General features: G+C 39.4%; 2 protein-coding genes across 3 annotated transcripts in view; both read left to right on the plus strand.

The window, feature by feature from the left end:
* The first annotated feature begins 33,039 nt into the window (after positions 1-33,039).
* CCDC169 (coiled-coil domain containing 169) lies at positions 33,040-47,854 on the plus strand. Its single transcript, XM_082446202.1, is given in 3 exon segments — positions 33,040-39,241; positions 39,243-39,603; positions 39,606-47,854. Coding segments are annotated over 3 exon segments (609 nt in total). The 5' UTR covers positions 33,040-39,022; the 3' UTR covers positions 39,635-47,854.
* Positions 47,855-63,264: 15,410 nt separating this feature from the next.
* Positions 63,265-72,089, plus strand: part of UTP14A (UTP14A small subunit processome component) — an 18,173-nt gene continuing 9,348 nt past the window's right edge. Inside the window, exons 1-6 of one of the 2 annotated variants that reach the window (XM_082446112.1) lie at positions 63,265-63,411; positions 64,466-64,544; positions 65,706-65,776; positions 66,268-66,332; positions 68,224-68,366; positions 68,670-68,825. In XM_082446112.1, coding sequence (XP_082302238.1) covers positions 63,386-63,411; positions 64,466-64,544; positions 65,706-65,776; positions 66,268-66,332; positions 68,224-68,366; positions 68,670-68,825 — 540 coding nt within the window. In that variant the 5' untranslated portion in view covers positions 63,265-63,385. The remainder of the gene's footprint in view (positions 63,412-64,465; positions 64,545-65,705; positions 65,777-66,267; positions 66,333-68,223; positions 68,367-68,669; positions 68,826-72,089) is intronic. The other variant, XM_082446113.1, reaches the window with a different exon arrangement.

Genomic DNA, 72,089 nt, shown 5'->3' on the forward strand with positions numbered 1-72,089 from the left:
CCCTTCCATGCCCCTTGCTCTCCTCCCCACACAAGTGTCCCTTCCCACCTCACCTACCTGGCCTGCTCTCCTCTCCTTACTTTCCGGCTATAAATAAACATATATTTGTAGAATGAATTGATGAACAAAGGAGAGAACCACGGACACCCTGTCCACACATGACCAACTAGTGTTCTTAAGCAACAGCTGTTTCCCTGACGCCCGGGCTGCTATCACTGATGCAGAAGAGACATGATGGTATGCATAGTAGAAAGCTCCAAAGCTTTACAGCCAGAAGGACCCAGGTTCAAATCCTGGCTCTGCTACTTAGTAGCTTGTGTAAACTACAGCAAGTAATTTCTCCTTTCTGAGCCAATTTCCTCATCTGTAAAATAGAGCTAATGCCCACTTCATAGAGTGATAAAGGGGATTGGAGGTAATGTGTGTGTGCTAAATGTCTGGCATATAGGAGAAACACAATCAATGTTGTATGTTCTAATGACGTCGGTGGTAACTGCCGTTTCCCACCTCCCTCCTTTACCTGCACTGCTGACTTGGGGGAGAAAGGTAAGAAGAAGGAGACCCATTCTTCACTCTGTCGAACCCTTGTCATCCATGTGCCGCATGTTTACAGACCCTCTAAATCCGTCACTGAAATTAATCCTTATCTGACTGGCCACTTAGTTTCTCAATCCCCGGGGAACCTTACTGCTGCTTGGGAAAAGCTTGGGATGTAATCTTGGTCTAGTGGAATGGCTGTTCTGTAGCACCATCACCTCAAGTGAATCCTCAATATTGCCTCCACATCATTTGTTTCAACAGGTGAGAGATCAATGGCATCTCTTTCATTACACACCTTCTGTGTTCACATCTCTGTGCTGGGATTGTTGCCTCCTGTCAGAGACTGAGAAGCACCTTAAAGATGCCACCGTGTGAAAGCCAAACATACAAAAAGTCCAATAAAAACTGCCTGGGGTGACAGGGAAGGTGCTATCACAATGCAACTAAATTGCTCAAACCCAGCCGCTGCTTCTGCCTCTGATGCCTGTCTGCTCTCGCTGGTTCTGAATTTTATTTCATCTCTAGATTGTGGATTTCTGACTCCACCAGGAATGATTTTAGATGCTGTGCCAGAGCCCTCAACACTAGTCCTAAGACTACCCTCTCACTAAACAGGAGTCATAATGACATCAATAGAGACCATTTATTAAGGTCTCTATTAATCCCTGAGCCAGGGATTGTGCTAGGTGCTCACAGTTTAGGTTCCTAGATTATGGTCTAAACTTGATGTCTAAATGAGAGCATCTGATACTGACCCAGCACAGCCCTAGCCTCCCACTCTGCCCAGCCTTCTCATTCCAGGAGCTGACCTCAAGGGATTGTGTAGCCCAAAACTATAAACTGGTTTATCGGTCAGTCAATCGTTAAGTATGTGTCAAGCACCCACAGTTTGCCCAGCCTGTACTAGGCACTATGGGAAATACCAAAGAAGTAAGTGACATGATCCCAGGCTCTAAGGAACTTCAAATATTCTAAGCAAGAAAAGACCAGCTCATGTGAAGTCATTAAAGATAAACATGAAACAGGGCAGAGTCCAATTCTCAACCACGCACAGCAGAGTCTCCAACCTTTTAAGGATAGCATGCCTCAGAAGGGTGTACCCTCTCAAATACTGTTGATAGAAGAGGAAATTGGAAAAATCTTTCAGCAAGGCTGTTCAGTAGTATCTCTTAATATTTTTACATTATATAACCATTGACCCAACAATCCTACTTCTATTGAGAAATACTAGCACATATGTTCAAAGATATATGTACAAAGATGTTCACTATAACATTGTTTGTCATTGCAAAAGTTAGCAAACAAAAAGTTCTTTAACTGTATACACAGGAAGGAGTAGACTATCACCTTACTGTATGTGTATATATTTCAATAAAGATTTTACATTAAAAAATGACATCAAGTATGCCCAATATATACTAAGTTTAAAAACCAAGTATCTAAACTTTTATAAAATCCAAACTTTACAAAATTTTAAAAAACATTTTGTGTGTGTAAGTGTATGATTTTATGTATGTATATTTTATTTTAAAAGTCTGGAAGGATATTTACTGAACAGTGGTTACCTCTGAGGAGTGAGAGTGGTGAACAAACTTTTAAGTTTTACTTTACACACTTCTTTCATGTCTGAATTAGTTGCAAGGAGTATTATTAATTTTAGGACTTAGAAAGATTTAAAAAATTATTATAAGGCTGTATACCTCTCATTCAATATGGCAGAATGATCACTGCATTTATATCCACTCTCTCCTAAGACACCATTAGAATTATAGTAAAGGGATTAAAAAGGCATAAGCTCATAACAAAGAAGAGAAGAGGGGCATTAGATGACAGTATATTTCACAAATGTCTGGAAGACAGAAATTGGAGGAAACGGTATTGACTGAACACACAAAAACCAAGGCTGATTTTGGAACCAACCAGCCCAGAAAAACACCATACAGAACATAAAAAGAGGCATCCAGGAAAAAGGGAAGTTGGCAAAAGAGATGGTATGATTAAGAGCTAGGAAAACTGAAGATACAATAAAGGCACAGAATGCAAGAAATAATCTAAAAAGAGGCAATGAAGAAATGCCAAGAAAAACAAAATCTGTACAAGAAGTCCATGGATCAAATGTGAAAATGTGAAGAATTGGATAGAATTAACACAGGAAGTGGGCTTCTAGACAAATAGAATTTATTCTGAGCACTAGACAAAATGAGAAAGCTGGAAAATAGCAGAGATATGGTAAAGACAGCATATGTTTAATCGACCCACAGCAAAAAAAAAAAAAAAGGCAATCAAAAATTCAAGGAAAATACAAAGCCTCCTGCGTATTCACCTGCCAGCAACGGACAAAAGAGGCATTTCCTCCCTGCAACAACACTTGTTGTTTGCCAGTCGATGGTTAAGAAATTGTATCTCGTTTTTTGTTTCTTGTTTTTAAATTAATTAATTAATTAACTAATTTATTTATTTATTTATTTATTTATGGCTGTGTTGGGTCTTTGTTTCTGTGCGAGGGCTTTCTCTATTTGCAGCAAGCGGGGGCCACTCTTCATCGCAGTGCACGGGCCTCTCACTGTCGCGGCCTCTCTTGTTGCGGAGCACAGGCTCCAGACGCGCAGGCTCAGTAGTTGTGGCTCACAGGCCCAGTTGCTCCGCGGCATGTGGGATTTTCCCAGACCAGGGCTCAAACCCGTGTCCCCTGCATTGGCAGGCAGATTCTCAACCACTGCACCACCAGGGAAGCCCTTGTATCTCGTTTTAATTGCTCCAGGTATTGGTGAGGTAGAGCATCTTTTCATGTGTCTTTTGACCATTTTTATTTCCTGTTTTAAAAATTTCTTATATATATCTGCTTCTCATTTAAAAAATTTTTTACCTTTTGGTGTCATTTTTGCTGATTTATTGGAGTTTGTTGTAAATTTTGAATCAGTTCTTTGACACATATTGCATTTTTTTCTCCTATTTTATCACTTATCTTTAAGATATCTTGTGTAAAAGTTTTAAATTTTATTTTAGTCAAATTTGCTAAAGTTTTTTTTTATATTTGCAATTTTTATTTAAGAAGGCCTTTCCTACCCCAAATCAACAACATTTTTCTTCTATAGTTTTACCTGATGATTTGGAGGTACTTTATTTTCCCTTTTTAGCTCAAAAAAGACATTCATACACAATTCATCATTAAGGTAGTTTTCGATGGGACTGAAAACAAACAGCTCCTATTTATTTGGGAAGTTCTATTCAGCATTTGAAAAATCTGAAGTCTGACATGTTAAAAACCATAATTTTACTCATTAAATTCTACTTATCACGAATCATAATTGTTAAGGAAGGACCTACATAGGAAGTCAAATTTTAAATAAAGTTTTGTTCTAGGCCAAAAAAAAATTCAAGGAAAATACAAAACTGTTCAAAAATGCCACTTTCCAATAATGAAGACAACTAGAACATGGAGTGATATAGAATAATTGATGGAAGTTGTAACATGAAAATGTAATCAAGGCCCAATTCTTGGCTTTACACTGAAAACTCTACAACTGTAATAAGACAAACACTATCTTTTTCGGTTTTTAACCTTTGGAATCCAACCTAGAGACAATCACCGGAAACTTAATTATGATTACAAAGTATAAAGTAAATGTCAACAAACAATGAAGAAGCATAGGGTACAGAAATTGAAAGGTAGATGAAGTTAGGGGAGGTGGAAGGATGTGTAGAGGCACTAATATTCTAATTTTAGAAAGTATAGACTCAAGAGATTCGATCTATAGATGATGGAACAAGAAATAGAGATTTATGTGTCTTATATAAAGGCACAAAGATAACCAAAAAAGACATGCAAACAAAAAGATACGCATTAAAATGGTTGTCTGTTGGGAAGGGAATTAAATAGAGGAACTAAAAGGAGTGATGTATTAGGAGGAAGAGAGAAGTGGTTGCTGCAGTGTAAGTAAGCTAAATCTCCATTTATTAGAGCAGGAAGTCACTAGATGGACGATGTCTAGACCTGGTCAACCAAGGAAGGACGTATCATTTAGACAAAATGGATTATTACAACACTCCCCTTACTGGTCTCTCTGCTTCCACCCTTGCCCCCTTTTGGTCTATTATTAACACAGCAGCTAGAGAGATTCTTTTAAAAGTTAACTCAGACCTTGCCACCCAATGGCTTCCCATCTGTGAAATAATAGAAAAAAATTTTATTGGTCTCTGCCCCCCAGTTCCTGGCAAAGCGATCCTAAAACCCTTGTCATTTCCTGGGTGATAGGAGTGTCTTTTGTTCTAATGAGGCAGCGCTGGGTGGGCTCCTGGCTGGCTCCTGGATGAAGGCTGGTCACCAGAAAGACAGAGCCATGATTAGTAGCTTGGAGTTTTCGGTCCCACCCCCCATTCTCTTGAGAAAGGAGAAGGGCTGGAAATGGCGTTAATAATCAATCATGCCTACGTGATGAAGCCTCCATAAAGCTCCCAAAAGTCTGGGTTCAGAGAGCTTCCAGGTTGGTGAACACATCCATATACTGGGAGGGTGATGCACCCCAACTCCAAGGGGGCAGACGCTCCTGCGCTCAGGACCCTCCCAGACCTCGTCCTATGTATCTCCTCATCTGGCTGTTCATCTGTATCCTTTATCATATCCTTTTATAATAAACTGGCAAACATAAGTAAGTGTTTCCCTTAGTTCTGTGAGCTGCTCCAGCAAATTAATTGAACCCGAGGAGGGGGTCATAGGAACCTCAGACTTACAGCCCATCAGTCGAAAGTAGAGGTGACAACCTGAACTCACCATTGGCATCTGAAGTTGGGGGGGAGGCAGTAGTCTTGTGGGACTGAGCCCTTAACCTGTGCAATCTGATGCTCCCTCCAGGTAGAAAGTGTCAGAATTGAGTTAAAGTGTAGGACTCCCAGATGGTGGCACCGAGTATTGCCTGTTTTAGGGAAACCCACATACACAACTGGTGTCAGAAGTGTTGTGAGTATGGCAGTTGTGTGAGAGTAAAGGAGAAACACAGGAAGGAAAAACAAGGTGTTTCTAATTCACCATCTCATTCAGAACAAAAGCCAAAGTCATTACAATGGCTTACTAGACCTCAGCCAGTCATCTGCCTCAGCATCTCCCAAGCCCTGCATCTACTGCTACTCCCCCTTGCTCACTCTGCGTCAGCCCCAGTGGCCTCCTTGCTGTTCCTTGAGCAAACTGGACATGTTCTATCACAGGACCATTTTGCACCAGCTGTTCTGTCTGCCTAGAATGCTCTTTCCCCCAGATATTTGCATGGATTGCTCTATCACCTCCTTCAGGTCCTTACTCAGAATCTCCCCTTCTCAGAGAGATTTTCCCTGGCTACACTATTTGAAATTGCAGGCTCCCGCCCCCAAGAACTCCCTATCTCCTTTTTCTGCTTTTTCTCCGTAGCACTTACTGTCTTTTAACATACTATATATTTTAATTATTTATCTTGCTTATTGTTGCTCTCCCCCACTGGAATGTAAACTCAATAAGAGCAGGGGTTTTTGTGTTTTGTTCACTGCTCTTTCCCCAGTGCTGAGAACAGTGACTAGCACACAGTAGGTGCTTGTTATGGGCTGAATTGCATGCTCCCAAAATTTATATGTTGAAGTCTCAACCTCCAGTACTTCAGAATGTAACAGTATTTGGAAATAAGGTCTTTAAAGACGTGCTTAAATTAAAATGAGGCCCTTGGGAAGTGGTCATAATCCAGGATGACTGGTATCCTTATAAGAAGAGGAAGAGACACCAGGGGTGCACATGCACAGAGGAACAATCACGTGAAGAGGCAGCAAGAGGGTGGCCATTTTTAAGGCAAGGAGAGAGGCCTGGAACGGATCCTTCCCAAATGGCCCTCAGAGGAAACCAAGCTTTCTGGAACCTTGATCCTGGACCTCCAGGCTCCACAACTGTGAGAGAATAAATTTCTGCTGTTTAAGCCTCCCAATCTGTGGTATTTTGTTATGGCAGCCCTAGCAAACTAACACAGCGCTCAATAAATATGTGGTTTGAGTGAATGGATAAACAGGTTGATGGATACTACAGGAACATGAGAAAAACCCAAACCAGAAATAGTTAAAAGTGGTAACCCTCAGGGAATGGGACCACAGGTGGGGAGGAGTGGGGCAGGAGATAGTTGCTTTTTATTGTAAGGAAGCCCTTTGGCACTATTTCATTTTTAACCACATGAATGTATCACTTTGATAAACACTTATAAATGTTCATTTTTAAAAGGGGGTTTTACAGAACAACAACAAAAAACTACATAAGTTCACCTGGGGACGATTTTGCCCCAGAGGACGTTGGCAATGTCTGGACGTTTTTTTGGTTGTCACAGCTGGGGGTGGAGCGCTACTGACATCAAGTGGGCCGAGGCCTGGGACGTTGCTAAATATCTTACAATGCACAAGACAGTGCCTCACAAAAGAATTATTCGACCCAGAATGTCAAGAGTGGTCAGACTGAGAAACTGCTTTACATAAATGTGTGGATGATAGATCCATAGCAAGCTACTAAGGAAAGTTATGGCTGTTGAGTAAATAGAACTAACCTCTGAGAAGAACATAATGGAGGGAAAGTACCATACTATCCTACAATCCATTCTTTGGTGCCTCTGTTAGAGAAAAATTCTGGACTGATGGAAGTACTAGGAACATGGAAGGCATAGAGGGACTGAGTGACCTCTGTCCATAGATCCTTATACAAAACCTCACTACACACAACGCAAATGGCCATTCATCCCATATTACCTCACTTTCACTGCACTGCCTCTTCCTGCCAGTCCAGTTCATCCCCTCGGCTCTTCACAAATCAACATTCAACACTCCCTTCTTTCTCTTAACCCAAACTCCAAATTGAAGATTTCCCCCAGACCACAACGCATGCTGGAATGCCTCTCCCGCACCTTCGAGGCCAAGGTTTCTCCCTTCTGTTATTTACACAACACCTTTCTGATGAAACCTTCTCCAACTCCTTGGAAAAGAGTGAACAATTGCTCACTGAGTCCATACTGCGTAAAAACAGAACCCCTTCCTGCTCAACAACAAGAAAAAGAATCTACTTTTTCACATACACAACTAAGTAAATATTTAATGTATGGATCTGTTAGGTGTTTCTGTTGCTGTGTATTCCTGATAAATGCATCTGTGTTAGTGTTATGTCCAGTTAGAAGTGGTTTAGACAAATGTCTGGTGATCTGCTTTGGGTATATGGTTTCCAAGGAGGGCTGTGAGAAGAGCAAGGGCAGTCACTGTTCCTTGCTACTGCTCATAGCATTAGTTTTCACCTCAAAGAGCAGCATTTTCATGCTGCCAGGTACTGAGTGCCAGCAAGGGAAGGGAAAGATCTTGTTCCACCATCAACGCACTGTGGAAGGTCTGTAGAAGGAAACACAAGAGACTGGTAACAGTGCTTGCCTTCAGAGGTGGAAACTGGAGAACTTGGATATAAGGGTGGGAGAGAAAGCTAATTTTCAGTGTACACTCTTTTATACCTTTGGAATTTTGCTCCATGTGCATATATTAGCTAACAGAAATTGTAATTAATGTCTATATCAATGTACTGTACAAAACTACAGTATTTGGATCTCAAGCCAAACCTCTACCCAGCTACAAATGTATACAAAATTATCCCATTTCTTATATTCAGAACTGAAGTATTAAATATATATTCAGACAATCTGTTAGACTGAATCCCACACCGAGAAAAAAATAAAAAGAAATTAATGTTTGCGAATATATGTTCCTTGTTGATGTGATTTTCTTTGAATTGTGCTGAAATAGGTAGAAGAAAATTGTCTATAGTAAACTATAATGTCCATCTACCTCACTAAAGCACTAATTTTAAGGATATTTAGAGGTCTGAAAAAACGCAGTGACAAAATTTTAATTACATTTTAATATGATATATAATTGATTGACCAGGAGCTTTTAGCACTCTGTGTTATAGATGACAAGAGACGACCATTCTATCCAGGAATAAATAGTCTCTGCCTTGTTTTAATTTGGATGTAATGATGATAGAGACCAAATCCCTCGGGAGGAGAGAATGGTTTATTGAGACCTTCACTTCCTGAAAACTTCCACATTACCCAGTGACTGTAAAACAGAATGTCACAAGTTAAAAACAAACAAAACAAAATAGAAATGTTCCTTGTCCAAACTGAGCCTCTCTTATGAAGATATACTCCTTTTTTATCTGAACTTGAGAATGTCTACCAGATCTCTGGCCATCCAAGGTAAACGGTCACTAGTCTGATGTATCTTTCCCTGGAAACTCCAAGAAATTGACTTTAATTCCCATTAAGGAACCTCACCCTACTGGCACCTCCCATCACATCTTGCTTCTAATCTCTGAATTCATTTGCATAGAAGGTAAGCTGAAGACTAATTTTCAAAAGGTGATATGAATATGTTAAAAAAAAAAGAATGTGTTTCTTAATTTCTCTTCTAAATGGGGAAGGAAGCTGGCTAAGCTGAATCAGCTAAACCAGGCTATCTAACTACCTGGAGCTATTCAGTATACCTTTGCCCTTCTACTCTCTGTGTTTCTGTTCCGGGTTGAATAATATCCCATTAGTTATTATATTTATCTGTAGAAATTTGATCTCTGTTATTCTAAAATAAAAAAGGTATCTCTTCGCTCTTACAAAGTCTGCTCCTATCTGATAACAGCTTAATTGGTTGCGCATGTAACTCTGATATGTTCGTCTGCTCGCTCTGCCATAACAAAATACATAGACTGGGTCGTTTAAACACAGAAATTTATTTTCTCACAATTCTAGAGGCTAGAAGTCCCAGATCAAGGTACCAGCTTGATTAGGTTCCTAGTGAGAGCTCTCTTCCTGACTTGCAGACAGCTGTCTTCTTGCTGTGTCCTTACGTGGCCTTTTCCTCTCTGGCATGCAGAAAGAGAAAGAAATGGAGGTGGGGGTGAGGGAGAGAGATCTGGTCTTTCTTCCTCTTCTTATAAGGACACCAGTCTTATTAGATTAGGGCCCCACCCTTATGAGTTCACTTAACCTTTATTGCCTCCTTATAAGCTCTATCTCCAAATACAGTCATGTTGGGTGTTAAGGCTTCAATATGTGAACTGAGGGGGAGGGACACAATTCAGTCCTTAACAACTGGTTTAGCACTAAAACAGATTGTTTCATATTTTAGTAAATTATCAGTTTATCAGAGATATATATAGGGAGCATGTAGCTACCTACATATATACAAACATAGAGAACATTAGAACCAGCCAAGAGGCAAAGTGAACAAATTGTTTTGAAATTGGTAGAGATGGTGCATAGAATGCATTTGGGGAAGGAAGAATAAGGATGTTAGGGAGGAATGGGAAAAATCAGCTGGTGGAATAAGAAAGGAGGAGCAGCAGCAACCTATACTCGTAGTCTTGAACCAGGAGAGCGTTGAGTTGCTAGCAAAGTCTTGCATCAAAGCAAACAAATTCCACAGGATTGAATAAGCTGCTTTGAACCCTCACTCCTCCCAATATTCACTGGGGCAAAGCTCTGTCTGGCAGGCTGGACTATGAACATTGGCCTAACCTGTCCCATCCTGATTGCAGGCTCACAGGAGAACAGCAACTATGTCCTTTTAACTCACTTTCTACAATATTATTGGGCAAAAAAAGCATTTAAATGCTTTCAATGGTGATGATTATAGAGAAAAATGGAATATAAATGGCTACTGACATGCTTCATTGTAACAACTTTTATAACCCCATTATTAAGGAGATGAATATCTTCATATTCCTAAATAAGAAGTAATCACATGTCTAAAGCCTCTTCGCCCCTCACTTATTTTGTTAAAATGCTATTCTCATTTATTTTCCATCTTTTCCCCCTGGGTGTGCATTAGTTACTATGGAAACATTGGGATACCATAGTTTGAGCATATCAACATTCCCAAGTTCTATTAGAGTATGAAGCCAATTTATATCAAGGTTATCATTGGGAGAGGAGTTGCTGCTGAGGGTTATAAATGAATGCAAGACAAAATGAAATGTATGGCACTGCCAGGCAAACACGGGTCCCACTTAGCATCACAGAAGGGATGAGGCTCATCTCATCTGCCCACTCTGTGTACAGAATTCTGACTGTAGTTAACAGTGAGGTCGTGTTGGTCCATTGGTATTGCTATAACAAAATACCATAAACTGAGGGGCTTATAAACAACAAACACTTATTTCTCACAGTTCTGGAGGCTGGGAAGTCCAAGATAGGGAAGCAGCATATCCAGTGTCTGGTGAGAAACTGCTTCCTAGACAGCTGACGTCTTTTCACTGTGCTCTCACATGGTGGAAGGGGCAAGGGAGCTCTCTGGGGTGTCTTTCATAAGGGCACTAATACTTTTGTTTTTTTTTTTGGTCTCACTGTGCGGCTTGCGGGATCTTAGCTCCCTGACCAGCGGTCAAACAGGGAGGGAACCCAGGCCATGGTAGTGAAAGCGCCGAGTCCTAACCACTGGACCACCAGGGAATTCCCTAGGGCACTAATCTTATTCATGAGGGTTCCACCCTGATGACCTAAGCACCTCCCAAAGGTCCCATCTCCTAATATCATCACCTTGGGGGTTAGGTTTCAACATATGCATTTGTGGCAGACACAAACATTCAGTCTACAGCAGAGGTCTACAAAGCAAAGATATTTATCTATAACAACAGTAGCATGGGTTCTTCTCTTTTTTTGCTTTATCATGTATTTATAAACAATTTGTAATTTGTTTCTTTTCCACTTTAACCCAAGAGTTTTTAGACAAGGTCATTTAAAATTTCTAAGTGGCCAGATATTTTTTTGCTACGGTTTTATTGTTAATTTCTCTTTTTTTATTTTATTGTGGTAAGAACTTTTGCCCACGTGTGTATGTTTACCTACTATACATTCTCAACCACAATGCACCACATACGACTAAAACTGAGTTTATCATTTTCTCTCTTGAACTAGATACTCCTCTATTGTCTTTATCTCCGTTGTAATGCCGCATGCATCCAACCACTCAAGCTAGAAATCTGTAAATTACCTTTGCCTTCCCCCTCTCCCTTACTCACTAAATTAAATCAATCACCAAGCCCTGAAAATTTTACCTCCTAAAAATTCTTCAAATGTGTTCCGTCTTCTTTCTTCTTTGACATTACCTATTAAATAATGTGATGAGAGACGAGGATTAAGCTCACTTCAAGCACTTGCACCTCTCATCCATTCCTTCCAATATAATTTTCACATTAGTATTATTTCCTCTAATCGTTATCTTTTTTACTTTAAATAGTGTGCTTAAACTTATGTTTCCTGTTCAACCCAACCAGAGGTATTTCCCCCCTCTTTGTAAGATGAAGAGATAAGTCTCCCATATTTCCCTCTACTTCTCGCCCCTATCTCTCAACCTATGTCCATTTCCATACGCCTCTATTTTCACACTTGTCCAAGCCATCATCTTATCAAGCCTCCTACCTGGTATCCTTATTTCCATTCTTACCCCCTCTTAACTCTCCACACAATAGCCAGAGTTATCTTTCATGAGTCTAAAGCAATTTCTGCTTCTGTCAGTGGTGGACTAACTTGTTTCAGACTAACCATCCCACTGAGAACAACTATAATAGCTGATCAACACATGAAAAGACATATTTTGGTCACATTGAAGGGCCCTCAAGGCAGCAAGGACTTGAGAGGCCAAGATTCTAGAGAATCTAGAAAGAGAGAGAGAGAAATGAGCCAGACATCTGGCTGCATTTTTGCTTTTAAGGCATTTGCGTCTGAAAGCTGTGAATTGAGAAGCTAAGAACCCGAGGAGAAAACAGTGCAGAAAATAGTGGCTGGGAGTCTGAGAAGCTGAGCAGAGATTTCAGAAGTCTCATGGAGCTGAAAGTGGTAAAATGGAGTTGAGTGCCCGTGAAGGAGGAGGAGCCCTGATAAACACCACAGAATTTCAGCTGAATCCACCAAACAGCCATTACCTAGGGTAAAAGGGAATGGGAAACAGATCAGCACTCATAAAGACTGAAGCCCAGTCTTAATCTCTGATCAGATTAAGATGATCTGTCTCTACCTTGAGTGCTTGCCAGAGTGAAAAAATAAATCCCCTGTGTACAACATCAAGAGTGAAGCCCAGGGTAAACTATGGACTAATGGTGATTATGATGTGTCAATGTAGGTTCATCAACTGTGACAAATGGACCACTCTGGTGTGAGAGGTTAATAATGCAGGAGGCAGTGCATGTGTGGGAGCAGGAGTATATGGGAAATCTCTGTATGTTCCCCTCAATATCGCTATGAACCTAAAAGTCCCCTTAAAAAATAAAGTCTTACCAACAACAAAATTTTTTTAATAAAACTAAATAAATCCCCTCTGGAGGAAGATAGCATCAGCCATCCATCACCTCAAATTATCTCTTCAACTTTTTATGTTGTGTCCAACATTTAATCACTAATAATGAAGCATGTTAAAAAATCAAGAGACTGAAAAATTAAGAGAAAATAGGCAATAGATACAGACCCACAGAAGATCCAGATATTAGAGTTCTCAGACACAGGCTTGAAAATAATTGTAATTGATATACTCATGAAATTAAATGATATATGGAGAATTATAGCTGCAGAAGATTGATTACATATAGGATTATAATAAGAAAATAGGTACCATATTTCTCACTCTTAATCCACTGAGAGGGCCTGGGAGCAGCAACACCCTTATCTTAGTCAGGTTGCTATAACAAAATGCCATAGACTGAGTGGCTCAAGCAACAGAAATTTATTTCTTATAGGTCTGAAGGCTGTGAATCTGAGATCAGGGGGCCAGCAGGGCTGGGTTCTAGTGATAGGCCTCTTCCTGGTTTGCAGACCTCTTCCTAGTTCCCACCTTCTCACTGTATCCTCACATGGTGGAGAGAGCTCTGGTATCTTCCTCTTCTTGTAAGGGGACCAATCTCACCATGGGGGCCCCATCCTCATGACCTCATCTAAACCTAATTACCTCTCAAAGGCCTCATCTCCAAATACTATCACATTGGGGATTAGGGCTTTAACATATGAATTTTGTAGGGACACATTCAGTCCATAACAACCCTAATAAGAATGAAAAGTCCTAGCTCCTAGATCTTGGTTTCTAAATACCATTCTCCATTAAAAAGGAACCAGGCTCCTTGGAGAAAAAGCTAATTCTATAACTGGGGCACAGAAAGAATGAGCAGCTTGAAACTTATTTTTGTCTCTAAAAGTAAAGAAGTGCTCAGAGAATGATGGGGAAGTGTCAAAAGGACACAGAAGGCAGCCTAAAAGGGCTCCCACTGGCTAAATTTGAAAATCACAGTAAATAATGATAGTATTAGATTAAAACCCATTGAATAAAGTAAGAAATCATGAGTCCATACTGATATGAATGAATGAATGAATAAGTAGTTTGATTAGGAACTGGGGAGATATATATGTATATAGCCTGGAAGATACCACCTTAATGTAATAAAAGATCAAAGCATCACTTCAGTGATATTCTTGCCAAAAAATTATAAACTGAATATGATCATGAGGAAACATGAGATAAACCCAAATTGTGGGACATTTTATGAAATAACTGGGACATTTACAAAATAATAATCCTCAAGTGTCAAGGTCGTGGAAGTCAAGGAAAGAGAGAGGAACTGTTGCAGATTGAAGAACACTAAATAGACATGCCAACCAAATGCAATGCTTGGTTCTGAATTGGATTCTTTGGCTATAAAGGATATTATTGGCAAAACTGGCAAAACTTGAGTGGGATTTCATTACTGGATAATAGTGATGTATCAATGTTAATTTTCTTATTTGATGGTTATATCTAGTTTTGTAAGAGAATGGTCTTTGCTTTCTAGAAAATACACATGGAAATATTTTGAAGTGATAGAGCATCATGTCAGTGACTCACACATAAAAGGTTCGGGGAAAAAACTTTTTTATAGTGTATTTAAAATTTTCTGTAGGTTTGAGATTGTTTCAAAGTTTTTTACAAAAATGTCTTGTGGGTTAAAAAAACCACAATGAATTAAAATTTATGACGTTAACAGCACATGACAACAACTCAACTTAAAAGGGAATAAAGTGAGTTAAAGTGTTGAAAGGTCCTTACATTAAGCAGTAATAAAAGTACTAATTGCAGGTAGGTTTTAGTCAAGAATGCATGTTGTAATTTTTTAGGTTAACAACTAAAAGAGTAATAAAAGAATGTGTTGCTAGGAGAGTGGCCAAGATGGCAGAGTAGGAAAACCCTGAGTTTGCCTCCCCCCACATGAAAATAACAACTATTCACAGAGCAACTACTGATGAGAAAGACCTGAAGATTAGCAGAAAAGATCTTCTAAAATTAAAGATATAAAGAAGGAACCACAACGAGATGGGTAGAAGGGGCAGAGAAGCAGTATGGTCAAGATCTATGCCCCTGGGTGGGCAACCCACAAACAGGAGGATAATAAGAATTGCAGAGGTTCTCCTAAAGGATTGAGGGGTCTGAGCCCCACATCGGGCTCCCCAGCCCAGGGGTCCTGCACTGGGAAGACAACCCCCAGAACGTTTGGCTTTGAAGGCAAGCAGAACTTAATTTCAGGAGAGCCAGAGGGCTGTGGGAAATAGAGACTCCATTCATAAAGGGCGCAGACAAAATTTCACATTCTCCAGAACCCAGGGCAGAAGAAGTAGTTTGAAAGAAGTTTGGGTCAGACCTAGCTGCTGATCTTGGAGAGCTTCCTGGAGAGGCAGGGGGCAACTGCAGCTCACCCAGGGGACACGGACACTGGTGGCAGCCATTTTGGAGAGCTCATGCTACCATAAGGACACTGGTGCAGGCAAGACCCATTTTAGAATCCTCCCTCTAGCTTATTAGCACTAGAAACCGGGCCCATCTACCAGCCTATCAGCACCAGTACTAGGACAACTCAGGCCAAGCAACTAGCTGGGCAGGGACACAACCCCATCCACCAGAGGGCCCAGGACCCAGCCCTGCACACCAGTGCATCAGCCCAAGCCCTGAGACCCCCAGGGCCCTGCAGCCAGAGAACCTAGAACCTAGCTCAGCCTATCAGTGGGCCAGCACTAGCCCTGGGACCAGCCTCACCCACCAGTAGGCAGGCACCAGCTCCAGGACCTCCTAGGCCCCAGCCCCAGACACCAGCAGGTCAACTAACTCTGGGACTGCCAGGGCCCTGCAGTCAGAGACCCTGGGACCCGGCTCCACCCTCCAATGAGCTAGCACTAGCCCTAGGACGCCCTGGGCCTCAGTCCCCCCACCAGTGCACTGATGCCAGCTCCAGGGCACACGGGCCTTGCAGCCAGAGACCCTAGGACTCAGCTCCACCCACCAGTAGGCCAGCACTAGCCCCAAGACCTGACCTTACCCACCAGTGGGAAGGCATCAGCCTCAGGACCACCACAGCCATGCAGCATGCCATGTCAGGAACTAGTGCAACCACCAGAAGGCCAATGCCAGCTCTGGGACAACTTGTGCCCCTCAGACAGCTGCTCTGGAATCTGACCACACCCAGAAGTGGGCTGACTAGATCCAGGACACTTGGGGCCCTGCAGGAAGCCACCTAATGACCTGGCCCCACCCACCAGAGGCCAGCAAGCCTTTGCATCAGGCATGGCAGCAACCAACCAGACTGGGGGACAGCCACATCTACCAGACCATGCATAGTAGTTAGCTCACCACAACAGAAGGACCCATGCAGCCCAGATAGGAGGTACTCCTAGAGCATATAGCTCTGGTAAACAAAGAAGAGTGTGCTGTTGGAACGCATAGGATGTCTTCTACAAAAGGCCACTTATCCTAGGTCTGGAACCATAACCAACCTACCAAATACATAGAAATAAAAACAGCAACTTAGGCAAAATGAGGTAACAGGGGAATATGTTCCAGATGAAGGAACAAGATCAAACCCCAGAAGAACTAAGTGAAGTGGAATAAGCAATCTACCCAATAAAGAGTTAAAGATAATTATTGTAAAGATGTTAAAAAAAAAACTCAGGAAAAGATTGGATGAACAGAGTGAGAAGTTAGAAGTTTTGACAAAGTGTTAGAAAATATAAAGAAGAACCAAATAGAGATGAAGAATACAATAACTGAAATAAAAAATACACTAGAAGGAATCCATGGTAGATTAGATGATACAGAGGTACAGATCAGTGAGCTGGAAGACAGAGTAGTGGAAATCACTGAAGTTGAACAGAAAAAAGAATAAAGAATAAAAAGAAATGAAGACAAGGACTTCCCTGGTGGTCCAGTGGTAAAGAATCCACCTTCCAATGCAGGGGACACGGGTTCGATCCCTGGTCAGGGAATTAAGATCCCACATGCCGTGAGGCAATTAAGCCCACGTGCCACAACTAGAGAGAAAAAAAACCAAAAACAAAACCCGCACACCGCAACTAAAGAGAAGCCCACACACTGCAACTAGAGACAAGCCCATGCACCGCAACGAAGACCCGACACAGCCAAAAATAAAAAATAATAAATAAATGAATAAATAAATTAAATAAAATAAGTAAGATTTTTTTTTAAATGAGGACAGTTTAAGAGACCTCTGGAACAACATCAAGTATACTAACATTCGCATTATAAGGGTCCCAGAAGGAGAAAAGAGAAAGGGGCAGAGAACATATTTGAAGGCACAATAACTGAAAACTTCCTTAACCTTGGAAAGGAAATAGACTTCCCAATACAGGAAGCATAGAGAGTCCCAAACAGGATCAAACCAAAGAGGAACACATCAAGACACACTATAACTAAAATGGCAAAAAATTAAAGATAAGAGAGAATATTAAAAGCAGCAAGGAAAAAGCAATAAGTTACATACAAGGGAACTCTCATAAGGCTATCAGCTGACTTTTCAATAGAACCTCTGCAGGCCAGAGGGATTGGCATGATATATTTAAAGTGATGGAGGGGAAAAACTTACAACCAAGAATACTCTACCTGGCAAGGCTTTCATTCAGACCTGGTGGAGAGATCAAAAATTTGACAGACAAGCAAGAGCTAAAAGAGTTCAGCATCATCAAACCAGCTTTACAAGAAATGTTAAAGGGACTTCTCTACATGAAAAATAAAAGGCCACAACTAGAAATATGAAAATTATGAAAGGAAAAATTTCTTTGGTAAAGGCAAATATACAGTTGAAGGTAGTAAATCAACCATGTATAAAGGTAGTGGGAAGGTAGTAGACGAAGGTAGTAAAATCATCTATATCCACAATAAGTAGTTAAGGTACACACAAAACAAAGAACATGTAAAATATGACGTCAAAAATGTTAAACAGTGCAGTGGGAGGAAGTAAAAATGTAGGATTGTTAAAATGCATTTGAACTTAAGAAATCAGTAATTTAAATTTTTCACAGACACACACACACACACCCACACACATATATATTGCTATATATAAACCTCATAATAACCACAGACCTGGGCTTCCCTGGTGGCGCAGTGGTTGGGAATCTGCCTGCTAATGCAGGGGACACGGGTTCGAGCCCTGGTCCGGGAAGATCCCACATGCCACAGAGCAGCTAGGCCCGTGAGCCACAGTTACTGAGCCTGCGCGTTTGGAGCCTGTTCTCCGCAACAAGAGAGGCCGCGATAGTGTAAGGCCCGCACACCGCGATGAAGAGTGGCCCCCGCTTGCCGCAACTAGAGAAAGCCCTCGCACAGAAATGAAGACCCAACACAGACAAAAATAAATAAATAAAATTAAATTAAATTTAAAAAAAAGATAGCATCATGTAATGGCAATTCTATAAATCTGGGTTTAAAAAAAAAATAACCACAGACCAAAAATCTGTAATAGATGCAATCACAGCAAAGAGAGAGGAATCCAAAGATAACACTAAAGATAGTCATCAAATCACAAAGGAAGAGAGCAAAAGAAGAAGAAAGGAACAAAAAAAGAACCACGAAAACAATCCCAAAACAATTATCAAAATGGCAATAAGTACATACCTATCAATAATCACCGTAAATATAAATGGACTAAATGCTCCAAACAAAGGACATAGAGTGGCTGACACTGTGGAGAAAAGTATGGAGGTTCCTTAAAAAACTAAAAATAGAACTACCATATGACCCAGCAATCCCACTCCTGGGCATATACCCAGAGAAAGCCATAATTCAAAAAGATACATACACCCCAATGTTCATTGCAGCAGTATTTACGATAGCCAGGACATGAAAGCAACTTAATTGTCCATCAACAGAGGAACTGATAAAGAAGATGTGGTACATATATACAATGGAATGTTACTCAGCCATAAAAAGGAATGAAATTGTGCCATTTGCAGAGATGTGGATGGACATAAAGACCGTCATACAAGTGAAGTACGTCAGAAAGAGAAAAACAAATATTGTATAATATTGCCTATATGTGAAATCTAGAAAAATGATACAGATTAACTTATTTGCAAAGCAGAAATAGAGGCACAGACATAGAGAACAAACATATGAACACCAAGGGGGAAAGGGGGTGGGAGGAAATGGGAGACTGGGATTGACATATATACACTACTATGTATAAAATAGATAACTAATGAGAACCTACTATATAGCACAGGGAACTCAATGCTCTGTGGTGACCTAAATGGGAAGGAAGTCCAAAAAAGAGGGGATATATGTATACATATAGCTGATTCACATTGTTATACAGCAGAACTAACACAACATTGTAAAGCAACTATACTCTAATAAAAACTTTTTAAAAAAATGACATGGAGTGGCTGAATGGATACAAACACAAGACGCATCTATATGCTGCCTAAAAGAGACTCATTTCAAATCTAAAGACACACACAGACTGAAAGTGGGGGGATGGAAAAAGGTATTTCCTGTAAATGGAAATGAAAAGAATGCCAAGGTAGAAATACTTATATAAAAAACAGATTTTAAAATATAACAAGAGACAAAGAGGGACATTTCATAATGATCAAGCATTCAATCCAAGAAAAAGATATAGCAATTGTAAATATACATGCACCCAATAAAGGAGCACCTAATACATAAAGCAAAAAATAACAGACAAAGGGAGAAATTGACTGTAACACTATAATAGTAGGGGACTTTAATACCTCACTTACGTTAATGTACAGACCATCCAGACAGAAAATCCATAAGGAAACACTGGCCTTAAATGACACATTGGATGAAATGGACTTAATAGATATATATAGAACATTCCATCCAAAAGCAGCAGAATACACATTCTTTTTAAGCACACATGGAACATTCTCCAGGATACATCACATGCCAGGCCACAAAACAAGTCTCAGTAAATTTAAGAAGATTAAAATCATATCAAGCTTTTTTTCTGACTACAAGGTTATGAGACTAGAAATCAACTACAAGGAACAATAATTGCAAAAACACAAACATGTAGAGGCTAAACAATATGCTACTAAACAACAAATGGGTCACTGAAGAAATCAAAGAAGAAATTTAAAAATACCTGGAGGCAAATGAAAATGAAAACACAACAATCCAAAATCTATGGGACACTACAAAAGCAATTCTAAAAGTGAAATTTATAGTGATACAAATCTACCTCAGGAAATAAGAAAAATCTCAAACAAACAACATAACCTTACACCTAAAGGAACTAGGAAAAGAACATACAAAACCCAAAGTTAGTAGAAGGAACAAATCAGAAAGATCAGAGCAGAAATAAATTAGAGACTAAAAAAAAAAAAAAAAAAAAAGAAGGAAAGAAAGAAAAGATCAATGAAACTAAGAGCTGGTTCTTTGAAAAGATAAACAAAATTAATAAACCTTTAGCTAGACTCATCAAGAAAAAAAGAGAGGGCCCAAGCCAATAAATTCAGAAATGAAAAAGGAGAAATTACAACTGACACCACAGAAGTACAAAGGATCATAAGATATTACTAAGAACAATTATATGCAAATAAAATAGACAACTTAGAAGAAATGGACGAATTCCTAGAAATGTACGATCTCCCAAGACTGAACCAGAGAAGAAATAGAAAATATGAATAGACCAATTACCAGTAATGAAATTGAATCAATAATTTTAAAAGCTCCCCAAAAACAAAAGTCCAGTACCAGATAGCTTCACAGGTGAATTCTACGAAACATTTAGAGAAGAGTTAATACCTATTCTTCTCAAACTATTCCAAAAATTACAGAGAAGGAGTGCTTCTGAACTTTCTATGAGGCCAGCATCACCCTGACACCAAAACCAAAGGTATCACAAAAACAGAAAATTACAGGCCAATATAACTGATGAACATAGATGCAAATATTCTAGAATTTATTCCAGGGATGCAAGGATGGTTCAATATCCACAAATCAATCAATATGATACACCACATTAACAAATTTTTAAAAATCATATGATCATCTCAATAGATGTAAAAAAAAACTTTTGACAAAATTCAACATCCATTTATGATTAAAAAAAAAATCTCAGCAAAGCAGGTATAGACGGAACATGCCTCAACATAATAAAGGCCATATATGACCAGCCCACAGCTAACATCATACTCAACAGTGAAAAGCTGAAAGCATTTCCTCTAAGGTCAGGAACAAGAAAAGGATGCCCACTCTCACCACTTTTATTTGACATAGTATTAGAAGGCCTAGCCTCAGCAAACAAGAAGAAGAAATAAAAGGAATCCAAGCTGGGAAAGAAAAACTAAAACTGTCACTATTTTCAGATGACATGATACTATACATAGAAAATCCTAAAGATGCTGCCAATAAACTACTAGAATCCATGGTGAATTCAATAAAGTTGCAAGATACAAAATTAATACACAGAAATCTGTTACATTTCTATATACTAACAACAAATTATGAGAGAGAGAAATTAAGAAAACAATCCCATTTACAACTGCATCAAAAAGAATAAGATACCTGCAATAAACCTACCTAAGGAGGTAAAAGAGCTGTACTTGGAAAACTATAAGATACTGATGAAAGAAATTGAAGAAGACTCAAATGGATGGAAAGATGTACCGTGTTCATGGATTGGAAGAATTAATATTCTTAAAATGACCATATTACCCAAGGCAGCCTACAGATTCAATGCAATCCCTATCAAATACCAATGGCATTTTTCACAGAAGCAGAACAAATAATTCTAAAAGTCGTATGGAAACAAAAATGACCCTGGATACCAAAACAATCTTGAGAAAGAAGAGCAAAACTGGAGGTATCAGGACTTCTCTGGTGGCGCAGTGGTTAAGAGTCCACCTGTCAATGCAGGGGACACAGGTTTGAGCCCTGGTCCAGGAAGATCCCACATGTCATGGAGCAACTAAGCCCATGTGCCACAACTACTGAGCCTGTACTCTAGAGCCCATGAGCCACAACTACTGAGCCCCTGTGCCACAACTACAGAAGCCTGCACTCCTAGAACCTGTGCTCCGCAACAAGAGAAGCCACCAAGATGAGAAGCCTTCGCACCACAACAAAGAGTAGCCCCGCTCACCACAACTAGAGAAAGACCATGGGCAGCAACGAAGACCCAATGCAGCCAAAAAATAAATTTAAAAAAAAATGGAGGTATCACGTTCCTGATTTCAAACTATACAACAAAGCTACAGTCATCAAAACAGAATGAGGCAGAAGAACGGATAAGAGATCTGGAAGACAGAATGGTGGAATTCACTGCTGTGGAACAGAATAAAGAAAAAAGAATGAAAAGAAATGAAGACAGCCTAAGAGACCTCTGGGACAACATTAAACACAACAACATTCGCGTTATAGGGGTCCCAGAAGGAGAAGAGAGAGAGAAAGGACCCAAGAAAATAGTTGAAGAGATTATACTCGAAAACGCCCCTAACATGGGAAAGGAAATAGCCACCCAAGTCCAGGAAACGCAGAGAGTCCCATACAGGATAAACCCAAGGAGAAACATGCCGAGACACATAGTAATCAACTTGGCAAAAAATAAAGACAAAGAAAAATTATTGAAAGCAGCAAGGGAAAAACGACAAATAACATACAAGGGAACTCCCATAAGGTTAACAGCTGATTTCTCAGCAGAAACTCTACAAGCCAGAAGGGAGTGGCACGATATACTTAAAGTGATGAAAGGGAAGAACTACAACCAAGATTACTCTACCCAGCAAGGATCTCATTCAGATTCGATGGAGAAATCAAAAACTTTACAGACAAGCAAAAGCTAAGAGAATTCAGCACCACCAAACCAGCTCTACAACAAATGCTAAAAGAACTTCTCTAAGTGGGAAACACAAGAGAAGAAAAGGACCCACAAAAACAAACCCAAAACAATTAAGAAAATGGTCATAGGAACATACATATCGATAATTACCTTAAACTTGAATGGATTAAATGCTCCAACCAAAAGACACAGGCTTTCTGAATGGATACAAAAAGAAGACCCATATATATGCTGTCTACAAGACACCCACTTCAGACCTAGGGACACAAACAGACTGCAAGTGAGGGGATGGAAAAAGATATTCCATGCAAATGGAAATCAAAAGAAAGCTGGAGTAGCAATACTCATATCAGATAAAATAGACTTTAAAATAAAAATGTTACAAGAGACAAGGAAGGACACTACATAATGATCAAGGGATCAATCCAAGAAGAAGATATAACAATTATAAATATATATACACCCAAGATAGGAGCACCGCAATACATAAGACAACTGCTAACAGCTCTAAAAGAGGAAATCGACAGTAACACAATAATAGTGGGGGACTTTAACACCTCACTTACACCAATGGACAGATCATCCAAACAGAAAATTAATAAGGAAACACAAGCTTAAAATGACACAATAGACCAGATAGATTTAATTGATATTTATAGGACATTCCATCCAAAAACAGAAGATTATACTTTCTTCTCAAGGGTGCACGGAACATTCTCCAGGATAGACCATATCTTGGGTCACAAATCAAGCCTCGGTAAATTAAGAAAATTGAAATCATATCAAACATCTTTTCTGATGACAATGCTATGAGACTAGAAATCAATTATGGGGAAAAAAACGTAAAAACCACAAACACATGGAGGCTAAACAATACGTTACTAAATAACCAAGAGATCACTGAAGAAATCAAAGAGGAAATCAAAAACTACCTAGAGACAAATGACAATGAAAACACGACGATCCAAAACCTATGGGATGCAGCAAAAGCAGTTCTAAGAGGGAAGCTTATAGCTATACAAGCCTACATCAAGAAACAAGAAAAATCTCAAATAAACAATCTAACGTTACACCTAAGGGAACTAGAGAAAGAAGAACAAACAAAACCCAAAGTTAGCAGAAGGAAAGAAATCATCAAGATCAGAGCAGAAATAAATGAAATAGAAACAAAGAAAACAATAGCAAAGATCAATAAAACTAAAAGCTGGTTCTTTGAGAAGATAAACCAGATTGATAAACCATTAGCCAGACTCATCAAGAAAAAGAGGGAGAGGACTCAAATCAATAAAATTAGAAATGAAAAAGGAGAAGTTACAACAGACACTGCAGAAATACGAAGCATCCTAAGAGACTGCTACAAGCAACTCTATGCCAATAAAATGGACCACCTGGAAGAAATGGACAAATTCTTAGAAAGGTATAACCTTCCAAGACTGAACCAGGAAGAAATAGAAAATATGAACAGACCAATCACAAGTAATGAAATTGAAACTGTGATTAAAAATCTTCCAACAAACAAAAGTCCAGGACGAGATGGCTTCACAGGTGAATTCTAACAAACATTTAGAGAAGAGCTAACACCCATCCTTCTCAAACTTCCAAAAAATTGCAGAGGAAGGAAAACTCCCAAACTCATTCTATGAGGCCACCACCACCGTGATACCAAAACCAGACAAAGATCGTACAAAAAAAGAAAATTACAGACCAATTATCACTGATGAATATAGATGCAAAAATCCTCAACAAAATACTAGCAAACAGAATCCAACAACACATTAAAAGGATCATACACCATGATCAAGTGGGATTTATCCCAGAGATGCAAGGATTCTTCACTATACACAAATCAATCAATGTGATACACCATATTAATAACTGAAGAATAAAAACCATATGATCATCTCAATAGTCATATAGAGGGCATAGAGGGAAACTACTTTGACGTAATAAAAGCCTTATACGACAAACCCACAGCAAACATCATTCTCAATAGTGAAAATCTGAAAGCATGTCCTCTAAGATCAGGAACAAGACAAGGATGTCTACTCTCACCACTATTATTCAACATGGTTTTGGAAGTCCTAGCCATGGCAATCAGAGAAGAAAAGGAAATAAAAGGAATACAAATTGGAAAAGAAAAAGTAAAACTGTCACTGTTTGCAGATGACATGATACTATACATAGAGAATCCTGAAGATGCCACCAGAAAACTACTAGAGCTAATCAATGAATTTGGTAACCTTGCAGGATACAAACTTAATGCACAGAAATCTCTTGCATTCCTATACACTAATGATGAAAAATCTGAAAGAGAAATTAAGGAAACACTCCCATTTACCACTGCAACAAAAAGAATAAAATACCTAGGAATAAACCTACCTAGGGAGACAAAAGACCTGTATGGAGAAAACTATAAGACACTGATGAAAGAAATTAAAGATGATACCAACAGATGGAGGGATATACCATGTTCTTGGATTGGAAGAATCAATATTGTGAAAATGACTATACTACCCAAAGCAATCTACAGATTCAATGCAATCCCTATCAAATTACCAATGGCATTTTTTACAGAACTAGAAGAAAAAATCTTAAAATTTGTATGGAGACACAAAAGACTCCGAATAGCCAAAGCAGTCTTGAGGGAAAAAAACGGAGCTGGAGGAATCAGACTCCCTGACTTCAGACTATACTACAAAGCTACAGTAATCAAGACAATATGGTACTGGCACAAAAACAGAAATATAGTATCAATGGAACAGGACAGAAAGCCCAGAGATAAACCCACGCAACTATGGTCAACTAATCTATGACAAAAGAGGCAAGGATATACAATGGAGAAAAGACAGTCTCTTCAATAAGTGGTGCTGGGAAAACTGGACAGCTACATGTAAAAGAATGAAATTAGAGCACTCCCTAACACCATACACAAAAATAAACTCAAAATGGATTAAAGACCTAAATGTAAGACCAGGCACTATAAAACTCTTAGAGGAAAACATAGGAAGAACACTCTTTGACATAAATCACAGCAAGATCTTTTTTGATCCACCTCCTAGGGTAATGGAAATAAAAACAAAAATAAACAAATGGGACCTAATGAAAGTTAAAAGCTTTTGCACAGCAAAGGAAACCATAAACAAGACGAAAAGACAATCCTCAGAATGGGAGAAATATTTGCAAACGAATCATCGGACAAAGGATTAATCTCCAAAGTATATAAACAGCTCATGCAGGACAATATTAAAAAAACAAACAACCCAATCCAAAAATGGCAGAAGACCTAAATAGACATTTCTCCAAAGAAATACAGATGGCCAAGAAGCACATGAAAATCTGCTCATCATCACTAATTATTAGAGAAAGGCAAATCAAAACTACAATGAAGTATCACCTCACACCAGTTAGAATGGGCATCATCAGAAAATCTACAAACAACAAATGCTGGAAAGAGTGTGGAGAAAAGGATACCCTCTTGCACTGTTGGTGGGAATGTAAATTGATACAGCCACTATGGAGAACGGTATGGAGGTTCCTTAAAAAACTAAAAATAGAATTACCATATGACCCAGCAATCCCACTCCTGGGCATATACCCTGAGAAAACCATAATTCAAAAAGAGTCATGTACCACAATGTTCATTGCAGCTCTATTTACAATAGCCAGGTCATGGAAGCAACCTAAATGCCTATCGAGAGACGAATGGATAAAGAAGATGTGGTACATATATACAGTGGAATATTACTCAGCCATAAAAAGGAATTAAATTGGGTCATTTGTAGAGATGTGGATGCATCTAGAGACTGTCATACAGAGTCAAGTAAGTCAGAAAGAGAAACACAAATATCGTGTATTAATGCATATATGTGGAACCTAGAAAATGGTACAGATGATCCGGTGTGCAAGGCAGAAATAGAGATACAGAAGTAGAGAAAAAACGTATGGACACCAAGGGGGGAAAGCGGTGGGGTGGGGGTTGGTGTGACGAATTGGGAGATTGGGATTGACATCTATACAACGATGTGTATAAAATGGATGACTAATAAGAACCTGCTGTATAAAAAAATAAATTTAATTTAATTTAAAAAAAAGAAATAAAAGGCCTAAATGTAGGGAAAAAAAAACCCAACAGTATGGTGCTGGCACAAAAACAGACACATAGATCAATGGAACAGAATAGAGCACCCAGAAAAGAACCCACACTTATATGGGCAATTAATCTACAACATAGGAGGCAAGAATATACAATGGGGAAAAACAGCCTCTTCAGTAACAGGTTGGGAAAACTGGACAACTACATGCTAAGGAATCAAACTGGACTACTTTCCCACATCATACAAAAAAATAAATTCAAAATGGATTAAAGACTTAAATGTAAGACCTGAAACCATAAAACTTGCAGGAAAAAACAGGCAGTAAGCTCTTTGACATCAGTCTTAGCAATATTTTTTTGCATATGTCTCCTCAGGCAAGGGGAAAGAAGCAAAAGTAAACAAATGGAACTACATCAAACTAAAAAGCTTTGCATAGTGAAGGAAACTATCAACAAGAAGAACAGGCCACCTACTGAATGGGAGAAAATATTTTCAAACAATATATCCGAAAAGGGGTTAATATCCAAAATATACAAAGAACTCATACATCTCAACTTCAAAAAAAAAAAAAGAAACCTGATTAAAAAATGGGCAGAGGATCTGAATAGACATTTTTCGAAAGAAGACATACACATGGCCCGCAGGCATATGAAAAGATGCTCAACATCACTAATCATCAGGGAAATGCAAATGAAGCCACAATGAGTTATCACCTCATACCTTTCAGAATGGCTTTTATCACAAAGACAACAAATAACAAAAGTTGGCAAGGCCGTGGAGAAAAGGGAACCCTCGTGCACTGTTGATGGGAATGTAAATTGGTTAAGCCACTATAGAAGACAGTTTGGAGAGTCCTCAAAAAATTAAAAACAGAACTACCATACAATCTAGCAATTCCACTTCTGGGTATTTGTCACATGAAAACAAAAACAATTAGAAAAGATATATGCACCTCTATGTTCATTGTGGATTATTTAAAATACCAACATATGGAAGCAAGCTAATTGCTCATCAATAGATGAATGGATAAAGAAGATGTGGTATATATATACTCACAATGGAATATTACTCAGCCATAGAAAAGAATGATATCTTGCCATTTACGACAATATGGATGGACCTAAAGGGTATTACACTAAGTGAAATAAGTCAGACAGAGAAAGACAGACAAATATTGTATGATTTCACTTATATGTTAAATCTAAAAGACAAAATACATGAACAACATAACAAAACAGAAACAGAGTTATAGATACAGAGAACAGGTACTTGCCAGAGGGGAGAGGGGTGGGAGGAGAAAAGAAATAGGTGATGGAAATTAAGAGGTACAAACTTCCAGCTGCAAAATAAATGAGTCATGGTTATGAAATGTACAGTGTGGGGAACACAGTCAATAACTATGTAATATCTTTGGTGACATATCATAACTGGACTTATTTTGGTGATCATTTTGAAATGCACAGAAATAGCGAATCACTATGTTGTATAATAGGAACTAACATAGTGTAGTAGGCCAATTATGCTTCAAAAACAAACAAACATAAACTCATAGAAAAAGAGATCAGATTTGTTGTTACCAGAGGCGAGGGGTGTGGGGGGAGAAGGAATTGGATGAAGGCAGTCAAAAGGTACAAGCTTGCAGTTATAAGATAAATAAGTACTAGGGATGTGATGTAGAATGTGGTAAATATAATTAGCACTGCTGTATGTTACATAGGAAAGTTGTTAAGACAGTAAATCCTAAGAGTTCTCATCACACACAAAAAAGTGGTTTTTTTCTATTTCTTTAATTTTGTATCTATATGAGATGATTGATGTTCACTAAATTTATTGTGATAATCTTTTCATGATGCATGTAAGTCAAACCATTATGCTGTACACCTCAAACTTATACAGTGCTATATGTCAATTATATCTCAATAAAACTGGAAGAAAAATAATTAATGGTTAGAAAAAGGATGTATTACTAGTAAACTAAAAGATGGAAAATAGAATAATAAAAAACACATCTTACTTAGTGACTCACTTCCAAATAATAGAGTATGGGAAAGGGAAAAAAATAGTGTCTTTACTGTGGAGCAACCTGGAAGTCACCACCTTGGTCAAGGTTAATATGACCAGTGGTAAGTCATGTTGATAGCATGTACCCTTTGATATGATGTGATAAGAAAGGCACTTTATCTCTGTGGTATTCTTTCTCAAACCCAATATCCCAATCTAATCATGAGGAAAACATCAAAGAAACCCAAATTGAAGGATATTCTACTAAATACCTGACAAATTCTGCTCAAAACTGTTAAGGTCATGAAACACAAAGACTGAGAAACTGTCATAAATCAGAGGAGAATAAGAAGACATGACAACTAGATGAAATGTGGTAGTGATGATTGGATCCTGAAGCAGATAAAGAACATCAAAGGAAAAACTAGTGAAATTCGAACAAAATCTGAGGTTTAGTTAATAATATATTTTTTTAAATTTCAACAAATGATAACATTAGGGGAATTTGAAACTGAGTGAGGAGTATATGGGAACTTTCTGTATTATCTCTGCCACTTTTCTGTAAATCTAAAATTATTCCAAAATTAAGAGTTTATTTAAAACAAACTTCATAAATCCAAAAGTAGACAGGAAAGGGAAAAAAGGAAACAACAGATATCACAGATAGGAAACAAACAGAAGGATGGCAGACATAAACTTAAATGTGTCAAAAATTACATTAAATATAGTAATTGGATTAATATTCCAATTAAAGATACAGTCCAATTCTATGAAAAAATCAACCACATGCTGCTTGCAAGAAACACATTTTATTTTATTTTTATTTGCAAGAAACACATTTTTTAATGTTTGGATGTTCACAGTTTACACTTTTTATTTTTTAGTTATATATATATTTTTTGGCCGTGTGGCATGCAGGATATTAGTTCCTCTAACAGGGATCAAATCCGTGTCCCCTGCAGTGGAAGCACGGAGTCTTTTTCTTTCTTTTTTTTTTTAATATTTATTTATTTGGCTGCATCAGGGTTTTTTTTTAACATCTTTACTGGAGTATAATTGCTTTACATTGTTGTGTTAGTTGCTGCTGTATAACAAAGTGAATCAGCTATACGTATACATATATCCCCATATCCCCTCCCTCTTGCGTCTCCCTCCCACCCTCCCTATCCCACTCCTCTAGGTGGTCACAAAGCACCGAGCTGATCTCCCTGGAAGCATGGAGTCTAACCACTGGACCACCAGGGAAGTCCCAAGAAACACATTTTAAATGTCAGGATACAAAATGGTCAAAAATAAACAAATAGCGGGACTTCCCTGGTGGCGCAGTGGTTAAGAGTCCGTCTGCCAATGCAGGAGACACGGGTTCGATCTCTGGTCCGAGAAGATTCCCACATGCCGTGGAACAACTAAGCCCATGTGCCACAACTACTGAGCCTGTGCTCTAGAGCCTGCGAGCCACAACTACTGAGCTCATGTGCCACAACTACTGAAGCCCACACGCCTAGAGCCCGTGCTCCGCAACAAGAGAAGCCACCACAATGAGAAACCCGCGCATCGCAATGAAGAGTAGCCCCCGCTCGCCACAACTAGAGAAAGCCCATGCGCAGCAATGAAGACCCAACGCAGCCAAAAATAAATAAATAAATTTAAAAAAGAAACAAATAGCAAAACAACATATCATGCAAGCAATAAATCAGGATAACTATATGAATATCAGACAGAATAGACTTTAAAGGAACTGGCATTATAGAGATACAGAGGGTCTTTTCATAATGACAGAAGATTTGATTCAACAGGAAATGATAAAAATCTTAAACTTGTATATACTTAATAACACAGTCAGAAAATATATAAAACGTGACAGAACTAAGAGACGAAATTTTTAAAATTCACAATCAAATTGGGAGATTCATACACATCTCCCCCAGTAATTGGCAGAAAATGCAGATAAAAAACCATTAAGCATATAGAAGAGTTGAACAACATGATCAACCAACTTGACCTGACAAATACAGAACACTATACCCAACAACTAAAGAATACGTATTCTATTCAAGTGTAAATGAAACATTCATCAAAATTGACCATACTATGGGCCATAAAGCAAGTCTTAACAAATTTCAGGGACTTCCCTGGTGGTCCAGTGGTAAAGAATTCGCCTTCCAATTTAGGGGACGTGGGTTCGATCCCTGGTCAGGGAACTAAGATCCCACATGCCGGGGGGCAACTAAGCTCGCGCGCCTCAACGAGAGAGTGCGCATGTAGCAAACTACAGAGCCCACACGCTCTGGAGCCCACGCACCACAACTAAAGAAAGAAAACCCGCACGCCACAACTAGAGAGAAGCCTGTGCGCCAAAACGAAGAGCCTGCACCACAACGGAAGATCCCACACGCCTCAGTGAAGACCCCACGTGCCACAACTAAGACCCGATGCAGCCAAAAAATAATAATAATAGAGAAAATAAATATTTTTTTTAAATTTCAAAGGACTGAAATCATACAGAGTATTTTGTCTGACCACAGTAAAATTAAGCTAGGAATCAATAACAAAAATATAGGAAAATCTTTATTTGAAGATTATATAATACATTTCCAAATAACTCAGGGATCAAAGGAGAAATAAACAATAATGAAAAGGTAAGTCGTACAAAAACTTATGGGATCCTCTTAAAACAGTGAGGAAATTTAAAACATGAAAGGCAAATACTAGAAAAGCAGTGCTTTAGCCACAGTTCCCCACGAAAGAACCTCACTTAAGACTTTGAATGCAGATAGTTTATTCTGGAAAGTGATATCAAGGAATAGGAGTGGGGGACTTGGATGGGTGGAAAAGGGAAGAAGAGAAAGCCAACCCAATGGTATGAGGTTACCAATCTGATCACCACCATGGCCAAGTGGGGTTCGATCTCACCAGGGAACCTGTGAGGAAACATGTGGAACATAACAGAATTGTCCATGGAAGGAACAGAAGAGGGAAGAATTTATCCACAGACTCACCTCCAAGGGAGAGGGTTGTCCTATGGGGAGTTAATACCCTTCCACTTCCAAATTACATATGCATCATAACAGCTAAGTGAATTCTAGCAAGCATCCCAAAATGTGGCCCCAGAGTAACTCTAGAACCAAAAGCAAAAAATAAGTACTCAGATGAGGTGAACTACTGTCATTTTACACCTGTACACAGCTGGATGCCTCAGCAACAACTGGAATAAAAAAGTGGGCAGACATATATGAAGAGAGGCACGAGATATGTCCAATAGAAGGAAAAGAAAGGTTAAAGACATTTTCAGATTAAAGATAGGTGAGAGAATTCATCAGAAACAGACCCATACTGTGAGAAATGCTAAAGCGAATTCTTCAAGTGGAAAAGAAATAATACCAGATAGAAATTTAGATACTCAGAAAGAAAGACTACTGAAAATGAAAATATGTAAAGTAAATATTTTAAAAATCTATTTTTCTTTCCTTAATTCTTTAAAATCCAATTAATTGTTTAAAGCAAAAAAAAAACGTGAATTGTGAGGTTTATAATACAGGAAGAAGTCAAATATATGACAACAGTAACACAAAGGACAAGAAGAAGTGAAAATAGACTTATGTAGTTGTAACATTGCTATATAATATGTGCAGTTGTACAAGTTTAATTCAGGTAATCTGTGATAAATTAAGGATACCTATTATAATCCCTACAGGAACCACTAAAAAAATTATACAGAGAGTTATAGCTAAAGCCAAATATTTATATTATATATATTATATTATATTACTAGTTATAGCTAAAGCCAAGTATAATGGAATACTAAAATATATTAATTAATCCAAAAGAAGATAAGAAAGGAGGAAAAAAGAAATAAAAACAGAGGGGATAAATAGAAAACAAAGAACAAGATGCTAGTCTAAAAGTCAACTATATCAATAATTATATTAACTATAAATACCAATTAAAAGGCAAAGACTGTCAGACTGTATCTGAAAAAAGTATGACCCAACTATATGACACTTACAAGAAATATACTTTAAATAGAAAGGCAGATAGGTTGAAAGTAAAATGATGGAAAAAAATATCCCATGCAAACACTATGCATAACAAAGATGGGGGACTTACCTGGTGGCGCAGTGGTTAAGAATCCGCCTGACAATGCAGGGGACACAGGTTCGAGTCCTGGTCCGGGAAGATCCCACATGCCGTGGGGCAGCTAAGCCCGTGCGCCACATCTACTGAGCCTGAGCTCTAGAGCCCGCGTGCCACAGCTACTGAGCCCACACGCCACATCTACTGAACCTGAGCTCTAGAGCCCGCGTGCCACAGCTACTGAGCCCACACGCCACAACTACTGAAGCCCATGCGCCTAGAGCCCGTGCTCTGCAACAAGAGAAGCCAACACAATGAGAAGCTCGCACACCGCAACAAAGAGTAGCCCCCACTCACCGCAACTAGAGAAAGCCGGCATGCAGCAACAAAGACCCAATGCAGCCAAAAATAAATAAATAAATAAATTTATTAAAAACAAAAAAACAAAGATGGTACACCTCCATTAATATAAGGCAAGGCACAATGCATTTCAAGACAAGGAGTATTACCAGAGATCAGAAATAATGAGTGTCATTTCATAATGACAAAAGAGTCAATTCATCAAGAAGACATAACAATCCAAAGTATGAATGAAGTTAATAACAGAGCTTTAAGATACATGAGCAAAAATTGACAGAATTATGAAGATAGACAAATCCATAATCACAGGCAAAGATTTTAATATCCATCCATGGGTATTGATACAAGTATACAAAAAAATAAGTAAAGCTATGGAAGATTTGAACATTATCAACTAATTTGACCTAACTGATTTATATTTATAGAATGCTATACCCAGCACCTGCAGAATGCATACTCTTCTCTAGAACACATGGAACATTAACCAAGATAGACTATATGCTGGGCCATAAAATATGTCAATAAATTTAAAAGACTTAAAATCTTACAGAGTGTATATTCTCTAACAACAAAGTAATTAAATTAGAAATCAGTAATAAGATACCTAGAAAATCCCCCAAATCATTGTTTCTGCTTCCAGACAGGAAAGATTAACAGATACTGGATTTACCCTCCCATCTGAAACAACCAAAGAAACTAGACAATATATATGAAATGGTTGTCAATACACTGGACATCAGATAACAAAGTACAATGATCTCTAATAGGTGGGGAACAAATGAGGGTAGCCTTACAATTTGTCCATCTTACTGCCTGGAGAGAGATTCTAGGCTGTGGCACACGAAGGAGGAAGCCAGGTTGATGGCAGCAGACTCCCAAAGTTGAGATGGAGCTGAGAGTCTAGAGACAATATGGTGGCTAAAGTTGTCAGAATAGAGGACCAGAGAGAAGAAAGCTGCATAGAAAGAGAATTTCAGAAATCTTCAGATGGCCCTCCTCAAGGATCCATCTGAATACTGACCAGATGGACCAGCACATGTGTATGAGGAAACTACCCAAGGCTGGGGAAAGAACCATCCAAAAGGATTAGAGGTAACAGTGGCTGGCACTCTAACAAGACCAGGAAAGTTGCCTGTTCTCACCAGCTAGATTGAAGAGCTCGAGATTCATGGATCATTGGGTAGAGTACACAGAAGGGTCTTGCCTCATAGTGGGGAATAATTAGCACTAGACTAAGCACTACTCTGGTCCCACATAACAAATCCTAAATGCAAGACCCAAAAGGATCAATCTGTGTCCAAGTAATTTAACTGCATCCCAAAACATAATTTAAGAATATTTATAAGAATACAAAAATATAGCACTCAACGAGGTAAAATGCACAATGTTTGGTATCCAATCAAAAATTACTAGGTGTGTTCTAAAATTAGATTGTGGTGATGATTGCACAATCTTATGAATATACTAAAAATATTGAATTGTACAGTTTAAATGAGTGGAATGTATGGTTTATGAATTACATCTCCAAAAGTTGTTCAAAAAAATGACTAGACATCGTGGGACTTCCAGAATGGCCCAGTGAGGACCTTACCAAATCCTCTCGCCCCAAAATAATGATAAAACTGGACAAATTGTCAAAATCAACCATTTCAGAACCCTGGAAATTAACGAAAAGCATACAACACATTGAAAAGTGTTTGTACAAGAAAAGCTGCTGAACTGCAGCAAGAACAGCAGGATCTGTAGTATTTTGACTTGGGGCTGCTCCCATGTCCCTACTTCCAAGGTGCAGTAACCTTGAGGACCAGAGAACTGGCAGTCTCATGGTAGCTGAAAGGGCTGACCCAATCTGAAGCTCTACAGAAAAGCCTCATGCCCAATAATGATCTTAGGGGAAAATAATCAGGGAAGGTCAGTGTCACAGCTGCCTAAGGCTGTGATACTGGTTAGAGCAAGCAACAGACCAGTCAGAAATTTTAAAATGAGATCTGGAAAATGAGACCAACCATAAGGTGCTTTGATAAGCTCTCATTTATTCCAGGGGATCTGGAAGGTTATGTATTAATACATACACAGGGCTGCACACATGCTCAGGGGAGACCAGAGATGGCCCCAGTTAACTATTCATTCATGGCTGACTTTGAGGCCGTGTACAAGCTGAAAGTGAAATCAGAGATTTTTTTAACTGCCTGAACTTAGAATGAGTGTACCAACACATAAACAGATTCCCTAGGAAAAAGGATGGAAAGCCTTACTGGCTAAAGTGTTTAAGCAAAATCTTGGACCAATAACTGGCTGACCACTAGACTATGATGACCCAAGGGTTAACTCTAGGTAGCTAGGCTTAAAAATGAGAATGAGGGAAAAAAGAAAGAAAAAATAAGAGCAAGATCATTCTTTAACACCATACACAAAAATAAGATCAAAATGGATTAAAGACCTAAATGTGAGACACGACACTATAAACTCCTAGAGGAAAACATAGGCAGAACACTCTCTGAGTGTTCACAGCACTATCTTTAAATCACAGCAATATCTTTTTCGATCCGTCTCCCAGAATAATGAAAATAAAAACAAAATTAAACAAATGGGACCTAATTAAACTCAAAAGCTTTTGCACAGCAAAGGAAACCATAAATAAAACAAAAAGACAATCCACAGATTGGGAGAAAATATTTGCAAATGATGTGACTGACAAGGGGTTAGTCTCCAAAACTTACAAACAGCTCATGAGGCTTAATATCATCAAAACAAACAACCCAATCAAAGAATGGGAAGAAGACCTAAATAGACATTTCTCCAAAGAAGACATACAGATGGCCAAGAGGCACATGAAAAGATGTTCAACATTGCTAATTATTAGAGAAATGCAAATCAAAACTACAATGAGGTATCACCTCACACCGGTCAGAATGGCCATCATCAAAAAATCCACAAACGATAAATGCTGGAGAGGGTGTGGAGAGAAGGGAACCCTTCTACACTGTTGGTGGGAATGTAAATTGGTACAGTAACTATGGAGAACAGTACGGAGGTTCCTTAAAAAACTAAAAATAGAGCTACCATATGACCCTGCAATCCCACTCCTGGGCATATATCTGGAGAAAAACATAATTTGAAAAGACACATGCACCCCAATGTTCATTGCAGCACTGTTTACAATAGCCAAGACATGGAAGCAACCTAAATGTCCATCGACAGAGGAATGGATAAAGAAGATGTGGTACCTATATACAATGGAATATTACTCAGCCATAAAAAAGAATGAAAAAAATGCCATTTGCAGCAACATGGATGGACCTAGAGATTGTCATACTGAGTGAAGTAAGTCAGACAGAGAAAGAGAAAGTTCATTCTCTAAGTCTGTGAGTCTGTTTCTGTTTTGCAAATAAGTTCATATGTAACATTTCTTTTTAGATTCCGCATATAAGGGATATCATACAATATTTCTCAAAACTACCTGACCGTGCCTTCCAGGAGCTGGGCACATTGGCAGGGCCATCTCAATAATCAAGGGTATGTAACTCCCTGGAATCCTGGGATCTCATGAATCCAGTCAAAGTTCCTACTGGGTCCTGTCTTCAGGTTCTGGAAGCTACAAGGAGAAAGTTCCTCCATCAGATTTACCAGTTGCTGGTGCTCTAAGGCAGCCCCTGTTCTACTGAGTGGAGACGCAGGGGTGAGTACAAGGAAATGCTGGACCGGGAGTGGGCTCCTCACCCTCCCCCATGCCAGGCCCCTCTGGCTCGGCCCCAGTGCCCTCTGCCCTTGCCTCCTAATGTTTCTGCATCAGAGGCTTTATTGGTCCCTTCCAGGAAGCCCTTTCCTCCTGTCTGAACTAGAACCTCATCCCTATGGCTGAGAAAATTCCAGGCCCTAACCTTCTGTGATTTCAAGACTGGGACCAGACTCAGAGCTGAAAGTTAAACTAGCTCAAAAAATGTTTGGAGACAGAGGTTTCTGTCCACGCTGTGAACAATGAAGTGGTCCCCTGAGCCCAACCCTACCCTGAATTGTATGGTGTATATAATTATTTTGTTATTTTGAAATTCTTTTTAAACATGGAGAGAATAAGTGAGCAATATATCTGCTGATCATAGGTAATAAATGTATTAATTTGCCAAAAAAAATAAAAATAAAAATAAAATGGATAACCAACAAGGACCTACTGTATAGCACAGGGAACTCTGCTCAATGTTATGTGGCAGCCTTGATGGGAGGGAAGTCTGGGGGAGAATGGATACACGTATATGTATGGCTGAGTCCCTTTGCTGTGTACCTAAAACTATCACAACATTGTTAATCAGCTATACTCCAATATAAAATTAAAAGTTTTGGGACTTCCCTGGTGGCGCAGTGGTTAAGAATCCTTCTGCCAATGCAGGGCACACAGGTTCGAGCCCTGGTCCGGGGAGATCCCACATGTCGCAGAGCAACTAAGCCCGTGCGCCACAACTACTGAGTCTGTGTGCCACAACTACTGAAGCCCGTGCGCCTAGAGCCCGTGCTCTGCAACAAGAGAAGCCACTGCAATGAGACACATGTGCACTGCAACAAAGAGTAGCCGGTGCTTGATGCAACTAGAGAAAGCCCACGCGCAGCGATGAAGACCCAACACAGCCATAAATAAATAAATAAATAAATAAATAAATAAATAAATAATAAATAAAAATTTAAAAAAAAAGAATTTTTAAAAAACAACTGAGCAGAGATTCCAGTTCTCATACTCTACAGGGGACACAGACACTACATAATTAGTCCAAGCACAACACTAAACAAAAATTAAAAATTAAAATTAAAAAACAAAGAAACAAGGTGCAGCCATACACAGAAAAAAAAAAAGCAGCTTATATAAATTGTCTCTGGGATGGCCTAGATGATAGATTTAGTACATAAAGACTTCAAATAAGCTATTATAAATATGTTCAAAGAACTAAAAGAAGCCACGTTTGAAGAATTAAAGGAATATATGATGACAGACTCTTCACATAGAGACTATAAATAAAGACATACAAATTATAAAAAAAAAAATGAATGAAAATTCTGGAATTAAAAGGTACAACAACTGAAATGAACAATTCACTCAAGGGGCTCAACAGCAGATTTGAGCTGATAATAGAAAGTAGATCATCTGAAACATTGTAAATCAACTATACTTCAATTAAAAATTAAAATTAAAAAAAGGTAGATCAATAGAGATTATCTAGTCTAAGGAACAGAATGTAAAAAGAACGAAGAAAACTGAAGAACTTCAAAGGCCAGTGAGACACCATCAAACACACTACGTATGCATAATGGAAGTTCCAGAAGAGGAGTGGACAAAAAAGGGACGTAAAAAGTATTTGAAGAAATAGTGGGTGAAAACTTCTCAAATTTCATTTAAAAAAAGATTAATCTACACATCCAAGAAGCTCAATGAATTCCAAATAGCACAAACTCAAAGATATTCACAGCTAGAGAGATCATAGTCAAACTGTTGAAAGCCAAAGCCAAAGAGAGAAACTTGAAAATAGTGAGAAGAAAATTATGTGTCATATACAAAGGAACCACAATAAAATTAACAGCTGACTTCTCATCAGAAACAGTGGAGAGAAGAAGTCAGTATTATGACATATTCAAAGTGCTGGGGGAAAGAAACTCAACCAAGAATTCTAAGAGTCAGTTCACCATGCCAACAGCTCATGACAACACTTTCTCATCCCCAGCTTCTGGATGTCCCTTCAGGTCTTCTGCTCTAAGCTGTGCTGAGGGGAAGGGTGTGGGAGATCTCTGACCTGACACTATGGGGGATGAAAGAAGTGACACCTTCTAAGGTATGAGCACTGACCTCCTTAAACTGGAGTTATTGGAAGAAATCCATATGAAAGACTTAGTACAAATCTCAATACTTGAAATAAGACAAAAGGTAGTGGAACTGGAAGCCAAACTCAGTACTGACAACGAAGGCAGTGAGTGGAAAACCTGTTATGAGACACAACTTGAACAGAATGATCAACTAGAAAAGCAAGTTGTTAGTCTCAGAGAGAAAATGGAAAAAAATCCGTGGAAATCCTTCACATAGGCTATCTTCTATTCGTGTCTATGAGCAGATGCCAGTGGAATCCTTAAGTACATTACTTAAACAGCTAGCAAAAGAAAAAAGGAGCCTTGAAAATCAAGTGAAAGACTATGTACTTAGACTGGAACGAGAATCAAAGGCTTACCACAAGATCAATGATGAACGTCGTATATACCTAGCTAAAATGTCTCAGGTCTCTGGCTCACACCAAGTTTCTAAAAGACAACCAATGAATCAACTGCATAGAATGAAAGAGAATCCAGTGAAAACAGAAAGATATAATCCAGCTAATCAGAAAATGGTAAATGCCAAGAGAGGACCAGCAAAAAAGATTACAAGATAAATCATCTTCCAAAACTCAATCCATAATTCCAGAACTGGGTGGATTTCTATTTCTTCCATTTTTTCATTTGTAATATTCAAATTGTGAAGTTACTGTTCAACACATTTTTCAGGGGATGAGATAGATAAGAAAGAGCTATTAAACCTCTTTAGCTCCTCTTCCAGAAGTGTGTTCCTTTGACTACCTGAAAGTAATTTTCTTAGTAATTTAGTCTAGTTTCAAAAATTATTTTAGAAAGTCATTTTAGTGACCCGAAAATATGAACTAGCAGAATTTATGATTCTTAAAATAGCCTAGGAAACAGGAAGTCTGTCATCATTACACTTGCTTTTAATAATATATCCATTATCTACTCTGATATTAACATTGCTATTATATTTGGTTTCTAGTTGGCTGATAGCTAAAAATGTGAGTTCATCAAAACTGCTTGCTATTTTAGGTTATATCATGCTCGTTTTTTTAAACCCAAGGTTTAAACAAAGGGGCAAATCAAATGCATTTTAAACTTTGACTTAAAGCGGAAAGAGCCTCCAATCGGGAATCAGCTTGGCTATAGTCCCTCTCTGCTGTAAATTTATGAGAACTTGGGAAAGTCTCTTCACCTCATCTTTATTTTCCACACCTGTAAGATAAATGAGGCAAACTATGCAACTTCTCAGGCTTCTTACCATTCTAGAAAACCAATACTCCTTCAACTACTGCAAGGACCTGCCACTTAGTACATGGTGATTTAAGTCATTTTGTGATGTTTATTAATTCACAGTGATGGCCTAGTTTTTTGGAGCAAACTTTGTAAGTGTTCACAATACTCAAGTCTAGAAGTGGACATTGAATGAGGATAGGAGAAAGGTTCTTTTAAGGCATTTAGAAAATGTATCAAATTCTCTTATTCATGTTTAGACTGTTTTTGCAACTGTCACATTGGTCTACAATATACATATAATTTATTTTCCCAACTTAATAAGTGAAACTGTTGGCCTTTAAATTTCCAGAAATCATCCATTGGTTAGTATAGTTTCTAGCTAATGTTGTTCTCACCTTATATCCTAAAACCTAAATTCTTTTTATTCAGAATCACCAGTAATGAATACCAAATGCACTTCTATATCTCTATAGACGTTCCTTTCTTTAAGGAAGAATGCATAAATTTCATACAGCCAAATAATTCTTTTATATGACTTTAAAATGTAATGCAGTGAGGGACTTCCCTGGTGGCACAGTGGTTAAGAATCCGCCTGCCAATGCAGGGAACACAGGTTCGAGCCCTGGTCCGGGAAGATCCCACATGCCGCGGAGCAACTAAGCCCGTGCACCACAACTGCTGAGCTTGCACTCTAGAGTCCTCGAGCCACAACTACTGAAGCCTGCACGTCTAGAACCTGTGCTCCGCAACAAGAGAAGCCACTGCAATGAGAAGCCCACACACCGCAACAAAAAGTAACCCCTGCCCACCACAACTAGAGAAAAGCCGGTGCACAGCAATGAAGACCCAGCACAGCCAAAAATGTAAATAAATAAATAAATAATAATAATCAGAGAAAAAAATGAAGATTTGGGGTCCTTTTTTTGTTTAATACTGAAATATGTATTAACATTAGTATTTAAGTTGAGAATTCATAAAGCAAAACAGCAGTAAACAATATTTAACATATTTCAAATTTTAAAATGTCTAAATGTATTACAAAATATCAAGAAATACCATTTATAAAACAAATGCTGCTATAATCAAAAAGACAGATAATAACGAGCGTTGGTGAGGATGTGGAGAAATGGGAGCCCTCATACATTGCTGGTAGAGATGGAAAATGGTACAGCCTTTTTGGAAAACAGTCTGTCAGTTCTTCAAAACTGACAGAGAGTTATCATATGACACAGAAATTCCACTACTATGTATGTAGCCAAGAGAAAAACCTATAACCACATAAAAACTTGTCCACAAATGTTTAGAGCAGCATAATAGCCAAAAAGTGGAAACAACCAAACGTCTACCAATTAATGAATGGATAAACAAAATGTAGTATAGCCAAACAATGGAATATTATTCAGCAACAAAAGGAAATGAAGTACTGGTATATGCTATGACATGGACAAAACTTGACAGTAATACCCTAAGTGAAAGAAGCCAGTCACAAAATACCACACATTGCATAATTCCATTTATATAAAATGTCCAGAACAGGCAAATCCATAAAGACACAAAGGAGATTAGTAGAGGCCTAGGGATGATGGAAAAAGGGAGAGGATGGGGAGTGACTGCAAAGGGTACAGGGGGTTTTTTTGGATGATGAAAATTTCTAAAATTGATTGTGGTGATGATTGCACAACTCTGTGTATATACTACTAAAAACCATTGAACTGTATACTTTAAATGGGTTAATCATATATGATTTATATCTCTAATTCTGTTATTAAAATCTAATTCTAAAAAAATAATAATTCTCTATATAGAAAAATAACCCTTAAAAAATGAAAGCCCCACAAACAAAGACAGTCTCAGAAAAAATAGCCTAAGAAAACAAATTGCTATCAGACCTGCTTTATATGAAATTTTAAAAAGGAAGTTCATCAGGCTGAAGAGAAATTGTAACTCGAATCCACACAAAGAAATAGAGCACCAGTGGGACTTCCCTGGTCGTGCAGTGGATAAGATTCCGTGCTCCCAATGCAGGGGGCCTGGGTTCGAACCCTGGTCAGGGAACTAGATCCCACATACATGCCACAACTAAGAGTTCACATGCCACAACTAAGGAGCATGTGTGCTGCACCTAAGGAGCTGGCGAGCTGCAACTAAGGAACCCACGAGCCACAACTAAGGAGCTGGCAAGCCTCAACTAAGGAGCCCGCGAGCCACAACTAAGATCTGGTGAAAAGAAAGAAAGAAAGGAAGGAAGGAAGGAAGAAAGAGAGAGAGAGAAAGAAAGAAAGAAAGAAGTAGGTAGGTATGGAGGGAGGGAGGGAGCACCAGTAATGTTAATTACATAAGAAAACATAAAATACAATATAAATATATTTTTCTTTCCTTCTCACAACTGATTTAAAAGACATCTGCATAAAATAATATTATTAAAATATTAAGTTTAGAATATATAAGATGTAGTGTATATGATAATAATAGCACAAAGGAGGGAGGAGGAAAGGGAGCAATATTAGAGCAAAGTTTCAATACACTACCATAAATAAATTAGCATTAATGTGAAGTATATTGTTTTAAGTTAGTAAAGATATATATTTTAATCCTCAGAGCAACAACTAAAAGAATAATTCAGCAAATAGAGTAAATAATGGGAACTAAACTGGTACACTAGAAAATATCTAATGAAAAAGAAGACAGTAAAGGAGAAATAGAGGGAAAAAATACATGAGACATATAGAAAATAGGAAAATGGCAGTTATAAATAATTATATTTATATCATAATCAATAATTATATTAAATGTAAATGAAATAAGCACTACAATAAAAAATACATTATCAGCCTAGATTAAAGAACAGGATCCAACTGCATGCTGCCTAGAAGAGACACACTTTAGATTTACAACACAAATAAGTTGAAAGGATAAAAAATGATATACTATGCAATCAGCAACCATAAGAGAGCTGGAGTGGCTGTACCAATGCATTAGTTTTCTACTGCTTTGTAACAAATGACCACAAATTTAGCACCTTAAAACAGTACGATGCAAGAGGGAAGAGATATGGGGATATATGTATATGTATAGCTGATTCACTTTGTTATAAAGCAGAAACTAACACACCATTGTAAAGCAATTATACTCCAATAAAGATGTTAAAAAAAAGGAAAAAATAAATAAATAAGTAAAATTATATTAAAAAAAATTAAATGCAAATACTTTTGAAGTTTACTGTATAAGTATCTTAAAGTCCCTGAGATCAGGTTATGTTGTGGGTGGATCAATATAATACATTTTGTTTTTAGTCATCTCTAGTTGTTCCAATTTATTTATTATGTATCTTGAGTTTTAAAAACTTTTATTTTTGTCTTCCTCAAATTTTACAACCTTTCATTAAACACATGAAGTATACAGAGAGATGTTAACATCTGGGAATACGTAACCCATTGTGGATTATTTTATCTACTTGTTATTAAGGAAATTTATACTATCTAATAAAAATGTAGATCCTTTGTTATTTTTCTTTAACAAAAAAAAACAGACAAAAAAAATACCAATTTATTAGCCCACAGTTCAGTAGGTCATAAGGCAAGGCACGTTCTCTGCTTTGTCTCAAGAAGCCAAAATCAAGGTGTGGACAGGCTGGCCTCTTATATGGAAGCTCTAGGAAAAAGTCTGCTTCCAACAAAAAAAGCATCTGCTTCCAAGTTTGGGTCGTTGGCAGCAATTCAACAGCTGTTCCTTGTAGCTGTGAAACTGAGGTCCCCATTTCCTTGATACATGGTCCCAACTACCTTCAAGCAAACAACAGAGCATCAAATCCTTCTTGTGCTTTGAATTTCTGATCACCTCTTCTAGCACCAGCTGATGAAAACTCTCTGTATTTAAAGGACTCACCTGATTGGGTCAGGCCCACCAGATAATCTTTGTATAGTAAGGTTAACTGTCTTGGGACTTTATATCTGGAATATTAATCACTTTGTGTTAATCACATAGTATTTGATTGAATAAGAAGGAAACAGGAATCTTGTGGAGCCATCTTTAGAATTCTGCCTACCACAACTAATATCAGATAAAACACACTTTAACACAAAAAAAGTGTTATTAGAGGGAAAAAAAGACATCTTATAGTGATAAAGGTTCAATTCATCAGGAAGACATAACAACTGTAAAAACACACCTAACAAAGGGGCCCCAAAAAAGTGATACAAAACCTGACAGAAGTGAAGGGAAAATAGTCTCCAATATCTTACTCTCAACAATTAATAGAACAACTAGAGAAGAAAATCAGCAAGGATAAAGAAGACCTGGACAACACTATCATACAATTTGACCTAAATTATTTCTATAGGACATTCCATCCAACAACAGCAGAATACACAGTCTTTTCAAGTGCACATGGAACATTCTATATTGTTCATGGTTATGGTTTATGCTAGGCCATAAAACAAGCCACAATAAATTTAAAAGGATAGAAATTATACAATGTATATATCTGACCACAATGGTATTAAATTAGAAATCAGCAACAGGAAGAAATTTAGAAAATCCAGAAATATTTGCAAATTAAACAATCTATTCCTAATAACCTATAGGTAAAAGAAATCACAAGGGGAGTTGGAAAGAAATTTGAACTGGATGAAAACTAAAACACAACATGTTAAAATGTATAGGATTCAGCTAAAGCAGTGCTTAAAGGAAAAAATTATAGCTTGAAATGACTATGTGAGAAAAGAAGAAAGATCACAAATAAATAATCTAATTTTTCACCTTAAGAATCTAGAGAAAGTAGAGCAAACTAAACACAAGGCAAGCATAAGATAGAAATAATAAAATTACAGCAGAAATTAATAAAATAGAAAACAGAAAAACAATAGAGAAAAATTAATGAAAACAAAAGTTAGTTCTTTGAAAAGATCAACAAAATTGACAAACCTTTAGCTAGACTGACAATGAAAAAAAAAGACTTAAATTACTGAAATCAAGAGTACAAAAGGGGGGCTTCCCTGGTGGCGCAGTGGTTAAGAATCCGCCTGCCAATGCAGGGGACACGGGTTCGATCCCGGGTCCGGGAAGATTCCACATGCCACGGAGCAACTAAGCCCGTGCGCCACAGCTACTGAGTCTGCACTCTAGAGCCCGTGGGCCACAACTACTGAGCCCACACGCCTAGAGCCCATGCTCCACAACAAGAGAAGCCACCGCAATGAGAAGCCCACACACCGCAATGAAGAGTAACCCCCACTCGCCGCAAATAGAGAAAGCCCGTGTGCAGCAATGAAGACCCAACACAGCCAAAAATAAATAAATAAATTTATAAAGAAAAAAGAATGAAAAAGGGGACAACACAACTGACTCTACAGTAATTAAACTGTTTATAAGAGAATGTTATTAACTACTTTATACCAGCAAATTAGATAACTTAGATGAAATGGACAAATTTCTGGAAAGATATAATTGACCAAAACTGACTCAAGAAGAAATAGAAAATCTGAAAGATTATAACAGGTAAAGGAATTCAATTCATAATTTAAATTCTTTCCACACACAAAAAAATCCAGACCCAGATGAGTTCACTAGTGAATTCTATCAAACATTTAAAGAATAAATGATAACAATGTTCCAGAAAGTAAAGAAGGAAAGAACACTTCCCAACTCTCTCTACAAGGTCAATATTATGTGACACCAAAGCCAGACAAAGGCATCATCAGAAAAGAAAACTACACATCAATATCACTCATGAATAGAGATGAAAACTCCTTTTAAAATTAATCAAACCAAATCTAGCAACATATAAGGACTATTTTACACCATGACTAAATGGGATTTTTCCCAGGAATGCCCAGTTGGTTTAACATTCAAATATCTTAAGGGTGGTCTTTAGTTGCCTGGTATGTGGCCCAGGGATGACTAAGGCAGAGAAATATTGCCTCTTGGGGTACTGGCCAGATGGAGGAGGTATGGCTCTGGATTGGTTAGTTTGCATATCAAAGGCTGAGTCCTTTGCTACTCTAAGAATTGGTTAGCTCTGGGAGGGGTAGTCTCTCCCCAGCCAGGAAGATTTTTTTCGAATGTCGAAGCATCATAATATACAAAAAATAATTGAAAACATGATTAATACAATTAGTCCTTTGATTTTTTGACATCTTATTAGGAAACTTCGGGGTGGTGATAACAAAGACCTTCAGTAGTAGGGCTTAAGTTAATCCAAACAGCATAGAAATCTTTTATTATGAGAATATGAAAGGTCTTAGCGTCTGGGAGAAAGTTGTCTCCAGCACAGGGAATGAAGTCATCTCCAATGGTGAGGTCTTGGGCTGGGGTGATGTCATCTGAGGTGATGCCATCTCCAGCGGTAAGCTTCTGAGTCAAGATGATGTAATCTAGGATGTGGGACTAGGAGTATCATTTCTAAGGGGATACCCACTCGAGTTGATGTGGGTCTTAGCATTTGCCATGTTTGGTTGAAACAGTGGCTTACTTGAAGGGTTGGGCCTCCAGATTGTAAACAATGAAAGCATCCAGACCAGTGGTAGTAAGACCATGGTCACCAGAATAGTGTGCAGTTGCACTTGACAGGTTTTTGGTGGAAGTTTAGTTTCAAATGGGTCCTGTATCAGATGAGCAGCTGCCTGGCCTATGGGACAATCTATGGTTAAGAGGTCCCAGGAGAATATGCACCATCGATCTGGCCTCCAGCCCTTATGGAATGGGACAAGATCGAAAATGTATAAAGATAGGTTAAGACCTGGGGCAAGATAGAGAGTCATTTAGGGATTTGTTTAGACTGGAACTTGAAAAGGAATTGTTTAAGGAGATCATTGTGTCTCTTAGTTAAAAGGGCTATTTGAGACCTATTAGTGACATGAAAGTTCTACTGAGTGTTTTTTCCAAGAGCCCAGCATTGTGTATTTTGAGTAATGAAATGTGTGCCTTGGTTACTATTAATAATGTTTACAATGAGTAATGAGCTCTTGGCAAGGCCTTATATTGTGACCTTAATGTATAGAAAGACGTGTAATTTTATATTTTGGGTATCTGTGAGGCAAGAGTTTCCAGAGTTCTCTAACCTGGCAGAGATGATTTTTAGGCAATGCCCACCAGTTTATAATAAACGTGAAGATGTGACCATTTGTTGGCCAGGGCATCCAGTGTTAAGATAACTGCCTGAAGTTTGGCCAAGTGTGTGGTTTTTGGTGTCCTGTCGTTTATTAGGGACATCCTAGCTAAGGGATGCAAAACAGCAACATTCCACTGAGCTCCATCATGTATGATATTTAGCAGGGCCATTTGCATAATCTATTGCTGTTAGCACAGTTAATCCCAGGGGGTTTCCCAGGTAGCCAAGGGTCTGGGGGAGCAGTAACTTCCTCCAGCACCCTGGAACCTGGCAAGGGACTAAGGACAGGGGAAGCCATCCCCTCCTGCAAGTAGAACATGTCAGAGGGCCCAGGTTTGGTTGCGTGCTGATTAAGAAGGCCTCAGTAGCTGTGCTAAGTTGGTGGGGTGCTGTTTCCATGACTCAAAGCATAATGGGCAGCTGGCTATGAAGGGTCACAGGCTCAAGATCTGTGAGAACCTCTATCTTTAGGAAGGTCAAGTAGGTAGCCAGGCATTTTTTGTAGGGGCAGTTTATTGCACCAGAAACCCTTGGGCAACCTATGGCCATCAGGAGTGGTCCAGAGACGCTGGGAGGTATGAGAAGAGGTTGCCAAAGTCTCTTTAGTGAAGGAGTTTGGAGCGGGTATTAACAAGAGTGCCTGTTGATTTTCATTTGGGAGTAAAATTGGTAAATGAGAAATATGTTGTCATTAGAACCCAAGAAGAGCTAAATTTGTGTTTGGATTTGTATGTCCTTAATGAGTGTGTCTAATGAATTTCCTTGGAGGAGGATGTTATCAATGGAATGTCATACCTGTGCTCCTGGAGGAAGGTGGATGTAGTTAAGATCTTGTCTGTAAGGACTGAGTGCGACGGCAAAGCTGCTGAGGTGCCCCATGGGTAGGCTGGAGAAGATGTACTGTGTCCCTTCAGGGGTAAAGGCAGATTGCAGCTGAGAGGCTGTTGAAATGGGCACTGGACAGAAAATGGTAGCCAGATCTATAAAAGAAAAATATTTCCCAGTTGTTGACTGAATAGAATCATTGATTTTGATAATATTGGATATCTGGTATGGGGGCCTTGGTGGATGGGACCACAGCATAAAGGTAGTACTAATCCATCATGAGGAGTATCCTCACACACACCATTTTTCTTTTCATTCTTTTTTTTTTTTTTTTTTTAGATTTAAGAACAGGCAAAATTGGGCTATCAATGGAGAAGAAATGCAGATAATCACTCCTTTATTAGTTAGGTTTTCTGTAATAAGTTTTAATCCTTGAGCTCCATGTTTTAACTTATACTGAACCAGGTTATTTTAACTGCAGGTCCATGGGGTCCCATTTTATTAAGCCAATTTGTAAGTCTCAAAGACTTACTTTAGTCTTAATTTATTATAGTGTGTCAGAGCACCGATGCCCAATATAGAATATTTTAGGGCAATAGGTATTGTGCCTTTGGATATTTAGGCAAGGCTACAATTAGAGTGAGGCATACTCATTTTTTCTTCATTTTATATTTGGTTACCTTCTTTAGATTTTAGGGGACACGATGTTTAAATTTACTGGGATCACCAGGCACAACTGCAATTTAAGCCCCATCTTGATTAAGTCCATAAAGTTCTTGTCAACTGATGTATTTTAGCAAGTATTAAAGTTAGTTTAGAACCAAGCCTGTAGAGGCACAAAAGCCAATCAGCATTTTTTTTATCATTTTGTTATATAAATTCTTTAATATATAAAATCCAAATTTCCAATTGGATCAAATTGGGGGATTTTGTTTTAATTTAGCTATATATTTTATATATACTCACAATTCACCTATTATATATTTATATGAAAATAATATACATGTTTACATAATTTAATTACCTTCTATTTTCTCCTCTTGTATCTAGCTAGGGGTTTGTTTCAAAATCAATAAGTAGGGCTTCCCTGGTGGCGCAGTGGTTGAGAATCTGCCTGCCAATGCAGGGCACACGGGTTCGAGCCCTGGTCTGGGAGGATCCCACACGCCGCGGAACAATTAGGCCCGTGAGCCACAACTACTGGGACTGCGCGTCTGGAGCCTGTGCTCCGCAACAAGAGAGGCCGTGATAGTGAGAGGCCCGCGCACCGCGATGAAGAGTGGCCCCCGCTTGCCGCAACTAGAGAAAGCCCTCGCACAGAAATGAAGACCCAACACAGCCATAAATAAATAAATAAATAAATAAATAAAATATGTATGTTATCTCTTTAAAAAAATCAATAAGTAATCTAGGGCTAGCATTATGCTTGTTAGAACTGGCATTTGCTCAGTACATATGGTTTAAAGTTCCTCTTTATTTTCCCTTGGGCTTGTAGCCACCAAAAGTGGCAGTCTTTTATCTTTATCTTTTTTTTCCTTTTTCTTCTGTTTTTGGCTTGTAGCTACCCAACCAAAGCCACAGTCTAGTTTTTGTCTCCAGCTGAGAAGAGGGAAAAAGGGGAGAAAAAAGAGACCTCTTGCCTCTAAGCAACCTCTCCCTGGGACCAACACCGTCCCTATTAAACATGTTTCTAGAATGGTCTGTAGTATTTATAGGCGGCTAAACTTCTCCCCCTCATTTTTTTTTTTCTTTTGGGTGTTTACCTGATAAGCTCCTGGTGATCCCCAGTAGCCTCTGCTCTGAGCAGTGGCCTCTATTTCTAGGGTACCCCAATCAACCTCAGAGGGGTAACATCTAGGAGAGCAATGGTGGCCTCAGCTTCATCTTTTACATTTTTTGTTTTGTGATAATTTTGTTTTAAACATGAGACCTTAGCATATGCATAGGCAGCAGCATTTGAGAGTGCTCAAGCACAGGGACCTGGAGATTTATAATCTCAAGTGAGCTGAGAGACCTACTCAGGTGTTTTAGGGGGAGTGGGATTAAAGTTCCCCTTCCTCTCCACATCCTCTTTTTTATTTAAACATTGAGCCACGGGTCTCCAAGGATGGATTCCTTACATCCCACTTGGTCAAAGGACAAATGTGACAGCAGTAAAGCAAGCAACAAAAGGATTTGCCTTTGAAACAAACTTTAGTGTTTGGGTGCCATGGTTTGCTGTGAAAAGGCACCCTGAGCTGCATCACCAGCAGATCTATAGAGCTCACCAGGGACCAACGCCAAGACTCTTCCCCAGGGACTCCTTCTAGAAGAGCAGGCCATGCCTTAATTGCTTATTGGGAGGGGAGACTCCAGCGGGAGCCCGAGTGTCCACTGCTAACTTCAGCCCTGTTGGGTCGATGGATCAGACTCACACTCAACATGGTCTCATCAGAGGAAGCCTCTCTTCACTCCCTTGGGCAGGGAGCTTGATCTTGTAAATTAGCCAGTGATCCTAATCACCCCCAGTGTCACTGCCCAGGATCTAGAGGTACCTTCACCTGAACACCCAGAACCTAGGTGCATCAAACCAGGAAAATCAGGTTTGGCCCAGTTGACCCAGCTGTCCAAGGTAAGATGCCAACTATGGAATTATGGCAATCACGAATGGAGACTTTAGCACCTGAAACTAAATGAGGAGTACCATAGATGCGAGTGTCTTTGAGGTCCTCTTAGATTTAATTGGAGGACCATGGCAGTGTATAGCAGTTACAGCATGAAGCACTTCAGCCAGAGTGCCAGTGTGCCAACAGTCAGCCATGTCTTCCTGGGCAGTACTCGCTGTTTGGTAAGTCCAGTTAGTAGGCCAAGAGCAGTCTAGAGGCAAGCTCCCTCCATCAAAAGCTGGGTCACCTTGCACACTGCACCTATTGTTCTATGCCCAGGTCTTAATTTATAAAGGTGACTGAGTGATGAGTGAGGGATAGACTCAGGCCAGAGACTTTAGTGGGATTTCCAATGGAAAGGCAAGACAGGGCAGGGTAAACATTTTCTGATTGGTTAGTTTGAATAATTTCGGCAGGTTCTAAACTATAGGGGTGGTCTCTAGTTGCCTGGTACCTGGCCCTGGCATGATTAAGGCAGAGGAATATTGCCTCTTGTTTCTAGGGGAACTGTAAGTAATATTAAACTTTTCCTTCAATGGCATTGTTCTCTCTGTGTTGCCATTCAGTCACCTTTATAAATTAAGACCCAGGCACAGAACAATGTGATACTGATTGGGATGGCAAAAGGAAAGAAAGAAAGAAGAGAAAGAAAGAAAGAAAGAAAGGAGGGAAGGAAGGAAGGAAGGAAGGAAGGAAGGAAGGAAGGGAAAGAAAGGAAGGAAGAAAGAGAAAGGAAGGAAGGAAGGAAGGAGAGAAGAAGGAGGAGGAGAAGGAGGAGGAGGAGAAGAAGGGGAAGAAGGGGAGGAAGAAGAAGAGGAAGAAGAAGAAGAAGAAAAAGGAGAAGGAGAAGAAGAAGAAGGAGAAGGAGAAGAAGAAGGAGGAGGAGGAGGAGAAGAAGAAGAAGAGGAAGAAGAAGGAGAAGAAGGGGAGGGAGACGAAGGGAAGAAAGGAAGGAAGGAAGGAAGGGAGGGAGGGAGGAAAAGAAAATAGAGTGTTGGCAAGGATGTGGAGAAATTGGAACCTGTGTGCATTGCTGCTGGGAATGTAAACTGGTGCAGCTGCTGTGGAAAATGATGGCAGTTCCTCAAAAAATTAGACATAGAATTACCATATAATCCAGCAATTCCACCTCTGTGTATATACCCAAATGAACTGAAAGCAGGGACTCCAGCAGATATTTGTACACCCATGTTCATAGCTGCATTATTCACAATAGCCAAAAGGTGGTGCTATGGTCTGAATGTCTGTGTTGTTCCCCCCCAGCCCCCACCAATCACATTCATATGTTGAAATCCTAATTCCCAAAGGTGATGGGTCCCACCAATTTATTAGTAGGTGGGTCTTTGGGAGATGATTAGTCCATGAGGGTGGAGCCCTCATAAATGGCATCAGTGCTTTTATAAAAGAGATCCAACAGTGCTCCTTAGCCCCTTCCACCATGTGAGGACCCAGAGAAAAGGTGTCGGCTATCAACCAGGAAGAGGGCCTTCACCTGAACATACTGGTCCCTTGATCTTGGCCCTCTAGCCTCCAAGAGGCCAGCAATAATTTTAGAGAATTTATGAGAAATAAATTTCTGTCGTTTATAAGCTACCTAGTCTGTGGTATATTCTTATAGCAGCCTGAACGGACTGGCAGGGGGCAAGCAAACCAAGTGTACATCAACAGATGAATGGATAAACAAAATGTGGTATATACATACATGGAATATGATTCAACCTTATAAAGGAAGGAAATCCTGACACATGCTACAGTACGGAGTAACCTTGAAGACATTACGCTAAGTGAAATAAGCCAGTCACAAAAGGACAAATATATGATTCCACTTATATGAGGGACCTAGAGTAGTCAAAGTCATAGAGACAGAAACTAGAATAGTGGTTGTCAGGGGCTGGGGGAGGGGAAGTGGGGAGTTATTGTTTAAGGGGTACAGAGTTTCAGTTTGGGGAGAGGAAAAAGTCCTAGAGATAGGTGGTGGTGATGATTGTACAACAATGCGAAGGTACTTAATGCCAGTGAACTATACACTTAAAAATGGTTAAAATGGTAAATTCTATCTTATGTATATTTTACCACAATTCTTTAAAATTCTCAAAAAGTCAGAATAGAAGGTAAATTTCTCAAACTGATAAAAGGCATAAGAAAAGTCTATAGCTCACATCATGACATCATTACAGCATCAATGGTGAAAGAGTGAATGGTCTCCCCCTAAGATTAGAAACAAGTCAAGGAATCCACTCTTGTCACTTGTATTAAACACTGTACTGGAGATTCTAAGCCAGTACAATCAATAAAGGAAAAAGAAATAAAAAGCATTTAGATTGGGAAGGAGGAAGTAAAAGTGGTTTTTTTGGCAGATGACAATCATTAATATAAAAAGTCAAATGAAACCCACAAAAAACCTACTAGACTAATAAGTGAGTTTAGTAAGAATGTGAGATAAAAGATGAATATAAAAATAAATTTTATTTCTATATACAAGCAATGAAAAATGTGACCACCTAGAGGGGTGGGACGGGGAGGGTGGGAGGGAGGGAGATGCAAGAGGGAAGAGAAATGGGAACATATTGTATATGTATAACTGATTCACTTTGTTATAAAGCAGAAGCTAACACACCATTGTAAGGCAATTATACTTCAATAAAGATGTTAAAAAAAAAAAAAGAAAAATGTGAAAATAAAATTAGAAAGATAATTCTATTCACAACAGCATCAAAAAGAATAAAATACTTACAAATAAATTCAGCCAGAAAGTGTAAGACATACATAAAAAACTATAAAAATATTGCTGAGGGAAATTAAAGATGTACATAAATGAAGATGTACATATCATGAATTGAAAGATTCGATATTGTTTAGATGGCAATTCTTACCGAGTTGATCTATAAATGAAAGAAAATCCCTGTAAAATTTCCAGCAGTATTTTTTTTGCAGAAATTAACAAGCTAATCCTGAAATGTATATGGAAATGCAAAGGATCTAGAATAGCCAAAACAACTTTGAAAAAGAGTCAATGGGAGAGTTTTCACTTCTATATTTCAAAACTTACTATAAAGTCACAGTTATCAAGACAGTGTGATAGGGGACTTCCCTGGTGGTGCAGTGGTTAAGAATCCGCCTGCCAATGCAGGGGACACGGGTTAGAGCCCTGGTCCAGGAAGATCCCACATGCTGTGGAGCAACTAAGCCCGTGTGCCACAACTACTGAGCCCATGTGCCACAACTGCTGAAGCCCGTGCGCCTAGAGCCTGTGCTCCTCAACAAGAGAAGCCACCACAATGAGAAGCCCGTGCACCACAGGGAAGAGTAACCCCCGCTCGCCACAACCAGAGAAAGCCAGCGTGCAGCATCGAAGACCCAACACAGCCAGAAATTAATTAATTAATTAATTAATTAATTTTTTAAAAGTGTGATAATACTACAAAGATAGAACTATAGATCAATAGAATAGAAGGAAGAGTCCATAAACGACCCCTTATATAATGGTCAATTTATTTCTGAGAAAGGTGCCAAGGCAATTCAATGTGGAAATAACAGTCTTTTCAACAAATGGTGCTAGGACTATTAGATATCCACAAGCAAAAAGATAAATATAGACCCTTATCTCACACCATACATTAAAAAAAATGAAGTCAAAATGGATCAGAGCTAAGGTAAAAGCTAAAACTATAAAACTTTTATCATTTTTATTGAGGTATAATTGATGTGCAAGATGATATGTTTCAGGTGTACAACATACTGTTTCACAATTTTTAAAAGTTATATTCCAACTATAGTTATTATAAAATATTGGCTATATTCCCTGTGTTGTACAATATATCCTTGTAGCTTATTTATTTTATACATAGTAGTTTGTACCTCTTAATCCCCTCTCTATCTTGCCCCTCCCCCCTTCCCTCTCCCCACTGGTAACCACTAGTTTGATTTCTATATCTGCGAGTTTATTTCTTTTTTGTTATATTCACTCATTTCTTTTATTTTTTAGATTCCACATATAAGTGATATCATACAGTATTTGTCTTTCTGAATTATTTCGCTTAGCATAATGCCCTCCAAGTCCATCCATGTTGTTGTAAATGGCAAAATTTCATTCTCTTTAATGGCTGAGTAGTATTCCATTGTCTATATATACCACATCTTCTTTATCCATCCTTCTTCTGATGGACACTTAGGTTGCTTCCATATCTTTGCAATTGTAAATAATGCTACTATGAACATTGGGGTGCATGTATCTTTTCGAATTAATGTTTTCATTTTTTTCTGATAAATACCCAGGAATGGAATTGCTGGGTCATATGGTAGTTCTATTTTTAGTTTTCTGAGAAACCTCCATACTGTTTCCACGGTGGCTACACCAATTTACATTCATGCCGACAGTGTACTAGGGTTCCCTTTTCTCTGCATCCTAGCCAACATTTGTTATTTGTGGTCTTTCTGATGAGAGCCATTCTGACAGGTATGAGATGATATCTCATTGTGGTTTTAATTTGCATTTCTCTGATGATTAACGATATTGAACATCTTTTCATGTGCCTGTTGGTCATCTGTATGTCTTCTTTGGAAAAATATTTATTCAGGTCTTCTGCCCATTTTTAAGTCAGGTTGTTTGGTTTTTTGCTGTTGAGTTCTATGACCTGTAAAACTATAAAACTTTTAGAAGTAAACATAGAAAAAAGTCTTTATGATCTTGGGATTTATTTCCTGTGGCTGTATGACTGAGGGCCATACCGATTTGACCTATTGACCAACTTAACCAAACTGACATTTATATTGTAGAACACTCCAACCAACACAGCAGAATACACATATATTTAAAATGCACATAGAACATTTACTAACATATACCATATTTGGGGCCATAAAACAAGTCTCAACGTATTTTAAAGGATTCAAGTCATAAAAAGTATGTTCTCTAATTACAATTGAATTAAATTAGAAGTCAATAAAAGAAATATTTCTAGGGGCTTCCCTGGTGGCGCAGTGGTTGAGAATCTGCCTGCCAATGCAGGGGACACGGGTTCGAGCCCTGGTCTGGGAAGATCCCACATGCCGCAGAGCAACTAGGCCCGTGAGCCACAATTACTGAGCCTGCGCGTCTGGAGCCTGTGCTCCGCAACAAGAGAGGCCGTGATAGTGAGAGGCCCATGCACCGCGATGAAGAGTGGCCCCCGCCTGCCACAACTAGAGAAAGCCCTCGCACAGAAACGAAGACCCAACACAGCCATAAATAAATTAATTAATTAATTAAAAAAAGAAAAGAAATATTTCTAGAAAATCCCAAAATATTTGGAAACCAAATGACACATTGCTAAATAATCCATGAAATCAAAAAAGAAGTCAAATGGAAAATTACAAAGAATTTTGAACTGAAAAAATTTAAAGCAGTATATGAAAATTTGTGAAAGGTCGAGAAAGCAATACTTGAAGGGGGATATATAGTACTGAAAATTACAAAGAATTTTGAACTGAAAGAATTTAAAGCAGTATATGAAAATTTGTGAAAGGTCGAGAAAGCAATACTTGAAGGGGGATATATAGTACTAAATGCCTATATTAGAAAAGGAGAAAATTTGCCAATCAATGACCTTAGCTTCAACTTAAAGAAACTAGAAAAGTAAGAGAAAATTAAACCCAAAATAAGCACAAGAAATGAAATAAATCAGAAATCAACAAAATTGATAAAACTCTAGCCAGTCTTATTAGGAAAAAAAGGAGAGAAGACACAAATAACAATATTACCAATGAGATAGTTTACATCATTTCAGATTTTACAGATATTAAAAGAATAATAAGTAACTTTTATGAATAACATCATGCCAATAAAAATGAAATTTTATATTAAATGGACAAATCCCTTAAAAGACACAAACTACCAAAGCTCACTCAAGAAAAAAAATAACCTGAATAGCCCTGTATCTATTAAAGAAAATTGAATTTGTAGTTAAAAATCATCCCACAAAGAAAACTCAGATGGCTTCACTGATAAATTCTACTAAATATTTAATGAAGAACTAATTCCAATTCTGCACAATCTCTTCCAGAAAAACTGAAGAGGAAGGAATCCTTCCCAACTCATTCTATGAGGCATTATCCTGATATCAAAACCAGACAAAGAAATTAGAAGATAAGGAAACCACAGACCAATATCCCTCATGATTAGATGCAAAAAGATAAACAATCGACAAATGGTGCTGAGACAACTGGATATTCACATGCAGAATGTATTTGGACCCCTTCTCATGCCCTATGCAAATTAAACTCAGAATGGATCATAGAACTAAACGCAAGCACTGTAAAACTCCTAGAATAAAACAGAGAGGTAATTTGTGGCCTTGGTTAAGCAAGGTTTCTTAAATACAACACCAAAAACACAAGTGACAAAAAAAAGATAAATTAGATTACATTAAAATTTAAAACTTTTGTGCTTCAAAGGACACCACCAAAAAAAATGAAAAGAGAACCCACAGAATGGGAGAAAATATTTGCAAATCATGTATCTGATAAGGGATTTGTATCCAGAATATATAAAGAAATTTACAACTTAATAATAAAAAGACAATTAACCCAACTGAAAATTAGACAAAGGATATGAATAGACATTTCTCCAAAGAAGATAGGCAAGTGACCAATAAGCATGTGAAAAGATGCTCAACATCATTATTCATTTGGGAAATGCAAATCAAAACTACATTGAGATACTACTACCCCACACTCACCAGAATAGCTATAATCAAAAAGACAAACAACAACAAAGTTTTGACAAGGATGTGGAAAATCTGGAAGCCTCATACATTGCTGGTGGGAATGTAGAATTGTGCAGTCACATTGTAAAACAAGTTGGCAGTTCATTACTGTATGACCTAGGAATCTTACTCCTAGGTATATACCCAAGAGAAACGAAAATACCACACAAAAACCTGTACACAAATGTTCACCATGTATATAATATAAAAAATAATACCATCATGATACATCATAATAGTCAAAAGTGGAAACAATCCAAATATCCATCGACTGATTAATAATAGATAAGTAAAAAATAAACAAATAAAAAGAAACAAAAAAAGAAGAAAGTAAAAAACAAAGAAAAAGAAAAAAATAATAGATAAGTAAAATGTGGTATATCTATACAATGGAACATTATTCTAAAATTAAAAAGGAAAGAGGTACTGAGACATGTTGTACCAGGGATGAGCATTGAAAAATTATTCGAAGAAGCCAGTCACAAAATACCACATGTTGTATGGTTCCATTCATATGAAATGTCCAGAATAGACAAATCTATAGAGACAGAAAATAGATTAAGTGGATGCCTACTGTTGGGAGGGATTGGGATGGGGCTCCAAAATGTGTGTTCTTTTCCACACCACCAAGCAATTTTCCACTTCTCAGTGGATACTGACAGGGTGTCCCACAAATTTAACTCAATTCTGACACTATCTACATGGAGAGAGCGTCAGATCCCACAGGTTAAGGGCTCAGTCCCATAGGACTGTTCCCACCCCACTTCAGATGCCAATCCCAAGTCCTGATTGTTACCTGTGCTTCTGACAACTGACTATAAAGTGAAGGTTCCCACACCCCCCTCCTCAGGTTCGAATCATTTGCTAGAGTGACTCACAGAACTAAGAAAACCGGCTTACTTACTAGATTACTGGTTTATTATAAAAGGATGTAACTCAGGAATAGCCAGATTGGAAGAGATGCAAAGGGCCAGGTATGTGAGAAGATGCACAGAGCTTCCATGCTCTCTGGGTGTGCCCCTCTACCCACATCTCCATGTGTTCACCAACCCAGGAACTCTCTGAAACCTGACCTTTTGGGGTTTTATGGAGACTTCATTACATAGGTATAATTGATTAAATCATTGGCAAAAGGCACTCAGAAAATTCCAAGGAGTTTGGGAGCTTTGTGCCAGGATCCAGGGACAAAGATCAAATATAGTTCCTATTATACAACCAGGGGATGATGGCTAAAGGGTACAAGGTTTGTTTTGGGGGTGATGAACATGTTCTAAAATGTATTGTCGTGGTGGCTGCACAACTGTGTAAATATACTAAAAACCATTGAATTATACACTTTAAAAACAACAACAACAAAAAGAAGAAATGAATTACTGATATACAGAATAATCTGAGTGAATCTGCAGTGAAAAAATATAATCCCAAGAAGTTGCATCCTGTATGATTCTATTTATATAACATCCTTGAAATGACAAAAGGATACCAATGGGGAGCAGATTAGTGATTGACAGGAGTTAAGGAGGAGGCAGGGGTGGGAGGAAGGTGGGTATGCTGTAAAAGGGCAACATGACTGATCCTTGTGGTGATGAAATTTTTCTGTACCTTGACTATATCAATATCAATATCCTGGCTGTAATATTGTATTAGAGTTTTGCAAGATGTTACCATTAGGGTAAACTGGGTAAAGGATACACAGGATCTCTGTATTATTTCTTACAATTGTATGTGAATCTATAGTTATCTCAAAATTAAAAGCTTAATAAAAAAAGGACAAAATGGCATAATGGATATAAAAGCACCGTCTTAGTTTGTTCAGGCTGCTATAACAAAAGATCACAGACTAGGTGGCTTATTAACAACTGAAATCTTTTTCTGGCAGTTCTGGAAGCTGGTAGTCCAAGATCAAGGTACCATCATGGTTAGGTGAGAGCCCTCTTCCTGGTTCATGGCCAACACTTTATTGCTATGTCTTCACATTGTGGAAGGGGGCAAGGGAGCTCTCTGGGGTGTCTTTTATAAGGGCACTAATCCCATTCATGAGGGCTCCACCCTCATGACCTAATCACCTCCCAAAGGTCCCATCTCCAAATACCATCATATCGGGGATTAGGATTTCAACATGTGAATTTGGGGGGACACAAGCATTCAGACCATAGCAAGCACTCTGTAAATTCTAAAGTTATGTAAAATAATTATAATTATGCAGTTTTATGAGAATGAATAGCATGGACTATCATGACTTCATTCACTAATTCAAAAAACACTTATTGAGCCCCTACTATATTCAAGGAGTAGGTTAGATGCTGCAGGGCATACATCATGAATTTATCATAAAATCACAATTGTTGCCATGTTGCAAGTTTTGGCTGAGCCCAGGTCCTTTTTGTGAAATGTAAGTCAGTTGAAATATAAACATACTTGTGGGGGGGGGATATATTTTTATTTTACTGATAATCACTAATAGCTCTAATCAAGATCAAGGGTTCTTATGGGAGTTCCCTGGTGGTCTAGTGGTTGGGGTTCAGCATTTTCACTGCCATGGCCTGGGTTCAATCCCTGGTTGGGGAACTGAGATCCCACAAGCTGCATGGTGGTCCTTTGCCCAGAACACTCATCCCCAGTTCCCCCCAGTGCTGGCTACTCCTCCTCCTTTAGGTCTCAGCTGTTCCATAATTCTGCATAAGAGGGAAATGGGGCAACAATCTGGTTAGAGCTAGGAAGGGGGAGTACCTAGGGGACTTGTCTTAAAGCTGCATTTGCATAGCATACACACTGTCTTTACTTAGATTAAGTATAAATCAATAAAACATGTCAATGTTTTCTTAAAATGCTTTTATTCATACTTTATATAAGATTAAGAGAGCATCATCTGCCCATAAAAATATACTTAGAATGGCCGTGGGGGAAGAGGCAAGCAATTCCAACAGGTTGAAAAAGTAGACAGGACAAAAGAGTTTTTTCATTTTTTCGTGAAAGTGATTAGGGTCTATTTGCTTCATTTAAGTAGGGGAATGACATGGTCCAACTTATGTGATTGGATGAAGAGAGACTAAAGACTGAAAAGCCCTAAAAAATAATTAGTAGACCTAATATCTATTGAGCGTTTTAATGTGACAGGTATTATACTAAGGGTTTGCCCTTTATTCTAGTGCTTTATGTATAGTAATTCATTTAGCCCTCACAACTATCCAGTGTATTATTATAATTCCATTTTCAAGATGAGGAAACAAAGGCATAGAGAGGTTAAGTAAAGAATTACAAAGCTAGGGACTTTCCTGGTGGCACAGTGGTTAAGAATCCGCCTGCCAGTGCAGGGGACACGGGTTTGAGCCCTGGTCCAGGCAGATCCCACATGCCACGGAGGAACTAAGTGTATGCACCACAACTACTGAGCCTACGCTCTAGAGCCCGTGAGCCACAACTACTGAGCCTGAGTGCCACAACTACTGAAGCCCGCGTGCCTAGAGCCCGTGCTCTGCAGCAAGAGAAGCCACCCGATGAGAAGCTCGGAAACTGCAACGAAGAGTAGACCCCGCTCGCCGCAATTAGTGAAAAGCCCGCGGGCAGCAATAAAGACCCAAGGCAGCCAAAAATAAAAATAAATAAATAAAAAATAAAAATAAAAGAATTACAAAGCTAGTAAGCAGCAGAGATAAGATTCAAACCCAGAGAGTCCAGTTCAAAACCCATGCTCTTCATCAATATGCTTTTTTTTTTTAAAAATTTATTTTATTTATGGCTGCATTGGGTCTTCATTGCTGCACGCGGGCTTTCTCTAGTTGCTACTCTTCATTGCAGTGCGTTGGCTTCTCATTGCGGTGGCTTCTCTTTGTTGCAGAGCACGGGCTCTAGGCGCCTGGGCTTCAGTAGTTGTGGCACGAGGGCTCAGTAGTTGTGGCTCGTGGGCTCTAGAGCGCAGGCTCAGTAGTTGTGGCACACGGGCTTTGTTGCTCTGCGGCATGTGGGATCTTCCTGGACCAGGGCTCGAACCCATGTCCCCTGCATTGGCAGGCAGATTCTTAACCACTGCACCACCAGGGAAGCCCCATCAATATGCTTTAATGCTCCCCTTTTCTATAATAGATTACGGCAATGCCACGGGCTTGAAATTGTAAGGGTCTGATACCACAGCAATAATGACAGAAAGGTAGGGAGATACGTGAGAGAGATTTAGGAAGTAGAACCGACAATGTGAGGGAATCACTGTAAAGCATAAAGGAGAGAGGAATCTAAGATGACTCAGACTTCTGACTTGACTAACTGGGTAGTTGATGGTGCCAGTCACAGAAATGGGAAATACAGAATTCTGACAGAAAAGATAGAAATCACTGACCACTTCACAGTTGACGTGCCAGTGGGATAAAAAGGAACACCGGAAGGCAATCTGAGATACTAGTCCGGAGTTCAAGAAAGAGATCTGGGCTAGAGATATAGATTTTTGGAATCCTGATACAAGTGTTAAAGGCTTAGGAAGAGCACATGGGATAAACAAAGAGCACTGAGCACAGAACCTAGAGAACATCATCATTTAGGGAGTAAGCACAGAAGTCTCCAGCAGTGAAGACATTGGAAGATGGTCATAAAGCTAAGATACCAGGAGAGTGGTGTCATGGAAGTCCAGAATGGAGTTTCAACCACGACAAAATTGTCTTTAATCGCACTAGAAAGTAGACTCTATAAAGCCATGGAACATGTTTGTTTCATTCACCAATGTATCCCCACTACCGAGAGGCCTGGCACATAATAGATGGTCAAAGACATTCCCTGAATATGACTAAGAAGACAAACCAACAGTATCGAATACCACAGAGTTCTGAGAAGACAAAGACTGAGAAGTGTCCGTTTTATTTAGCAACCTTGGGTGTCACTAATGATCTTGTCCAGAGTAGTTTCAGTGGAATGGTGGGGTGAAAGCAAAATGGGAGTGGCTTCGAAGAATAAATGCCAAGAATGTTTTCGTGTATTACTTTTCTACATTTTTTTTTAATTAAAGAAAAATTCTATTTTTTAAGCAGGAAAATAAAACATGGTTTATTGTTGCAGAATTTGAAAAATCAATGCTATGACTTTTAAATTGTCCAGTAATTTCCTTTGCAACTAGTAATTTTTCAAATATAGCTATAAAATAGTTTTGCTATTACCACCAAATGTTTAAATGGAGGCTGGCAAATCATTTTCTTACCTCAACAGTTAAAGGGCATTTGTGTAAAAAATTCTTAAAAGTTGATGGGAGATGAGGAAGTTGCAGCCACTGCCACAGCCCATTCTTGGATGAAACTTTGTTACGTAGGGAAGTAGGAACCCAGAGCTGCAATTACAAAGGGGCGCGGGGTGTAAGGGGATTTTGTCCATGGGCGGATCGCAAGGGCCTAGCACGATGCTGGCCACTTCCCAGGCGGTCAATAAAGCCTCGAGCTGGCTGGCAGCAGGCTCGCAGGACGCTGTCGATCACGGACAGACACAGGAAGCTCTGCCCGGTTCCCAACAGCGCAGCACCCTCCCGCTAAGCTCACCCACCTGGGCCGCGAGGGAACCCGGGGGGCCGGGAGGACGGACGCTGGCGCGCCAGAGAGCTGAGGGGTGGGTGGGGTAAGCAAAGCGCCGTCCGCTGACAAGCTTTTATCTCCAGTCTCCCGGTTCCCAGCGGAACCCTCCCGAAGCGGCTCCAGTTTCTCGCACGCCTCAGGGCGAGCCGGAAGTGACGCACCTTGTCGCGCGTGATTGGCGGAAGCAGAAATTGCTTTGCGGCCGGCACGGAAATTGCTTTCCTTTCGGCTTCCGCTCCTGGCCCATGTGAGATACAGGCTGGTGAGATGAGCTCGAGTCGGGCTGCGGAGAGGTGAGGGGTAGCGGCCGGGAAGAGGGGTCTGGGTTTCATTGCGGGTCGGGTTCCCGGGCTTTTGAGAAATGGAGGCCGCCTTTTAGCTGGCGTCGGTTGTTCCCCTCCCACGACTTCGCCATTCGTTACTATTTCCTTGATCCATCCTTTAAAGCCCTTTTAATTTAATTTAATTCGCTCCCTCCACTCCCCGGCTTTTTAGTCTCATCCCTGTTGGTCCTGATGCGGCCTGTCCCTCTCCAGCTAAGTTAACGTGTTGCACTTTCCTCATCACGTGACTCCTTTTTCTGCCGCTGCTGGGGAGCATTTCAACCCTCCGCGCAGACAGTGGCTGCGTTATAAACTCCTCTTATCTTGGAAACCTTTGCTCATTGGAGTCATCCACGACATTTTCTGTGACGTTTCATGCCTCCCGCCGGGGGAACTAAATATAATCTGTTTAGTAATGGGTACCTAGCAGAGTTTGACATATACCGTTAGATAATGGTAGACTCTATAATTTGTTTCTGGGTACCAGTCTCCTAAGTTAAGCACCTACTTTGCCGATCAAGCTCCAGCTGCTTTCTTCCAATTCCCCGTTTCCCTATTCCTGAGAACAAATGATCAAGATGTCACTTTTAAGTAAGCTTGCACCTATACAGGTATCTTCCATGTGGCGGATTTAGAAATGTTAATTGCGATATTGCCTTGCCTCAAGGGCTAGCAACAGCGTCTTCTGCCACCTTACCTAGGGTCTGACATTTTTACAGCCTACCAGAGGTCAGTGGGAAATGGAGTGCCAATCAGTCAGTGAAGAGTGTTAGATCTTTTTCATTTTCATGCAGTTCTGTATGGGTATTACTAACCAGTGCTCACCTCTTGCAGGTGATGCCTGCCTTATGCAGTCTAAATTTTATGTCTTGACAAATTTCCAAAGATGCTCACACTGCTTGGTTTGCACCTCTCCCAGGGGATAGGACTATTCTGTACTAAGAACTGAAGTTATGTTTTAGAGATCATTTCAATATAAGAAAAATTGTTTCAAGTGATAATATTTCTCTTTTATCTCCTTTAGCAGCCTTCTGGCTTTAAACCAACAGGAAGAACTAGAGGATTTGCCAAGAGAGTACCCCTTGAGCACCAGTGAAGATGAGGTGGGTGACACCCACTAAACCGCCTTCTCCAGTTTCCCTTCTGCCTCAAAATTAGGGTAGATGCCACATTTTCTGGAAAGAAAAGGGGTGACAGCATTGTTTATACTTGCTCAGGTCTCACAAATAAATTAGTTACAGGTTTCCACCAGTACCCAAATTAGAGTGTTCCTACGAAACCTTTCATAAGCTAAAATGGCATAAAGCAAAGAAGCTATTACCTTAGGACACATCTTGCTAATGGAAACACAAAATAAATCAAGATAAAGCATAGATGCTCATAGACAGTTCAAAGCTATGGCAGCTTGATGCTGAGATGCTAAGTGTAGTTTCCAGGGAAGGGGCTTGGTGGCGCCACTCTGAGTATGTGCTGCCTCTATAACAACTCACTGCAAAACAAATGCTAGACGCTATTTTCATTTTAAGGCTTTTTGTTTGTTTTTGTAAAAGCAAAAATCCTCTTCGGATTTTGTTCAGTTAGCAAAAGCAGGTACTAATGTAGGTCTTTTGTGAAAACGAAGCGGCATAAAGCAAAGCAAACTTTCAAAAAGCAGAGGATACGTGTATTTAGTGTTTCGTGTATATGATATTGTATTAAGTGCTATGGGAATTCCAAGATCGTATATAAGATACACTGTCCTCAGGTTGCTTAAGTTGAGTATATAAGACCAAAACACATGGTATTATATGATTTCCCTATTTCCCAAGTTTGGATTTCCATAGAGGGTTATTTGATTATCCGACTGAAATATACATATGCATAATTAAGCTGGGTCTCCAACAGCTGCTATAGGAATTCCAGCTCTTTATTCTCTTGACAAAACTACTTAAATTGGTTTTTTTATGTCAGTTTCTGTGTCAGATCACACTATATATTCTATACAGAAACATTATTCTCATGGCACTTTTCTTCTCAAAACAAGTTAAGACAGAGGCATGGCATTAGCTCCTGGTTACTAAGGCTCTATGTTCCTTACAATGAGGGAGTTTGGCTTATTGAAGCATTTCTTTCCATTTGAGCTGGAATGCCTGCATGCCAGACCTCATCTGATTCACCAGTTCTCCACTGACCAAAAGAATGAGAGATTTTACATGGGCCTCAGTTGCCATACTGTCTTTTCCCTCCCCTCATCATTCTGATGGTTTTTCCTTTTCTGTTTCCAGGGGGACAGTGATGGAGAAAGAAAGCATCAAAAGCTTCTGGAAGCAATCAGTTCACTTGATGGAAAGAATAGGTAACATTCCCTTCAATTTGGACAGGTTATAACTAGCTGATTCCATGAGACTTATCTGCAGCTAACATTTATTGAGTGCCTAAGACAATGAAGATACAACTGTCAGAGCATGTACTTTGGAGACTGTAGGCAAGTTTTTTATCATCTCTGCATGTCAGTTTCTTCAACTAGAAAATAAGATTTACATGTCCCAAAGTCACTCAGCTCATAAGTGACAGATCTAGTATTCAAATCCAGATATGTTTGAATTCAAGTCCAATACCTTTTTCACTATGCCTACCTTGCATTGCCTTGTGTTTTTGAGGGGCTGAGCCTACATTAAGAGATGGTTAGACTACCATGTCCAGCTTAGGAACAGATTTCCTGGTTGCTTTGTGACAAAACCTGATTCTAGAATAGAAATGAAACCGAAGCATTGTTTGAAGAGAGAAGTGGTTGTTCCCCAGCAAAATGTATCCATTCTTTCTGTATTCTGTTTTGCTTAATTTCAGGCGGAAATTGGCTGAGAGATCTGAGGCTAGTCTGAAGGTGTCAGAGTTCAATGTCAGTTCTGAAGGTAAGTTAACCAAAGGAAACTATCTGCATCGAACTTGTGGAGTTCCAAAAGCATAATGGTCACTTCCCAGCTGTTTTTGATGTGGTTAATGAATCATACCATAAATACTACCGTGCGAGGGGGTGAAGAAGGGTAGTCAGATGCTCTTGAATTTCTTCCATTTCTAGAAGAAAGCCAAAAGGCCACAGTCAAGGTCTCCCACTGAGCTTGATGAGCTACTTCTAGGATAGAGGGACGTGAATGAAGACAGCTGCCTCTCACTAGCTTAGTCATGTCCCTGGTTTCATTTTTATTTCAGTTCTCACAGTGCATTGAGTTCGGACAGGCAGATAATCTCTCCTCTCCTGCTGGAGCTCAGAGAAGTCAAGTTACCTACTCAAGGACCTTCACCTAGTACAGTGTTTCTCAAACTTTTTTCTTTATTGCTCCCCTGAGGAGCCTTTTTAGACATTTCTTTTCCTCACTTCCTCCCTCCCTCCTCGCCTACTCTGCCACCAGGAATAAGATTTTCTTAGATAAGGCTGAGGTTTGGAGGGACACAAAACTAATACAGTCAGCCCTCTGTAACTGTGGGTTCTACATCTGTGGGTTCAACCAATGTGGATTGAAATTTTAAATTTCAAAATATTCCAAAACGCAAAACTTGGGTTTATCCCGCATACCAGCAACTATTTATATCGAATTTACTTTGTATTAGGTATTATAAGTAATCTAGAGATGATTTAAAATATATGGGAAGATGTGTATGGGTTATGTGCAAATATCAATGCTATGCCATTTTATACAAAGGACTTGAGCATCCTTGGATTTCTGTATTCTTGGTGGGTCCTGGAACCAGTCCCCTGTGCATGGATGCCAAGGGATGGCTGTATCTAAGTGTTTTGTTTTGTTTTTTTTACCCCTGCCCACCGAAGAACCAGTTTTTACCCCTGGGTGGGGGAATGATATCACCCCGATTGAGAATATATGATCTAGTAAATGGCAGTGTTTTAACTTGATTTTAACGTGATAACAAGTCTAGATGCCAAATCTTTTCCACCATATTCACAACTTACGCAGCTTGAATGAGTTATGTGCTTCTAGTAACCATTGACATAACCTCCCAGAACTGGTAACGATATATTCTTGCAAGCTTATCCATTCAGCAAATACTTACTGTGCCTCTACCATATATCAGTTTCTGGGACTACAATTAGGAATAAGTCGCAACTTCATGGAGCTTACATTCTAGTTCAGGGAGACAATAAGCGAATTACAACAGGATGATGCAGTCAAGTGACTAAGTGGCTGCTTTCGGTTGGCTGGGCATGAAAAGCCTCTGAAGAGGCGAAATTTAAGCTGAGATCTGAATAACAAGAAAAGTCACCCATGCAAAGATAGGGAGCAGTATTCCAGGCGAGGGAGCAGCTAGTGCAAAGGCGCTAAGGAAGATACACGCTCAGCATGTTTGAAGAAGAGGAAGAAGGCCAGTGCGGCTGGAGCGTCCTCCGTCTGTGGATGACACGAGGTTGCAGAGACAGACAGGGACCAGAGTATAATGGGGAGCCATTGGAGGCTTTTCAGCAGGATCGTGACATGCTATGATTTACATTTTCAAAACACTCTGGCTGCTGTGTGAAGAATGAATTGAAGTGGGGCAAGACTGGAAGCAAAAAGACCAGGAGAAAAGCAAATGACTGTTTTAAATAGTTTTCTGTCTTCCACCTTCCAACACATTTGGGAATGTAGGAAGGCAGTGGCGTCACTGGCTAGTGACTGAAGTAAGAGGACTACTCCTGCTTCCCTGCACACCTGCCTGTCTGCCAGCATTTTCTACTGAGGTCTCTCCCTATGTGATGTTGAGGTTTTGCCTCACTTCTCAGTCTGACCAGAAAGTTTGTCCTTTCTACAGGATCAGGAGAAAAGCTGGTCCTTTCAGATCTGCTTGAGCCTGTTAAAACTTCATCCTCATTGGCTGCTGTGAAAAAGCAACTGAATAGAGTCAAATCGAAGAAGACTGTGGAGTTACCCCTTCACAGAGAAGAGATTGAGCGGGTGAGTCAAAGAAAATGTGGTCCATTAAGGGGGAGAAATTGAACTGACAAGGAAAAATAGCATAAGAAGAGAAGGGGGATGGCCTGAAAAATGGGAGGAAGGAAAGTTGTGGTTGCCTCACCCTGGAAAAGATTAAAACTGATCTCAGGGGAAGCGTAGTCCTGAGAAGTAAGCAAGAGCTAATCTCTAGCATCCTGATTCTTCCTTGAACTAAGAAACATGGCCTCTTAGTTTCCTGCTGGTCCTTTGAGTTTGATGCTTAATTTCGTGGCTCTTTCTTTCTGTGTGCTTTGCCTGTTTCAGATCCACAGAGAAGTGGCATTCAATAAAACCTCACAAGCCCTCTCCAAATGGGATCCCGTCGTTCAGAAGAACCGGCAAGCAGAGCAGCTGGTTTTTCCCCTGAGCAAGCAGCAGTCCGTCTTTGCTCCCATCGAACATGTGGTCAGTGGCTGGAAGGTAAGTGCAACATGAGGATAGCGCACCTTGGAAGGTGAGATTGCGCCGCGTGGACATTGCAGAGCCTGCAGTTGGTCTTGTTGGACACGTTAAGCCAAAATGGCAGCTGCAGTCATTTTAGTTGAGCGGTCAGAAAGGGAGGGGCCGGGGGAGCAAGATTCGTAGCCAGTTGCCGTAGCTCTGTCATCGCCCTTCCTCAGCTTGGATTGTCCACTACATGGTTATTTGCATGTTTTTGTGTGACCACATCTGATTGCCAATAGAGAAGGAACATAATGATGTTTTCTTTTTCACACACTGGATTTTTTAAAAAAGCTTTTAAAGCCAACATTCTGACCTTGGGACAATCAGGAACCTGGCAGCATTAATGATGCCTTAGGAGGGATATATGAGCAGCAGAACCAAAGTTTGCCTGAAAAGGAATACCATAGTAAAATATAGCAGATTGCTGATAATGACTAGAAGTTTAGCAGGTAACTCATTATGACTGAGCTGCAGAAAATAAAAAAGATACTTTAGAGCTTGGTTTCCCAAACAGTGATCTCTGGCAGATGTTTCATCTGTCTGAAGTAAAAGGACAATTGTGAGTATGGTGGTGTAAGGTTGCCAGCTCTTTTTTATTATGAGGTTATTCTTTCCACTTTAATAGTGTTGAAATAGCTTTTCTTTTACAAAATGATGGTGGTAGTAAATGATGGGGTTGGGGGTGGAACGGTAGTTATGCCATTGGCAGAATTAAAAGTTAGTAATCCTGTGTCGGTCCCTAAAGTTTCAATTTTTAGTCTGAACAACTTCAGAACAGCTAGCCTTTCTTTTCCAATACACCATTGGTTATGCAGTCTATAATGTGGTGTTCTGTCTTTAGTAGAAAAATAGTCCAAAACAGCAGTGCCCAAACCATGGATAGATGGCTTCTCCTCTGCTTTCTGTAAATCCAAAACTGGTGTCCTATGTGTCAGGAAGTTGAGATAATTAAAGATCATCAAAGTAGACATGGCTTGCCGCCCTAGCTAGAAATTGAGCAAGTCGTTGCTTATTACGGGGATAAGCTCTGCTTCGGATACTGTTGTTGAAGTCACCACCATTCTCTTTCTAGGATGCTTCCTTTTCCACATGAAAAAGAGATCAGGTTTAAAGTGTGGCTGCAGGATGGAAGGGAGACTTTAGGGGGAAAAATTTAAGAGGTAATACAATTTGCAGGATTCAAAAATAAGTATAGAAAATACATAGAGAAAAGTCTGACCCCACCCTTGTCCCCCATCTGCTCATTTTTACCTCCATACTCACCCAGAGGTCACCACTTTTTTATACGTTTTTTGTTGTCATTAACTTAAGAGTTTTATGGATATATTTATGTTTACCTCATTTTTTTAATCAAAAAAGTAGTAGTACTACTACACACTGTTCTGCACCTTGCTTTTTCCAAATGCTGGTATGATCTTAGAGATGGCAGGTCAGTGCGGAGTTGGTCATTAAAGATGAGATGGGGTGGGGTGGGGGGCGGGTTGCACTGAGAACGGCGCAGCCTCTGATCTCCAGGAACTCCCTGTGCGAGACAGAGTGGGGCCCAGATGCTGTGCACAAACCTGCCGTACCATTCATTCTAAGGTTCATCTTTGAGAAATTATACCAACATGGCACAGAGAAGTCAGGGGGTCCTTTGTGGCTGGCAGTGCCTTAGAGGGCAAAGCCCAAGGACTAGCAATATACTAGTATTTCTGGAGATTAAGAATTCAAAATGTCTGCACTTGTAGTTTTGGTCCAGCTTCCTAAAATTCCGTTTGACTCTAGCTGAGAAGAATTAAAGGGGATAATGTGTGAGAAAGCATTTGTAAACTGTAAAGTGCTAGAAATGATGTAAGGTAACTTCCCACCACTCCCTCCTTCCCTCCACTGGCAGCCGACACTAGCATTTCCCAAAGTGTTCTCCTCAAAACCTTCCTTTCTCAGTATGCCCTGGGAATGAGACTGGCTGGGGGGTTTGGTAGGGTTCCATTGCTAGAAAATGCCACATGCCCCTGCTGGAGATTGGCGGTCCACAGTGTATGCTAGACTTTTTTTTTTTTAATAAATTTATTTATTTTTATTTTTGGCTGTGTTGTGTCTTCGTTGCTGCGCACGAGCTTTCTCTAGTTGTGGCAGGCGGGGGCTACTCTTCGTTGCAGTGCACGGGCTTCTCATTGTGGTGACCTCTCATGGAGCACGGGCTCTAGGCACACAGGCTTCAGTAGTTGTGGCATGCGGGCTCGGTAGTTGTGGTTCGCGGACTCTAGAGCACGTGCTCAGTAGTTGTGGTGAGCAGGCTTAGTTGCTCTGCGGCATGTGGGATCTTCCTGGGCCAGGGCTCGAAACCGTGTCCCCTGCACGGGCAGGCAGATTCTTAACCACTGCGCCACCAGGGAAGCCCCTACGCTAGCCTTTTAAAGGCTATGAAAAGATAGTAAAGAAACCCCTATGACTTACTCCAACCCAGGTAGGACAGACTGATTTTATTAAAAATCGAACGCATTGAATTTTAAACTTTTAAAAAATGAAGTAAATCTTGTCAGCTGCTGAGGAACATGCTTTGGGAAGAGCTGGTCTCCATTCTCTCGCCTTCTTCCCCTACTGCCTTCCTGAAACTTCTCTCAGAAGGTGTTAGCAAGGGGCCTCCCAATAGCCAGATCCCAAGTCCTCTGCGTCTTCAGCCTATTTGACACTGTTAACACATCTTGTGGTTAAAACTTCTCCCTTGGCTTCTATGACGTAGTCCTGCTGTTGTTTTCTTGTCTGTTTGTTTTGGTTTTTATCTGACTCTTCTTAGTCCTTTTTATTCTTGCTCTGTAAACATGGTACAGATCACTCTCAACTCCTTCTGAGTTCCAGGCCCATGTTCCATATGACTAGCAGGCCTCACCTGGCTCTCCCCTGTGCACCTAAACTTCTCAACAACAAAGAAAGCCTGGCATTTTCCTTCCCCAGACCCTGAAACTCTGTACCACGACCTTCATGCTATAACTCAGTCAATGGCATAACTCCTCCCTTCAACTACCAGCATCCCCAGCTCATGCAGGGGGTCTAGTCCTGTAATTCTGTCTCTGTAATAACTCTCACATCCCTGGTTCCTCTCCTCATTTTCATTTGACACCTTCCATAGAACCCCTTACACAATCACCAGGATTCTCTCTCCAAAACACAAAACCGATTATCACTTTCCTGCTTAAAATCCTTCAAAAGGCTCTCCACTTACAGAATAAGACAGAAGCGCCTGGCATCTTAGCTACA

This window comes from Balaenoptera physalus (genome assembly GCF_965194825.1).
Source record: "Balaenoptera physalus genome assembly, chromosome: X".
NCBI classification, from domain to species: domain Eukaryota; kingdom Metazoa; phylum Chordata; class Mammalia; order Artiodactyla; family Balaenopteridae; genus Balaenoptera; species Balaenoptera physalus.